Consider the following 72,089-nt stretch of genomic DNA (forward strand, 5'->3'; position numbering starts at 1 on the left):
AACCCTAACCCTAATGTAAAACCCTAGTTTGTAACCCTAATCCTAATGTAAAACCTCAATTTGAAACCCAAACCCTAATTTGAAACCCTAGTTTGAAACCCTAAACCTAATGTAAAACCCAAGTTTGAAACCCTAACCCTAATTTAAAACCCCTGTTTTGAAACCCTAACCCTAATGTAAAACCCTTGTTTGAAACCCTAACCCTAATGTAAAACCCTTGTTTGAAACCCTAACCCTAATGCAAAACCCTAGTTTGAAACCCTAACCCTAATGTAAAACCCTTGTTTGTAACCCTAACCCAAATGTAAAGCCCTAGTTTGAAACCCTAACCCTAATGTAAAACCCTAGTTTGAAACCCTAACCCTAATGATAAACCCTAGTTTGAAACCCTAACCCTAAATTGAAACCCTAGTTTGAAACCCTAACCCTAATGTAAAACCCTAGTTTGAAACCCAAACCCTATTGTAAAACCCTAGTTTGTAACCCTAACCCTAATGTAAAACCCTAGTTTGAAACCCTAAACCTAATGTAAAACCCTAGTTTGAAACCCTAACCCTATTGTAAAACCCTTGTTTGAAACCCTAACCCTAAAACAAAACCCTAGATTGAAACCCTAAGCCTAATTTGAAACCCTAGTTTGAAACCCTAACCCTAATGTAAAACCCTAGTTTGAAACCCTAATCCTAATGTTAAACCCTAGTTTGTAACCCTAACCCTAATGTAAAACCCTAGTTTGAAACGCTAACCCTAATGTTAAACCCTAGTTTGAAACCCTAACCCTAATGTAAAACCCTTGTTTGAAACCCTAACCCTAATGTAAAACCCAAGTTTGAAACGCTAAGCCTAATTTGAAACCCTAGTTTGAAACCCTAAACCTAATGTAAAACCCTAGTTTGTAACCCTAACCCAAATGTAAAACCCTAGTTTGAAAACCTAACACTAATGTAAAACCCTAGTTTGAAACCCTAACCCTAATGTAAAACCCTAGTTTGAAGCATTAACCCTAATGTAAAACCCTAGTTTGAAGCACTAACCCTAATGTAAAACACTAGTTTGAAACGCTAACTCTAATGTAAAACCCTAGTTTGAAACCCCAAATCTAATTTGAAACCATAGTTTAAAACCCTAACCCTAATGTAAAACCCTAGTTTGAAGCATTAACCCTAATGTAAAACAACAGTTTGAAACGCTAACCCTAATGTTAAACCCTAATTTGAAACCCTAACCCTAATGTAAAACCCTAGTTTGAAACCCTAACCCTAATGTAAAACCCTAGTTTGTAACCCTAACCCTAATGTAAAACCATAGTTTGAAACCCTAACCCTAATGTAAAACCCTAGTTTGAAACCCTAACCCTAATGTAAAACCCTAGTTTGTAACCCTAACTCTAATGTAAAACCCTAGTTTGAAACCCTAACCCTAATGTAAAACAATAGTTTGAAACCCTAACCCTAATGTAAAACCCTTGTTTGAAACCCTAACCCTAAAACAAAACCCTAGATTGAAATCCTAAGCCTAATTTGAAACCCTAGTTCTAAACCCTAACCCTAATGTAAAGCCCTAGTTTGAAACCCTAACCCTTATTTTAAACCCGAGTTTGAAACCCTAACCCTAATGTAAAACCCTAGTTTGAAACCCTAACCCTAATGTAAAACCCCTTGTTTGTAACCCTAACCCTAATTTGAAACCCTAACCCTAATGTTAAACCCTAGTTTGAAACCCAAACCTTAATGTAAAACCCTAGTTTGAAACCCTAACCCTAATTTGAAACCCCTGTTTGAAATCCTAACTCTAATGTGAAACCTTAGTTTGAAACCCTAACCCTCATAAAAAACCCTAGTTTGTAACCCTAACCCAAATGTAAAACCCTAGTTTGAAACACTAACCCTAATGTAAAACCCTAGTTTGAAACCTTAACCCTAATGTAAAACCCTAGTTTGAAACCCTAACCCTAATGTAAAACCCTAGTTTAAAATCCTAACCCTAATGTAAAACCCTAGTTTGAAGCACTAACCCTAATGTAAAACACTAGTTTGAAACACTAACCCTAATGTAAAACCCTAGTTTGAAGCATTAACCCTAATGTTAAACCCTAGTTTGAAACCCTAACACTAAATTGAAACCACAGTTTGAAACCCTAACCCTAATGTAAAACCCTAGTTTGAAACCCTAACCCTAATGTAAAACCCTAGTTTGTAACCCTAACCCTAATGTAAAACCATAGTTTGAAACCCTAACCCTAATGTAAAACCCTAGTTTGAAACCCTAACCCTAATGTAAAACCCTAGTTTGTAACCCTAACTCTAATGTAAAACCCTAGTTTGAAACCCTAACCCTAATGTAAAACCCTAGTTTGAAACCCTAACCCTAATGTAAAACCCTTGTTTGAAACCCTAACCCTAATTTTAAACCCGAGTTTGAAACCCTAACCCTAATGTAAAACCCTAGTTTGAAACCCTAACCCTAATGTAAAACCCCTTGTTTGTAACCCTAACCCTAATTTGAAACCCTAGTTTGAAACCCTAACCCTAATGTTAAACCCTAGTTTGAAACCCTAACCCTAATGTAAAACCCTAGTTTGAAATCCTAACCCTAATTTGAAACACTAGTTTGAAACCCTAACCCTAATGTAAAACCCCTTGTTTGTAACCCTAACCCTTATTTGAAACCCTAGTTTGAAAACCTAACCCTAATGATAAACACTAGTTTGAAACCCTAACCCTAATGTAAAACCCTAGTTTGAAACCCTAAACCTAATTTGAAACCCTTGTTTGAAACCCTAACCCTAATTTGAAACCCCTGTTTGAAATCCTAACTCTAATGTGAAACCCTAGTTTGAAACCCTAACCCTAATGTAAAACCCTAGTTTGTATACCTAACCCAAATGTAAAACCCTAGTTTGAAACGCTAACCCTTATGTAAAACCCTAGTTTGAAGCATTAACCCTAAAGTAAAACACTAGTTTGAAACCCTAACCCTAATGTTAAACCCTAGTTTGAAACCCTAACCCTAATGTAAAACCCTAGTTTGAAACCTTAACCCTAATGATAAACCCTAGTTTGAAACCCTAACCCTAAATTGAAACCCTAGTTTGAAACCCTAACCCTAATGTAAAACCCTAGTTTGAAACCCTAACCCTAATGTAAAACCCTAGTTTGAAACCCTAGCGCTAATGTAAAACCCTAGTTTGCAACCCTAACCCTAATTTGAAACCCTAGTTTGAAACCCTAGCCCTAATGTAAAACCCTAGTTTGAAACCCTACCCCTAATTTGAAACCCGAGTTTGAAACCCTAGCGCTAATGTAAAACCCTAGTTTGCAACCCTAACCCTAATTTGAAACCCTAGTTTGAAACCCTAACCCTAATGTTAAACCCTATTTTGAAACCCTAACCCTAATGTAAAACCCTATTTTGAAACCCTAACCCTAATGTAAAACCCTAGTTTGAAACCCTAACCCTAATGTAAAACCCTAGTTTGAAACCCCAAACCTAATTTGAAACCCTAGTTTGAAACCCTAACCCTAATGTAAAACCCTAGTTTGTAACCCTAATCCTAATGTAAAACCTCAATTTGAAACCCAAACCCTAATTTGAAACCCTAGTTTGAAACCCTAAACCTAATGTAAAACCCAAGTTTGAAACCCTAACCCTAATTTAAAACCCCTGTTTTGAAACCCTAACCCTAATGTAAAATCCTTGTTTGAAACCCTAACCCTAATGATAAACCCTAGTTTAAAACCCTAACCCTAATTTGAAACCCTAGTTTGAAACCCTAACCCTAATGATAAACCCTAGTTTAAAACCCTAACCCTAATTTGAAACCCTAGTTTGAAACCCTAACCCTAATTAGAAAGCCTAGTTTGAAACCCTAACCCTAATGTAAAACCCTAGTTTGAAACCCTAACCCTAATGATAAACCCTAGTTTAAAACCCTAACCCTAATTTGAAAACCTAGTTTGAAACCCTAACCCTAATTTGAAACCCTAGTTTGAAACCCTAACCCTAATGTAAAACCCTAGTTTGTAACCTTAACACTAATGTAAAACCCTAGTTTGGAACCCTAACCCTAATGTTAAACCCTAGTTTGAAACCCTAACCCTAATGTAAAACCCTTGTTTGAAACCCTAACCCTAATGTAAAACCCTAGTTTGAAGCAGTAACCCTAATGTAAAACCCTAGTTTGAAACTCTAACCCTAATTTGAAACCCTAGTTTGAAACCCTAACCCTAATGTAAAACCCTAGTTTGAAAGCGTAACCCTAATGTAAAACCCTAGTTTGTAACCCTAACCCTAATGTAAAACCATAGTTTGAAACCCTAACCCTAATGTAAAACCCTAGTTTGAAACCCTAACCCTAATGTAAAACCCTAGTTTGTAACCCTAACTCTAATGTAAAACCCTAGTTTGAAACCCTAACCCTAATGTAAAACCCTAGTTTGAAACCCTAACCCTAATGTAAAACCCCTTGTTTGTAACCCTAACCCTAATTTGAAACCCTAGTTTGAAACCCTAACCCTGATGTAAAACCCTAGTTTGTAACCCTAACCCTAATGTAAAACCATAGTTTGAAACCCTAACCCTAATGTAAAACCCTAGTTTGAAACCCTAACCCTAATGTAAAACCCTAGTTTGTAACCCTAACTCTAATGTAAAACCCTAGTTTGAAACCCTAACCCTAATGTAAAACCCTAGTTTGAAACCCTAACCCTAATGTAAAACCCTTGTTTGAAACCCTAACCCTAATTTAAAACCCGAGTTTGAAACCCTAACCCTAATGTAAAACCCTAGTTTGAAACCCTAACCCTAATGTAAAACCCCTTGTTTGTAACCCTAACCCTAATTTGAAACCCTAGTTTGAAACCCTAACCCTAATGTTAAACCCTAGTTTGAAACCCTAACCCTAATGTAAAACCCTAGTTTGAAATCCTAACCCTAATTTGAAACACTAGTTTGAAACCCTAACCCTAATGTAAAACCCCTTGTTTGTAACCCTAACCCTAATTTGAAACCCTAGTTTGAAAACCTAACCCTAATGATAAACACTAGTTTGAAACCCTAACCCTAATGTAAAACCCTAGTTTGAAACCCTAAACCTAATTTGAAACCCTTGTTTGAAACCCTAACCCTAATTTGAAACCCCTGTTTGAAATCCTAACTCTAATGTGAAACCCTAGTTTGAAACCCTAACCCTAATGTAAAACCCTAGTTTGTAACCTTAACACTAATGTAAAACCCTAGTTTGGAACCCTAACCCTAATGTTAAACCCTAGTTTGAAACCCTAACCGTAATGTAAAACCCTAGTTTGAAACCCTACCCCTAATTTGAAACCCGAGTTTGAAACCCTAGCGCTAATGTAAAACCCTAGTTTGCAACCCTAACCCTAATTTGAAACCCTAGTTTGAAACCCTAACCCTAATGTTAAACCCTATTTTGAAACCCTAACCCTAATGTAAAACCCTAGTTTGAAACCCTAACCCTAACCCTAATGTAAAACCCTAGTTTGAAACCCCAAACCTAATTTGAAACCCTAGTTTGAAACCCTAACCATAATGTAAAACCCTAGTTTGTAACCCTAATCCTAATGTAAAACCTCAATTTGAAACCCAAACCCTAATTTGAAACCCTAGTTTGAAACCCTAAACCTAATGAAAAACCCAAGTTTGAAACCCTTACCCTAATTTGAAACCCTAGTTTGAAACCCTAACCCTAATATAAAACCCTAGTTTGAAACCCTAACCCTAATTAGAAACCCTAGTTTGAAACCCTAACCCTAATGTAAAACCCTAGTTTGAAACCCTAACCCTAATGATAAACCCTAGTTTAAAACCCTAACCCTAATTAGAAAACCTAGTTTGATACCCTAACCCTAATTTGAAACCCTAGTTTGAAACCCTAACCCTAATGTAAAACCCTAGTTTGTAACCTTAACACTAATGTAAAACCCTAGTTTGGAACCCTAACCCTAATGTTAAACCCTAGTTTGAAGCAGTAACCCTAATGTAAAACCCTAGTTTGAAACTCTAACCCTAATTTTAAACCCTAGTTTGAAACCCTAACCCTATTGTAAAACCCTAGTTTGAAAGCGTAACCCTAATGTAAAACCCTAGTTTGAAGCATTAACCCTAATGTAAAACCCTAGTTTGAAACCCTAACACTAACGTTAAACCCTAGTTTGAAACCCTAACCGTAATGTAAAACCCTAGTTTGCAACCCTAACCCTAATGTAAAACCCTAGTTTGAAACCCTAACCCTAATGATAAACCCTAGTTTGAAACCCTAACCCTAATGCAAAACCCTAGTTTGAAACCCTAACCCTAATGTAAAACCCTTGTTTGTAACCCTAACCCAAATGTAAAGCCCTAGTTTGAAACCCAACCCTTATGTAAAACCCTAGTTTGAAGCATTAACCCTAATGTAAAACACTAGTTTGAAACCCTAACCCTAATAATAAGCCCTAGTTTGAAACCCTAACCCTAATGTAAAACCCTAGTTTGAAACCCTAACCCTAATGATAAACCCTAGTTTGAAACCCTAACCCTAAATTGAAACCCTAGTTTGAAACCCTAACCCTAATGTAAAACCCTAGTTTGAAACCCTAACTCTAATGTAAAACCCTAGTTTGAAAGCCTAACCCTAATGTAAAACCCTAGTTTGAAACCCTAACCCTAATGTAAAACCCTTGTTTGAAACCCTTACCCTAATTTTAAACCCGAGTTTGAAACCCTAACCCTAATGTAAAACCCTAGTTTGAAACCCTAACCCTAATGTAAAACCCCTTGTTTGTAACCCTAACCCTAATTTGAAACCCTAGTTTGAAACCCTAACCCTAATGTAAAACCCTAGTTTGAAACCCTAACCCTAATGTAAAACCCTAGTTTGAAACCCTAACCCTAATGTAAAACCATAGTTTGAAGCACTAACCCTAATGTAAAACACTAGTTTGAAACCCTAACACTAAATTGAAACCCCAGTTTGAAACCCTAACACTAATGTAAAACCCTAGTTTGTAACCCTAACCCTAATGTAAAACCTTAGTGTGAAACCCTAACCCTAATGTAAAACCCTAGTTTGAAACCCTAACCCTAATGTAAAACCCTAGTTTGAAGCACTAACCCTAATGTAAAACACTAGTTTGAAACACTAACCCTAATTTGAAACCCTAGTTTGAAACCCTAAACCTAATGTAAAACCCTAGTTTGAAACCCTACCCCTAATTTGAAACCCGAGTTTGAAACCCTAGTGCTAATGTAAAACCCTAGTTTGCAACCCTAACCCTAATTTGAAACCCTAGTTTGAAACCCTAACCCTAATGTTAAACCCTATTTTGAAACCCTAACCCTAATGTAAAACCCTATTTTGAAACCCTAACCCTAATGTAAAACCCTAGTTTGAAACCCTAACCCTAATGTAAAACCCTAGTTTGAAACCCCAAACCTAATTTGAAACCCTAGTTTGAAACCCTAACCCTAATGTAAAACCCTAGTTTGTAACCCTAATCCTAATGTAAAACCTCAATTTGAAACCCAAACCCTAATTTGAAACCCTAGTTTGAAACCCTAAACCTAATGTAAAACCCAAGTTTGAAACCCTAACCCTAATTTAAAACCCCTGTTTTGAAACCCTAACCCTAATGTAAAACCCTTGTTTGAAACCCTAACCCTAATAGAAAACCCTTGTTTGAAACCCTAACCCTAATGTAAAACCCTAGTTTGAAACCCTTACCCTAATGATAAACCCTAGTTTGAAACCCTAAACCTAATGCAAAACCCTAGTTTGAAACCCTAACCCTAATGTAAAACCCTTGTTTGTAACCCTAACCCAAATGTAAAGCCCTAGTTTGAAATCCTAACCCTAATGTAAAACCCTAGTTTGAAACCCTAACCCTAATGATAAACCCTAGTTTGAAACCCTAACCCTAAATTGAAACCCTAGTTTGAAACCCTAACCCTAATGTAAAACCCTAGTTTGAAACCCTAACCCTAATGTAAAACCCTAGTTTGTAACCCTAACCCTAATGTAAAACCCTAGTTTGAAACCCTAAACCTAATGTAAAACCCTAGTTTGAAACCCTAACCCTATTGTAAAACCCTTGTTTGAAACCCTAACCCTAAAACAAAACCCTAGATTGAAACCCTAAGCCTAATTTGAAACCCTAGTTTGAAACCCTAACCCTAATGTAAAACCCTAGTTTGAAACCCTAATCCTAATGTTAAACCCTAGTTTGTAACCCTAACCCTAATGTAAAACCCTAGTTTGAAACGCTAACCCTAATGTTAAACCCTAGTTTGAAACCCTAACCGTAATGTAAAACCCTTGTTTGAAACCCTAACCCTAATGTAAAACCCAAGTTTGAAACGCTAAGCCTAATTTGAAACCCTAGTTTGAAACCCTAAACCTAATGTAAAACCCTAGTTTGTAACCCTAACCCAAATGTAAAACCCTAGTTTGAAAACCTAACACTAATGTAAAACCCTAGTTTGAAACCCTAACCCTAATGTAAAACCCTAGTTTGAAGCATTAAACCTAATGTAAAACCCTAGTTTGAAGCACTAACCCTAATGTAAAACACTAGTTTGAAACGCTAACTCTAATGTAAAACCCTAGTTTGAAACCCCAAATCTAATTTGAAACCATAGTTTAAAACACTAACCCTAATGTAAAACCCTAGTTTGAAGCATTAACCCTAATGTAAAACAACAGTTTGAAACGCTAACCCTAATGTTAAACCCTAATTTGAAACCCTAACCCTAATGTAAAACCCTAGTTTGAAACCCTAACCCTAATGTAAAACCCTAGTTTGTAACCCTAACCCTAATGTAAAACCATAGTTTGAAACCCTAACCCTAATGTAAAACCCTAGTTTGAAACCCTAACCCTAATGTAAAACCCTAGTTAATAACCCTAACTCTAATGTAAAACCCTAGTTTGAAACCCTAACCCTAATGTAAAACAATAGTTTGAAACCCTAACCCTAATGTAAAACCCTTGTTTGAAACCCTAACCCTAAAACAAAACCCTAGATTGAAACCCTAAGCCTAATTTGAAACCCTAGTTTTAAACCCTAACCCTAATGTAAAGCCCTAGTTTGAAACCCTAACCCTTATTTTAAACCCGAGTTTGAAACCCTAACCCTAATGTAAAACCCTAGTTTGAAACCCTAACCCTAATGTAAAACCCCTTGTTTGTAACCCTAACCCTAATTTGAAACCCTAACCCTAATGTTAAACCCTAGTTTGAAACCCAAACCTTAATGTAAAACCCTAGTTTGAAACCCTAACCCTAATTTGAAACCCCTGTTTGAAATCCTAACTCTAATGTGAAACCTTAGTTTGAAACCCTAACCCTCATAAAAAACCCTAGTTTGTAACCCTAACCCAAATGTAAAACCCTAGTTTGAAACACTAACCCTAATGTAAAACCCTAGTTTGAAACCTTAACCCTAATGTAAAACCCTAGTTTGAAAACCTAACCCTAATGTAAAACCCTAGTTTGAAACCCTAACCCTAATGTAAAACCCTAGTTTGAAACTCTAACCCTAATGTAAAACCCTAGTTTGAAGCACTAACCCTAATGTAAAACACTAGTTTGAAACACTAACCCTAATGTAAAACCCTAGTTTGAAGCATTAACCCTAATGTTAAACCCTAGTTTGAAACCCTAACACTAAATTGAAACCCCAGTTTGAAACCCTAACCCTAATGTAAAACCCTAGTTTGAAACCCTAACCCTAATGTAAAACCCTAGTTTGTAACCCTAACCCTAATGTAAAACCATAGTTTGAAACCCTAACCCTAATGTAAAACCCTAGTTTGAAACCCTAACCCTAATGTAAAACCCTTGTTTGAAACCCTAACCCTAATTTTAAACCCGAGTTTGAAACCCTAACCCTAATGTAAAACCCTAGTTTGAAACCCTAACCCTAATGTAAAACCCCTTGTTTGTAACCCTAACCCTAATTTGAAACCCTAGTTTGAAACGCTAACCCTAATGTTAAACCCTAGTTTGAAACCCTAACCCTAATGTAAAACCCTAGTTTGAAATCCTAACCCTAATTTGAAACCCTAGTTTGAAACCCTAACCCTAATGATAAACCCTAGTTTGAAACCCTAACCCTAATGTAAAACCCTAGTTTGAAACCCTAAACCTAATTTGAAACCCTTGTTTGAAACCCTAAACCTAATTTGAAACCCCTGTTTGAAATCCTAACTCTAATGTGAAACCCTAGTTTGAAACCCTAACCCTAATGTAAAACCCTAGTTTGTATACCTAACCCAAATGTAAAACCCTAGTTTGAAACGCTAACCCTTATGTAAAACCCTAGTTTGAAGCATTAACCCTAAAGTAAAACACTAGTTTGAAACCCTAACCCTAATGTTAAACCCTAGTTTGAAACCCTAACCCTAATGTAAAACCCTAGTTTGAAACCCTAACCCTAATGATAAACCCTAGTTTGAAACCCTAACCCTAAATTGAAACCCTAGTTTGAAACCCTAACCCTAATATAAAACCCTAGTTTGAAACCCTAACCCTAATGTAAAACCCTAGTTTGAAACCCTAGCGCTAATGTAAAACCCTAGTTTGCAACCCTAACCCTAATTTGAAACCCTAGTTTGAAACCCTAACCCTAATTTAAAACCCTAGTTTGAAACCCTACCCCTAATTTGAAACCCGAGTTTGAAACCCTAGCGCTAATGTAAAACCCTAGTTTGCAACCCTAACCCTAATGTAAAACCCTAGTTTGTTACCCTAATCCTAATGTAAAACCTCAATTTGAAACCCAAACCCTAATTTGAAACCCTAGTTTGAAACCCTAAACCTAATGTAAAACCCAAGTTTGAAACCCTTACCCTAATTTAAAACCCCTGTTTTGAAACCCTAACCCTAATGTAAAACCCTTGTTTGAAACCCTAACCCTAATGTAAAACCCTTGTTTGAAACCCTAACCCTAATTTGAAACCCTAGTTTGAAACCCTAACCCTAATATAAAACCCTAGTTTGAAACCCTAACCCTAATTAGAAACCCTAGTTTGAAACCCTAAACCTAATGTAAAACCCTAGTTTGAAACCCTAACCCTAATGATAAACCCTAGTTTAAAACCCTAACCCTAATTAGAAAGCCTAGTTTGAAACCCTAACCCTAATGGAAAACCCTAGTTTGAAACCCTAACCCTAATGATAAAACCTAGTTTGAAACCCTAACCCTAATTTGAAACCCTAGTTTGAAACCCTAACCCTAATTTGAAACCCTAGTTTGAAACCCTAACCCTAATGTAAAACCCTAGTTTGTAACCTTAACACTAATGTAAAACCCTAGTTTGGAACCCTAACCCTAATGTTAAACCCTAGTTTGAAACCCTAACCCTAATGTAAAACCCTTGTTTGAAACCCTAACCCTAATGTAAAACCCTAGTTTGAAGCAGTAACCCTAATGTAAAACCCTAGTTTGAAACTCTAACCCTAATTTGAAACCCTAGTTTGAAACCCTAACCCTAATGTAAAACCATAGTTTGAAACCCTAACCCTAATGTAAAACCCTATTTTGAAACCCTAACCCTAATGTAAAACCATAGTTTGAAGCATTAACCCTAATGTAAAACCCTAGTTTGAAGCACTAACCCTAATGTAAAAAACTAGTTTGAAACGCTAACCCTAATGTAAAACCCTAGTTTGAAACCCCAAATCTAATTTGAAACCATAGTTTAAAACCCTAACCCTAATGTAAAACCCTAGTTTGAAGCATTAACCCTAATGTAAAACACTAGTTTGAAACGCTAACCATAATGTTAAACCCTAATTTGAAACCCTAACCCTAATGTAAAACCCTAGTTTGAAACCCTAACCCTAATGATAAACCCTAGTTTGAAACACTAACCCTAAATTTAAACCATAGTTTGAAACCCTAACCCTAAGGTAAAACCCTAGTTTGAAACCCTAACCCTAATGTAAAACCCTAGTTTGTAACCCTAACTCTAATGTAAAACCCTAGTTTGAAACCCTAACCCTAATGTAAAACCCTAGTTTGAAACCCTAACTCTAATGTAAAACCCTTGTTTGAAACCCTAACCCTAATTTTAAACCCGAGTTTGAAACCCTAACCCTAATGTAAAACCCTAGTTTGTAACCCTAATCCTAATGTAAAACCCTTGTTTGAAACCCTAACCCTAATGTAAAACCCTAGTTTGAAACCCTAAGCCTAATTTGAAACCCTAGTTTGAAACCCTAACCCTAATGTAAAACCCTAGTTTGAAACCCTAACCCGAATGTAAAACCCTAGTTTGTAACCCTAACCCTAATGTAAAATGACTGTTTTGAAACCCTAACCATAATTTAAAACCCTTGTTTGAAACTCTAACCCTAATGTTAAACCCTAGTTTGAAACCCTAATCCTTATTTTAAACCCTAGTTTGTAACCCTAACCCTAATGTAAAACCCTAGTTTGAAACCCTAACCCTAATGTTAAACCCTAGTTTGAAACCCTAACCCTAATGTAAAACCCTTGTTTGAAACCCTAACCCTAACGTAAAACCCTAGTTTGAAACCCTAAGCCTAATTTGAAACCCTAGTTTGAAACCCTAACCCTAATGTAAAACCCTAGTTTGTAACCTTAACCCAAATGTAAAACCTTAGTTTGAAACCCTAACCCTAATGTAAAACCCTATTTTGAAACCCTAACCCTAATGTAAAACCATAGTTTGAAGCATTAACCCTAATGTAAAACCCTAGTTTGAAGCACTAACCCTAATGTAAAAAACTAGTTTGAAACGCTAACCCTAATGTAAAACCCTAGTTTGAAACCCCAAATCTAATTTGAAACCATAGTTTAAAACCCTAACCCTAATGTAAAACCCTAGTTTGAAGCATTAACCCTAATGTAAAACACTAGTTTGAAACGCTAACCATAATGTTAAACCCTAATTTGAAACCCTAACCCTAATGTAAAACCCTAGTTTGAAACCCTAACCCTAATGATAAACCCTAGTTTGAAACACTAACCCTAAATTTAAACCATAGTTTGAAACCCTAACCCTAAGGTAAAACCCTAGTTTGAAACCCTAACCCTAATGTAAAACCCTAGTTTGTAACCCTAACTCTAATGTAAAACCCTAGTTTGAAACCCTAACCCTAATGTAAAACCCTAGTTTGAAACCCTAACTCTAATGTAAAACCCTTGTTTGAAACCCTAACCCTAATTTTAAACCCGAGTTTGAAACCCTAACTCTAATGTAAAACCCTAGTTTGTAACCCTAACCCTAATGTAAAACCCTTGTTTGAAACCCTAACCCTAATGTAAAACCCTAGTTTGAAACCCTAAGCCTAATTTGAAACCCTAGTTTGAAACCCTAACCCTAATGTAAAACCCTAGTTTGAAACCCTAACCCTAATGTAAAACCCTAGTTTGTAACCCTAACCCTAATGTAAAATGACTGTTTTGAAACCCTAACCATAATTTAAAACCCTTGTTTGAAACTCTAACCCTAATGTTAAACCCTAGTTTGAAACCCTAATCCTTATTTTAAACCCTAGTTTGTAACCCTAACCCTAATGTAAAACCCTAGTTTGAAACCCTAACCCTAATGTTAAACCCTAGTTTGAAACCCTAACCCTAATGTAAAACCCTTGTTTGAAACCCTAACCCTAACGTAAATCCCTAGTTTGAAACCCTAAGCCTAATTTGAAACCCTAGTTTGAAACCCTAACCCTAATGTAAAACCCTAGTTTGTAACCTTAACCCAAATGTAAAACCTTAGTTTGAAACCCTAACCCTAATGTAAAACCCTATTTTGAAACCCTAACCCTAATGTAAAACCATAGTTTGAAGCATTAACCCTAATGTAAAACCCTAGTTTGAAGCACTAACCCTAATGTAAAAAACTAGTTTGAAACGCTAACCCTAATGTAAAACCCTAGTTTGAAACCCCAAATCTAATTTGAAACCATAGTTTAAAACCCTAACCCTAATGTAAAACCCTAGTTTGAAGCATTAACCCTAATGTAAAACACTAGTTTGAAACGCTAACCCTAATGTTAAACCCTAATTTGAAACCATAACCCTAATGTAAAACCCTAGTTTGAAACCCTAACCCTAATGATAAACCCTAGTTTGAAACACTAACCCTAAATTTAAACCCTACTTTGAAACCCTAACCCTAAGGTAAAACCCTAGTTTGAAACCCTAACCCTAATGTAAAACCCTAGTTTGTAACCCTAACCCTAATGTAAAACCATAGTTTGAAACCCTAACCCTAATGTAAAACCCTAGTTTGAAACCCTAACCCTAATGTAAAACCCTAGTTTGTAACCCTAACTCTAATGTAATACCCTAGTTTGAAACCCTAACCCTAATGTAAAACCCTAGTTTGAAACCCTAACCCTAATGTAAAACCCTTGTTTGAAACCCTAACCCTAATTTTAAACCCGAGTTTGAAACCCTAACCCTAATGTAAAACCCTAGTTTGAAATCCTAACCCTAATGTAAAACCCCTTGTTTGTAACCCAAACCCTAATTTGAAACCCTAGTTTGAAACCCTAACCCTAATGTTAAACCCTAGTTTGAAACCCTAACCCTAATGTAAAACCCTAGTTTGAAAACCTAACCCTAATTTGAAACCCTAGTTTGAAATCCTAACCCTAATGTAAAACCCCTTGTTTGTAACCCTAACCCTAATTTGAAACCCTAGTTTGAAACGCTAACCCTAATGTTAAACCCTAGTTTGAAACCCTAACCCTAATGTAAAACCCTAGTTTGAAACCCTAACCCTAATTTGAAACCCTTGTTTGAAACCCTAACCCTAATTTGAAACCCCTGTTTGAAATCCTAACTCTAATGTGAAACCTTAGTTTGAATCCCTAACCCTCAAAAAAAAACCCTAGTTTGTAACCCTAACCCTAATGTAAAATCCTAGTTTGTAACCCTAACCCTAATGTTAAACCCTAGTTTGAAACCCTAACCCTAATGATAAACCCTAGTTTGAAACCCTAACCCTAATGTAAAACCCTAGTTTGAAACCCTAACCCTAATGTAAAACCATAGTTTGAAGCACTAACCCTAATGTAAAACACTAGTTTGAAACGCTAACCCTAATGTAAAACCCTAGTTTGAAGCATTAACCCTAATGTTAAAACCTAGTTTGAAACCCTAACACTAAATTGAAACCCCAGTTTGAAACCCTAACACTAATGTAAAACCCTAGTTTGTAACCCTAACCCTAATGTAAAACCTTAGTGTGAAACCCTAACCCTAATGTAAAACCCTAGTTTGAAACCCTAACCCTAATGTAAAACCCTAGTTTGAAACCCTAACCCTAATTTGAAACCCTAGTTTGAAACCCTAACCCTAATGTAAAACCCTAGTTTGAAACACTAAGCCTAATTTGAAACCCTAGTTTGAAACCCTACCCCTAATGTAAAACCCTAGTTTGTAACCCTAACCCAAATGTAAAACCCTAGTTTGAAACCCTAACCCTAATGTAAAACCCTAGTTTGAAACCCTAACCCTAATGTAAAACCCTAGTTTGAAGCATTAACCCTAATGTAAAACCCTAGTTTGAAACACTAACCCAAATGTTAAACCCTAGTTTGAAACCCTAACCCTAAATTGAAACCCTAGTTTCAAACCCTAACCCTAATGTAAAACCCTAGTTTGAAACCCTAACCCTAATGTAAAACCCTAGTTTGTAACCCTAACCCTAATGTACAACCCTAGTTTGAAACCCTAACCCTAATGTAAAACCCTAGTTTGAAGCACTAACCCTAATGTAAAACCCTAGTTTGAAACCCCAAATCTAATTTGAAACCATAGTTTAAAACCCTAAACCTAATGTAAAACCCTAGTTTGAAACCCTAACCCTAATTTGAAACCCTAATTTGAAACCCTAACCCTAATGTAAAACCCTAGTTTGTAACCCTAACCCTAATTTGAAACCCTAGTTTGAAACCCTAACCCTAATGTTAAACCCTAGTTTGAAACCCTAACCCTAATGTAAAACCCTAGGTTGAAACCCTAACCCTAATTTGAAACCCTAGTTTGAAACCCTAACCCTAATGTAAAACCCTTGTTTGAAACCCTAACCCTAATGTAAAGCCCTAGTTTGAAACCCTAACCCTAATGTTAAAGCCTAGTTTGTAACCCTAACCCTTATGTAAAACCCTAGTTTGAAACCCTAACCCTAATGTTAAACCCTAGTTTGAAACCCTAACCCTAATGTAAAACCCTTGTTTGAAACCCTAACCCTAATGTAAAACCCTAGTTTGAAACCCTAACCCTAATTTGAAACCCTAGTTTGAAAACCTAACCCTAATGTAAAACCCTAGTTTGAAACCCTAACCCTAATGATAAACCCTAGTTTGAAACCGTAACCCTAATTTTGAAACCCTAGTTTGAAACCCTAACCCTAATTTGAAACCCCTGTTTGAAATCCTAACTCTAATGTGAAACCTTAGTTTGAAACCCTAACCCTCATAAAAAACCCTAGTTTGTAACCCTAACCCAAATGTAAAACCCTAGTTTGAAACACTAACCCTAATGTAAAACCCTAGTTTGAAACGCTAACCCTAATGTAAAACCCTAGTTTGAAGCATTAACCCTAAAGTAAAACACTAGTTTGAAACCCTAACCCTAATGTTAAACCCTAGTTTGAAACCCTAACCCTAATGTAAAACCCTAGTTTGAAACCCTAACCCTAATGATAAACCCTAGTTTGAAACCCTAACCCTAAATTGAAACCCTAGTTTGAAACCCTAACCCTAATGTAAAACCCTAGTTTGAAACCCTAACCCTAATGTAAAACCCTAGTTTGTAACCCTCACCCTAATGTAAAACCCTAGTTTGAAACCCTAACCCTAATGTAAAACCCTAGTTTGAAGCACTAACCCTAATGTAAAACACTAGTTTGAAACACTAACCCTAATGTAAAACCCTAGTTTGGAGCATTAACCCTAATGTTAAACCCTAGTTTGAAACCCTAACACTAAATTGAAACCCCAGTTTGAAACCCTAACCCTAATGTAAAACCCTAGTTTGAAACCATAACCCTAATGTAAAACCCTAGTTTGTAACCCTAACCCTAATGTAAAACCCTAGTTTGAAACCCTAACCCTAATTTGAAACCCTAGTTTGAAACCCTAACCCTAATGTAAAACCCTTGTTTGAATCCCTAACCCTAATGTAAAACCCTAGTTTGAAACCCTAACCCTAATGTTAAAGCCTAGTTTGTAACCCTAACCCTAATGTAAAACCCTAGTTTGAAACCCTAACCCTAATGTTAAACCCTAGTTTGAAACCCTAACCTTAATGTAAAACCCTTGTTTGAAACCCTAACCCTAATGTAAAACCCTAGTTTGAAACACTAAGCCTAATTTGAAACCCTAGTTTGAAACCCTAACCCTAATGTAAAACCCTAGTTTGTAACCCTAACCCAAATGTAAAACCCTAGTTTGAAACACTAAGCCTAATTTGAAACCCTAGTTTGAAACCCTAACCCTAATGTAAAACCCTAGTTTGTAACCCTAACCCAAATGTAAAACCCGAGTTTGAAACCCTAACCCTAATGTAAAACCCTAGTTTGTAACCCTAACCCTAATGTAAAACCCTAGTTTGAAACCCTAACCCTAATGTAAAACCCTAGTTTGAAGCACTAACCCTAATGTAAAACACTAGTTTGAAACGCTAACCCTAATGTAAAACCCTAGTTTGAAACCCCAAATCTAATTTGAAACCATAGTTTAAAACCCTAAACCTAATGTAAAACCCTAGTTTGAAACCCTAACCCTAATTTGAAACCCTAGTTTGAAACCCTAACCCTAATGTAAAACCCTAGTTTGTAACCCTAACCCTAATGTAAAACCATAGTTTGAAACCCTAACCCTAATGTAAAACACTAGTTTGAAACGCTAACCCTAATGTAAAATCCTAGTTTGAAACCCTAACCCTAATGTAAAACCCTAGTTTGAAACCCTAACCCTAATTTGAAACCCTAGTTTGAAACCCTAACCCTAATGTAAAACCCTTGTTTGAAACCCTAACCCTAATGTAAAACCCTAGTTTGAAACCCTAACCCTAATGTTAAAGCCTAGTTAGTAACCCTAACCCTAATGTAAAACCCTAGTTTGAAACCCTAACCCTAATGTTAAACCCAAGTTTGAAACCCTAACCCTAATGTAAAACCCTTGTTTGAAACCCTAACCCTAATGTAAAACCCTAGTTTGAAACACTAAGCCTAATTTGAAACCCTAGTTTGAAACCCTAACCCTAATGTAAAACCCTAGTTTGTAACCCTAACCCAAATGTAAAACCCTAGTTTGAAACCCTAACCCTAATGTAAAACCCTAGTTTGAAACCCTAACCCTAATGTAAAACCCTAGTTTGAAGCATTAACCCTAATGTAAAACCCTAGTTTGAAACCCTAACCCAAATGTAAAACCCTAGTTTGTAACCCTAACCCAAATGTAAAACCCTAGTTTGAAACGCTAACCCTAATGTAAAACCCTAGTTTGAAACCCCAAATCTAATTTGAAACCATAGTTTAAAACCCTTACCCTAATGTAAAACCCTAGTTTGAAGCATTAACACTAATGTAAAACACTAGTTTGAAACCCTAACCCTAATGTAAAACCCTAGTTTGAAACACTAAGCCTAATTTGAAACCCTAGTTTGAAACCCTAACCCTAATGTAAAACCCTAGTTTGTAACCCTAACCCAAATGTAAAACCCTAGTTTGAAACACTAAGCCTAATTTGAAACCCTAGTTTGAAACCCTAACCCTAATGTAAAACCCTAGTTTGTAACCCTAACCCAAATGTAAAACCCGAGTTTGAAACCCTAACCCTAATGTAAAACCCTAGTTTGTAACCCTAACCCTAATGTAAAACCCTAGTTTGTAACCCTAACTCTAATGTAAAACCCTAGTTTGAAACCCTAACCCTAATGTAAAACCCTAGTTTGAAACCCTAACCCTAATGTAAAACCCTTGTTTGAAACCCTAACCCTAAAACAAAACCCTAGATTGAAACCCTAAGCCTAATTTGAAACCCTAGTTTTAAACCCTAACCCTAATGTAAAGCCCTAGTTTGAAACCCTAACCCTTATTTTAAACCCGAGTTTGAAACCCTAACCCTAATGTAAAACCCTAGTTTGAAACCCTAACCCTAATGTAAAACCCCTTGTTTGTAACCCTAACCCTAATTTGAAACCCTAGTTTGAAACCCTAACCCTAATGTTAAACCCTAGTTTGAAACCCAAACCTTAATGTAAAACCCTAGTTTGAAACCCTAACCCTAATTTGAAACCCTAGTTTGAAAACCTAACCCTAATGTAAAACCCTAGTTTGAAACCCTAACCCTAATGATAAACCCTAGTTTGAAACCGTAACCCTAATTTTGAAACCCTAGTTTGAAACCCTAACCCTAATTTGAAACCCATGTTTGAAATCCTAACTCTAATGTGAAACCTTAGTTTGAAACCCTAACCCTCATAAAAAACCCAAATTTGTAACCCTAACCCAAATGTAAAACCCTAGTTTGAAACACTAACCCTAATGTAAAACCCTAGTTTGAAACGCTAACCCTAATGTAAAACCCTAGTTTGAAGCATTAACCCTAAAGTAAAACACTAGTTTGAAACCCTAACCCTAATTTGAAACCCTAGTTTGAAACCCTAACCCTGATGTAAAACCCTAGTTTGAAACCCTAACCCTAATGTAAAACCCTTGTTTGAAACCCTTACCCTAATTTTAAACCCGAGTTTGAAACCCTAACCCTAATGTAAAACCCTAGTTTGAAACCCTAACCCTAATGTAAAACCCCTTGTTTGTAACCCTAACCCTAATTTGAAACCCTAGTTTGAAACCCTAACCCTAATGTAAAACCCTAGTTTGAAACCCTAACCCTAATGTAAAACCCTAGTTTGAAACCCTAACCCTAATGTAAAACCATAGTTTGAAGCACTAACCCTAATGTAAAACACTAGTTTGAAACCCTAACACTAAATTGAAACCCCAGTTTGAAACCCTAACACTAATGTAAAACCCTAGTTTGTAACCCTAACCCTAATGTAAAACCTTAGTGTGAAACCCTAACCCTAATGTAAAACCCTAGTTTGAAACCCTAACCCTAATGTAAAACACTAGTTTGAAACCCTAACCCTAATTTGAAACCCTAGTTTGAAACCCTAACCCTGATGTAAAACCCTAGTTTGAAACCCTAACCGTAATGTAAAACCCTAGTATGAAACCCTACCCCTAATTTGAAATCCGAGTTTGAAACCCTAGCGCTAATGTAAAACCCTAGTTTGCAACCCTAACCCTAATTTGAAACCCTAGTTTGAAACCCTAACCCTAATCTTAAACCCTATTTTGAAACCCTAACCCTAATGTAAAACCCTAGTTTGAAACCCTAACCCTAACCCTAATGTAAAACCCTAGTTTGAAACCCCAAACCTAATTTGAAACTCTAGTTTGAAACCCTAACCCTAATGTAAAACCCTAGTTTGTAACCCTAATCCTAATGTAAAACCTCAATTTGAAACCCAAACCCTAATTTGAAACCCAAACCCTAATTTGAAACCCAAACCCTAATTTGAAACCCTAGTTTGAAACCCTAAACCTAATGTAAAACCCAAGTTTGAAACCCTAACCCTAATTTAAAACCCCTGTTTTGAAACCCTAACCCTAATGTAAAACCCTTGTTTGAAACCCTAACCCTAATGTAAAACCCTTGTTTGAAACCCTAACCCTAATTTGAAACCCTAGTTTGAAACCCTAACCCTAATATAAAACCCTAGTTTGAAACCCTAACCCTAATTAGAAACCCTAGTTTGAAACCCTAACCCTAATTAGAAACCCTAGTTTGAAACCCTAACCCTAATGTAAAACCCTAGTTTGAAACCCTAACCCTAATGTAAAACCCTAGTTTGAAACCCTAACTCTAATTTGAAACCCTAGTTTGAAACCCTAACCCTAATGTAAAACCCTAGTTTGAAACCCTACCCCTAATTTGAAACCCGAGTTTGAAACCCTAGTGCTAATGTAAAACCCTAGTTTGCAACCCTAACCCTAATTTGAAACCCTAGTTTGAAACCCTAACCCTAATGTTAAACCCTATTTTGAAACCCTAACCCTAATGTAAAACCCTATTTTGAAACCCTAACCCTAATTTAAAACCCTAGTTTGAAACCCTAACCCTAATGTAAAACCCTAGTTTGAAACCCCAAACCTAATTTGAAACCCTAGTTTGAAACCCTAACCCTAATGTAAAACCCTAGTTTGTAACCCTAATCCTAATGTAAAACCTCAATTTGAAACCCAAACCCTAATTTGAAACCCTAGTTTGAAACCCTAAACCTAATGTAAAACCCAAGTTTGAAACCCTAACCCTAATGTAAAACCCTTGTTTGAAACCCTAACCCTAATGTAAAACCCTTGTTTGAAACCCTAACCCTAATGTAAAACCCTAGTTTGAAACCCTAACCCTAATGATAAACCCTAGTTTGAAACCCTAAACCTAATGCAAAACCCTAGTTTGAAACCCTAACCCTAATGTAAAACCCTTGTTTGTAACCCTAACCCAAATGTAAAGCCCTAGTTTGAAACCCTAACCCTAATGTAAAACCCTAGTTTGAAACCCTAACCCTAATGATAAACCCTAGTTTGAAACCCTAACCCTAAATTGAAACCCTAGTTTGAAACCCTAACCCTAATGTAAAACCCTAGTTTGAAACCCTAACCCTAATGTAAAACCCTAGTTTGTAACCCTAACCCTAATGTAAAACCCTAGTTTGAAACCCTAAACCTAATGTAAAACCCTAGTTTGAAACCCTAACGCTATTGTAAAACCCTTGTTTGAAACCCAAACCCTAAAACAAAACCCTAGATTGAAACCCTAAGCCTAATTTGAAACCCTAGTTTGAAACCCTAACCCTAATGTAAAACCCTAGTTTGAAACCCTAATCCTAATGTTAAACCCTAGTTTGTAACCCTAACCCTAATGTAAAACCCTAGTTTGAAACGCTAACCCTAATGTTAAACCCTAGTTTGAAACCCTAACCCTAATGTAAAACCCTTGTTTGAAACCCTAACCCTAATGTAAAACCCAAGTTTGAAACGCTAAGCCTAATTTGAAACCCTAGTTTGAAACCCTAAACCTAATGTAAAACCCTAGTTTGTAACCCTAACCCAAATGTAAAACCCTAGTTTGAAAACCTAACACTAATGTAAAACCCTAGTTTGAAACCCTAACCCTAATGTAAAACCCTAGTTTGAAGCATTAACCCTAATGTAAAACCCTAGTTTGAAGCACTAACCCTAATGTAAAACACTAGTTTGAAACGCTAACTCTAATGTAAAACCCTAGTTTGAAACCCCAAATCTAATTTGAAACCATAGTTTAAAACCCTAACCCTAATGTAAAACCCTAGTTTGAAGCATTAACCCTAATGTAAAACAATAGTTTGAAACGCTAACCCTAATGTTAAACCCTAATTTGAAACCCTAACCCTAATGTAAAACCCTAGTTTGAAACCCTAACCCTAATGTAAAACCCTAGTTTGTAACCCTAACCCTAATGTAAAACCATAGTTTGAAACCCTAACCCTAATGTAAAACCCTAGTTTGAAACCCTAACCCTAATGTAAAACCCTAGTTTGTAACCCTAACTCTAATGTAAAACCCTAGTTTGAAACCCTAACCCTAATGTAAAACAATAGTTTGAAACCCTAACCCTAATGTAAAACCCTTGTTTGAAACCCTAACCCTAAAACAAAACCCTAGATTGAAACCCTAAGCCTAATTTGAAACCCTAGTTTTAAACCCTAACCCTAATGTAAAGTCCTAGTTTGAAACCCTAACCCTTATTTTAAACCCGAGATTGAAACCCTAACCCTAATGATAAACCCTAGTTTGAAACCCTAAACCTAATGCAAAACCCTAGTTTGAAACCCTAACCCTAATGTAAAACCCTTGTTTGTAACCCTAACCCAAATGTAAAGCCCTAGTTTGAAACCCTAACCTTAATGTAAAACCCTAGTTTGAAACCCTAACCCTAATGATAAACCCTAGTTTGAAACCCTAACCCTAAATTGAAACCCTAGTTTGAAACCCTAACCCTAATGTAAAACCCTAGTTTGAAACCCTAACCCTATTGTAAAACCCTAGTTTGTAACCCTAACCCTAATGTAAAACCCTAGTTTGAAACCCTAAACCTAATGTAAAACCCTAGTTTGAAACCCTAACCCTATTGTAAAACCCTTGTTTGAAACCCTACCCCTAAAACAAAACCCTAGATTGAAACCCTAAGCCTAATTTGAAACCCTAGTTTGAAACCCTAACCCTAATGTAAAACCCTAGTTTGAAACCCTAAACCTAATGTAAAACCCTAGTTTGAACCCTAACCCTATTGTAAAACCCTTGTTTGAAACCCTAACCCTAAAACAAAACCCTAGATTGAAACCCTAAGCCTAATTTGAAACCCTAGTTTGAAACCCTAACCCTAATGTAAAACCCTAGTTTGAAACCCTAACCCTTATTTTAAACCCGAGTTTGAAACCCTAACCCTAATGTAAAACCCTAGTTTGAAACCCTAACCCTAATGTAAAACCCCTTGTTTGTAACCCTAACCCTAATTTGAAACCCTAACCCTAATGTTAAACCCTAGTTTGAAACCCAAACCTTAATGTAAAACCCTAGTTTGAAACCCTAACCCTAATTTGAAACCCCTGTTTGAAATCCTAACTCTAATGTGAAACCTTAGTTTGAAACCTTAACCCTAATGTAAAACCCTAGTTTGAAACACTAACCCTAATGTAAAACCCTAATTTGAAACACTGACCCTAATGTAAAACCCTAGTTTGAAACCCTAACCCTAATGTAAAACCCTAGTTTGAAACCCTAACCCTAATGTAAAACCCTAGTTTGAAACCCTAACCCTAATGTAAAACCCTAGTTTGAAGCACTAACCCTAATGTAAAACACTAGTTTGAAACACTAACCCTAATGTAAAACCCTAGTTTGAAGCATTAACCCTAATGTTAAACCCTAGTTTGAAACCCTAACACTAAATTGAAACCACAGTTTGAAACCCTAACCCTAATGTAAAACCCTAGTTTGTAACCCTAACTCTAATGTAAAACCCTAGTTTGAAACCCTAACCCTAATGTAAAACCTTAGTTTGAAACCCTAACCCTAATGTAAAACCCTTGTTTGAAACCCTAACCCTAATTTTAAACCCGAGTTTGAAACCCTAACCCTAATGTAAAACCCTAGTTTGAAACCGTAACCCTAATGTAAAACCCCTTGTTTGTAACCCTAACCCTAATTTGAAACCCTAGTTTGAAACCCTAACCCTAATGTTAAACCCTAGTTTGAAACCCTAACCCTAATGTAAAACCCTAGTTTGAAATCCTAACCCTAGTTTGAAACCCTAACCCTAATGTAAAACCCCTTGTTTGTAACCCTAACCCTAATTTGAAACCCTAGTTTGAAACCCTAACCCTAATGATAAACCCTAGTTTGAAACCCTAACCCTAATGTAAAACCCTAGTTTAAAACCCTAAACCTAATTTGAAACCCTTGTTTGAAACCCTAACCCTAATTTGAAACCCCTGTTTGAAATCCTAACTCTAATGTGAAACCCTAGTTTGAAACCCTAACCCTAATGTAAAACCCTAGTTTGTATACCTAACCCAAATGTAAAACCCTAGTTTGAAACGCTAACCCTTATGTAAAACCCTAGTTTGAAGCATTAACCCTAAAGTAAAACACTAGTTTGAAACCCTAACACTAATGTTAAACCCTAGTTTGAAACCCTAACCCTAATGTAAAACCCTAGTTTGAAACCCTAACCCTAATAATAAACCCTAGTTTGAAACCCTAACCCTAAATTGAAACCCTAGTTTGAAACCCTAACCCTAATGTAAAACCCTAGTTTGAAACCCTAACCCTAATGTAAAACCCTAGTTTGAAACCCTAACCCTAATTTGAAACCCTAGTTTGAAACCCTAACCCTAATGTAAAACCCTAGTTTGAAACCCTACCCCTAATTTGAAACCCGAGTTTGAAACCCTAGCGCTAATGTAAAACCCTAGTTTGCAACCCTAACCCTAATTTGAAACCCTAGTTTGAAACCCTAACCCTAATGTTAAACCCTATTTTGAAACCCTAACCCTAATGTAAAACCCTATTTTGAAACCCTAACCCTAATGTAAAACCCGAGTTTGAAACCCTAACCCTAATGTAAAACCCTAGTTTGAAACCCCAAACCTAATTTGAAACCCTAGTTTGAAACCCTAACCCTAATGTAAAACCCTAGTTTGTAACCCAAATCCTAATGTAAAACCTCAATTTGAAACCCAAACCCTAATTTGAAACCCTAGTTTGAAACCCTAAACTTAATGTAAAACCCAAGTTTGAAACCCTAACCCTAATTTAAAACCCCTGTTTTGAAACCCTAACCCTAATGTAAAACCCTTGTTTGAAACCCTAATCCTAATTTGAAACCCTAGTTTGAAACCCTAACCCTAATATAAAACCCTATTTTGAAACCCTAACCCTAATTAGAAACCCTAGTTTGAAACCCTAACCCTAATGTAAAACCCTAGTTTGAAACCCTAACCCTAATGATAAACCCTAGTTTAAAACCCTAACCCTAATTAGAAAGCCTAATTTGAAACCCTAACCCTAATGTAAAACCCTAGTTTGAAACCCTAACCCTAATGATAAACCCTAGTTTAAAACCCTAACCCTAATTTGAAACCCTAGTTTGAAACCCTAACCCTAATTTGAAACCCTAGTTTGAAACCCTAACCCTAATGTAAAACCCTAGTTTGTAACCTTAACACTAATGTAAAACCCTAGTTTGGAACCCTAACCCTAATGTAAAACCCTAGTTTGAAGCAGTAACCCTAATGTAAAACCCTAGTTTGAAACTCTAACCCTAATTTGAAACCCTAGTTTGAAACCCTAACCCTAATGTAAAACCCTAGTTTGAAAGCGTAACCCTAATGTAAAACCCTAGTTTGTAACCCTAACCCTAATGTAAAACCATAGTTTGAAACCCTAACCCTAATGTAAAACCCTAGTTTGAAACCCTAACCCTAATGTAAAACCCTAGTTTGTAACCCTAACTCTAATGTAAAACCCTAGTTTGAAACCCTAACCCTAATGTAAAACAATAGTTTGAAACCCTAACCCTAATGTAAAACACTTGTTTGAAACCCTAACCCTAAAACAAAACCCTAGATTGAAACGCTAATTCTAATTTGAAACCCTAGTTTTAAACCCTAACCCTAATGTAAAGCCCTAGTTTGAAACCCTAACCCTTATTTTAAACCCGAGTTTAAAACCCTAACCCTAATGTAAAACCCTAGTTTGAAACCCTAACCCTGATGTAAAACCCTAGTTTGAAACCCTAAACCTAACGTTAAACCCTAGTTTGAAACCCTAACCCTAATGTAAAACCCCTTGTTTGTAACCCTAACCCTAATTTGAAACCCTAGTTTGAAACCCTAACCCTAATGTTAAACCCTAGTTTGAAACCCTAACCCTAATGTAAAACCCTAGTTTGAAACCCCAAACCTAATTTGAAACTCTAGTTTGAAACCCTAACCCTAATGTAAAACCCTAGTTTGTAACCCTAATCCTAATGTAAAACCTCAATTTGAAACCCAAACCCTAATTTGAAACCCTAGTTTGAAACCCTAAACCTAATGTAAAACCCAAGTTTGAAACCCTAACCCTAATTTAAAACCCCTGTTTTGAAACCCTAACCCGAATGTAAAACCCTTGTTTGAAACCCTAACCCTAATTTGAAACCCTAGTTTGAAACCCTAACCCTAATATAAAACCCTAGTTTGAAACCCTAACCCTAATGTAAAACCCTAGTTTGAAACCCTAACCCTAATGATAAACCCTAGTTTAAAACCCTAACCCTAATTAGAAAGCCTAGTTTGAAACCCTAACCCTAATGTAAAACCCTAGTTTGAAACCCTAACCCTAATGATAAACCCTAGTTTAAAACCCTAACCCTAATTTGAAACCCTAGTTTGAAACCCTAACCCTAATGTAAAACCCCTTGTTTGTAACCCTAACCCTAATTTGAAACCCTAGTTTGAAACCCTAACCCTAATGATAAACCCTAGTTTGAAACCCTAACCCTAATGTAAAACCCTAGTTTAAAACCCTAAACCTAATTTTAAACCCTTGTTTGAAACCCTAACCCTAATTTGAAACCCCTGTTTGAAATCCTAACTCTAATGTGAAACCCTAGTTTGAAACCCTAACCCTAATGTAAAACCCTAGTTTGTATACCTAACCCAAATGTAAAACCCTAGTTTGAAACGCTAACCCTTATGTAAAACCCTAGTTTGAAGCATTAACCCTAAAGTAAAACACTAGTTTGAAACCCTAACCCTAATGTTAAACCCTAGTTTGAAACCCTAACCCTAATGTAAAACCCTAGTTTGAAACCCTAACCCTAATGATAAACCCTAGTTTGAAACCCTAACCCTAAATTGAAACCCTAGTTTGAAACCCTAACCCTAATGTAAAACCCTAGTTTGAAACCCTAACCCTAATGTAAAACCCTAGTTTGAAACCCTAGCGCTAATGTAAAACCCTAGTTTGCAACCCTAACCCTAATTTGAAACCCTAGTTTGAAACCCTAACCCTAATGTAAAACCCTAGTTTGAAACCCTACCCCTAATTTGAAACCCGAGTTTGAAACCCTAGCGCTAATGTAAAACCCTAGTTTGCAACCCTAACCCTAATTTGAAACCCTAGTTTGAAACCCTAACCCTAATGTTAAACCCTATTTTGAAACCCTAACCCTAATGTAAAACCCTATTTTGAAACCCTAACCCTAATGTAAAACCCTAGTTTGAAACCCTAACCCTAATGTAAAACCCTAGTTTGAAACCCCAAACCTAATTTGAAACCCTAGTTTGAAACCCTAACCCTAATGTAAAACCCTAGTTTGTAACCCGAATCCTAATGTAAAACCTCAATTTGAAACCCAAACCCTAATTTGAAACCCTAGTTTGAAACCCTAAACCTAATGTAAAACCCAAGTTTGAAACCCTAACCCTAATTTAAAACCCCTGTTTTGAAACCCTAACCCTAATGTAAAACCCTTGTTTGAAACCCTAATCCTAATTTGAAACCCTAGTTTGAAACCCTAACCCTAATATAAAACCCTAGTTTGAAACCCTAACCCTAATTAGAAACCCTAGTTTGAATTTCTAACCCTAATGTAAAACCCTAGTTTGAAACCCTAACCCTAATGATAAACCCTAGTTTAAAACCCTAACCCTAATTAGAAAGCCTAATTTGAAACCCTAACCCTAATGTAAAACCCTAGTTTGAAACCCTAACCCTAATGATAAACCCTAGTTTAAAACCCTAACCCTAATTTGAAACCCTAGTTTGAAACCCTAACCCTAATTTGAAACCCTAGTTTGAAACCCTAACCCTAATGTAAAACCCTAGTTTGTAACCTTAACACTAATGTAAAACCCTAGTTTGGAACCCTAACCCTAATGTTAAACCCTAGTTTGAAAACCTAACCCTAATGTAAAACCCTTGTTTGAAACCCTAACCCTAATGTAAAACCCTAGTTTAAAGCAGTAACCCTAATGTAAAACCCTAGTTTGAAACTCTAACCCTAATTTGAAACTCTAGTTTGAAACCCTAACCCTAATGTAAAACCCTAGTTTGAAAGCGTAACCCTAATGTAAAACCCTAGTTTGTAACCCTAACCCTAATGTAAAACCATAGTTTGAAACCCTAACCCTAATGTAAAACCCTAGTTTGAAACACTAACCCTAATGTAAAACCCTAGTTTGTAACCCTAACTCTAATGTAAAACCCTAGTTTGAAACCCTAACCCTAATGTAAAACAATAGTTTGAAACCCTAACCCTAATGTAAAACACTTGTTTGAAACCCTAACCCTAAAACAAAACCCTAGATTGAAACCCTAATTCTAATTTGAAACCCTAGTTTTAAACCCTAACCCTAATGTAAAGCCCTAGTTTGAAACCCTAACCCTTATTTTAAACCCGAGTTTAAAACCCTAATTCTAATTTGAAACCCTAGTTTTAAACCCTAAACCTAACGTTAAACCCTAGTTTGAAACCCTAACCCTAATGTAAAACCCCTTGTTTGTAACCCTAACCCTAATTTGAAACCCTAGTTTGAAACCCTAACCCTAATGTTAAACCCTAGTTTGAAACCCTAACCCTAATGTAAAACCCTAGTTTGAAATCCTAACCCTAATTTGAAACCCTAGTTTGAAACCCTAACCCTAATGTAAAACCCCTTGTTTGTAACCCTAACCCTAATTTGAAACCCTAGTTTGAAACCCTAACCCTAATGATAAACCCTAGTTTGAAACCCTAACCCTAATGTAAAACCCTAGTTTAAAACCCTAAACCTAATTTGAAACCCTTGTTTGAAACCCTAACCCTAATTTGAAACCCCTGTTTGAAATCCTAACTCTAATGTGAAACCCTAGTTTAAAACCCTAACCCTAATGTAAAACCCTAGTTTGTATACCTAACCCAAATGTAAAACTCTAGTTTGAAACGCTAACCCTTATGTAAAACCCTAGTTTGAAGCATTAACCCTAAAGTAAAACACTAGTTTGAAACCCTAACCCTAATGTTAAACCCTAGTTTGAAACCCTAACCCTAATGTAAAACCCTAGTTTGAAACCCTAGCGCTAATGTAAAACCCTAGTTTGCAACCCTAACCCTAATTTGAAACCCTAGTTTGAAACCCTAACCCTAATGTAAAACCCTAGTTTGAAACCCTACCCCTAATTTGAAACCCTAGTTTGAAACCCTAACCCTAATATAAAACCCTAGTTTGAAACCCTAACCCTAATTAGAAACCCTAGTTTGAAACTCTAACCCTAATGTAAAACCCTAGTTTGAAACCCTAACCCTAATGATAAACCCTAGTTTAAAACCCTAACCCTAATGATAAACCCTAGTTTGAAACCCTAGCGCTAATGTAAAACCCTAGTTTGCAACCCTAACCCTAATTTGAAACCCTAGTTTGAAACCCTAACCCTAATGTTAAACCCTATTTTGAAACCCTAACCCTAATGTAAAACCCTATTTTGAAACCTTAACCCTAATGTAAAACCCTAGTTTGAAACCCTAACCCTAATGTAAAACCCTAGTTTGAAACCCCAAACCTAATTTGAAACCCTAGTTTGAAACCCTAACCCTAATGTAAAACCCTAGTTTGTAACCCAAATCCTAATGTAAAACCTCAATTTGAAACCCAAACCCTAATTTGAAACCCTAGTTTGAAACCCTAAACCTAATGTAAAACCCAAGTTTGAAACCCTAACCCTAATTTAAAACCCCTGTTTTGAAACCCTAACCCTAATGTAAAACCCTTGTTTGAAACCCTAATCCTAATTTGAAACCCTAGTTTGAAACCCTAACCCTAATATAAAACCCTAGTTTGAAACCCTAACCCTAATTAGAAACCCTAGTTTGAAACTCTAACCCTAATGTAAAACCCTAGTTTGAAACCCTAACCCTAATGATAAACCCTAGTTTAAAACCCTAACCCTAATGATAAACCCTAGTTTAAAACCCTAACCCTAATTTGAAACCCTAGTTTGAAACCCTAACCCTAATTTGAAACCCTAGTTTGAAACCCTAACCCTAATGTAAAACCCTATTTTGTAACCTTAACACTAATGTAAAACCCTAGTTTGGAACCCTAACCCTAATGTTAAACCCTAGTTTGAAAACCTAACCCTAATGTAAAACCCTTGTTTGAAACCCTAACCCTAATGTAAAACCCTAGTTTGAAGCAGTAACCCTAATGTAAAACCCTAGTTTGAAACTCTAACCCTAATTTGAAACTCTAGTTTGAAACCCTAACCCTAATGTAAAACCCTAGTTTGAAAGCGTAACCCTAATGTAAAACCCTAGTTTGTAACCCTAACCCTAATGTAAAACCATAGTTTGAAACCCTAACCCTAATGTAAAACCCTAGTTTGAAACACTAACCCTAATGTAAAACCCTAGTTTGTAACCCTAACTCTAATGTAAAACCCTAGTTTGAAACCCTAACCCTAATGTAAAACAATAGTTTGAAACCCTAACCCTAATGTAAAACACTTGTTTGAAACCCTAACCCTAAAACAAAACCCTAGATTGAAACCCTAATTCTAATTTGAAACCCTAGTTTTAAACCCTAACCCTAATGTAAAGCCCTAGTTTGAAACCCTAACCCTTATTTTAAACCCGAGTTTAAAACCCTAATTCTAATTTGAAACCCTAGTTTTAAACCCTAAACCTAACGTTAAACCCTAGTTTGAAACCCTAACCCTAATGTAAAACCCCTTGTTTGTAACCCTAACCCTAATTTGAAACCCTAGTTTGAAACCCTAACCCTAATGTTAAACCCTAGTTTGAAACCCTAACCCTAATGTAAAACCCTAGTTTGAAATCCTAACCCTAATTTGAAACCCTAGTTTGAAACCCTAACCCTAATGTAAAACCCCTTGTTTGTAACCCTAACCCTAATTTGAAACCCTAGTTTGAAACCCTAACCCTAATGATAAACCCTAGTTTGAAACCCTAACCCTAATGTAAAACCCTAGTTTAAAACCCTAAACCTAATTTGAAACCCTTGTTTGAAACCCTAACCCTAATTTGAAACCCCTGTTTGAAATCCTAACTCTAATGTGAAACCCTAGTTTGAAACCCTAACCCTAATGTAAAACCCTAGTTTGTATAACTAACCCAAATGTAAAACCCTAGTTTGAAACGCTAACCCTTATGTAAAACCCTAGTTTGAAGCATTAACCCTAAAGTAAAACACTAGTTTGAAACCCTAACCCTAATGTTAAACCCTAGTTTGAAACCCTAACCCTAATGTAAAACCCTAGTTTGAAACCCTAACCCTAATGATAAACCCTAGTTTGAAACCCTAACCCTAAATTGAAACCCTAGTTTGAAACCCTAACCCTAATGTAAAACCCTAGTTTGAAACCCTAACCCTAATGTAAAACCCTAGTTTGAAACCCTAGCGCTAATGTAAAACCCTAGTTTGCAACCCTAACCCTAATTTGAAACCCTAGTTTGAAACCCTAACCCTAATGTAAAACCCTAGTTTGAAACCCTACCCCTAATTTGAAACCCGAGTTTGAAACCCTAGCGCTAATGTAAAACCCTAGTTTGCAACCCTAACCCTAATTTGAAACCCTAGTTTGAAACCCTAACCCTAATGTTAAACCCTATTTTGAAACCCTAACCCTAATGTAAAACCCTATTTTGAAACCCTAACCCTAATGTAAAACCCTAGTTTGAAACCCTAACCCTAATGTAAAACCCTAGTTTGAAACCCCAAACCTAATTTGAAACCCTAGTTTGAAACCCTAACCCTAATGTAAAACCCTAGTTTGTAACCCTAATCCTAATGTAAAACCTCAATTTGAAACCCAAACCCTAATTTGAAACCCTAGTTTGAAACCCTAAACCTAATGTAAAACCCAAGTTTGAAACCCTAACCCTAATTTAAAACCCCTGTTTTGAAACCCTAACCCGAATGTAAAACCCTTGTTTGAAACCCTAACCCTAATTTGAAACCCTAGTTTGAAACCCTAACCCTAATATAAAACCCTAGTTTGAAACCCTAACCCTAATGTAAAACCCTAGTTTGAAACCCTAACCCTAATGATAAACCCTAGTTTAAAACCCTAACCCTAATTAGAAAGCCTAGTTTGAAACCCTAACCCTAATGTAAAACCCTAGTTTGAAACCCTAACCCTAATGATAAACCCTAGTTTAAAACCCTAACCCTAATTTGAAACCCTAGTTTGAAACCCTTACCCTAATTTGAATCCCTAGTTTGAAACCCTAACCCTAATGTAAAACCCTAGTTTGTAACCTTAACACTAATGTAAAACCCTAGTTTGGAACCCTAACCCTAATGTTAAACCCTAGTTTGTAACCTTAACACTAATGTAAAACCCTAGTTTGGAACCCTAACCCTAATGTTAAACCCTAGTTTGAAAACCTAACCCTAATGTAAAACCCTTGTTTGAAACCCTAACCCTAATGTAAAACCCTAGTTTGAAGCAGTAACCCTAATGTAAAACCCTAGTTTGAAACTCTAACCCTAATTTGAAACCCTAGTTTGAAACCCTAACCCTAATGTAAAACCCTAGTTTGAAAGCGTAACCCTAATGTAAAACCCTAGTTTGTAACCCTAACCCTAATGTAAAACCATAGTTTGAAACCCTAACCCTAATGTAAAACCCTAGTTTGAAACCCTAACCCTAATGTAAAACCCTAGTTTGTAACCCTAACTCTAATGTAAAACCCTAGTTTGAAACCCTAACCCTAATGTAAAACAATAGTTTGAAACCCTAACCCTAATGTAAAACACTTGTTTGAAACCCTAACCCTAAAACAAAACCCTAGATTGAAACCCTAATTCTAATTTGAAACCCTAGTTTTAAACCCTAACCCTAATGTAAAGCCCTAGTTTGAAACCCTAACCCTTATTTTAAACCCGAGTTTAAAACCCTAATTCTAATTTGAAACCCTAGTTTTAAACCCTAAACCTAACGTTAAACCCTAGTTTGAAACCCTAACCCTAATGTAAAACCCCTTGTTTGTAACCCTAACCCTAATTTGAAACCCTAGTTTGAAACCCTAACCCTAATGTTAAACCCTAGTTTGAAACCCTAACCCTAATGTAAAACCCTAGTTTGAAATCCTAACCCTAATTTGAAACCCTAGTTTGAAACCCTAACCCTAATGTAAAACCCCTTGTTTGTAACCCTAACCCTAATTTGAAACCCTAGTTTGAAACCCTAACCCTAATGATAAACCCTAGTTTGAAACCCTAACCCTAATGTAAAACCCTAGTTTAAAACCCTAAACCTAATTTGAAACCCTTGTTTGAAACCCTAACCCTAATTTGAAACCCCTGTTTGAAATCCTAACTCTAATGTGAAACCCTAGTTTGAAACCCTAACCCTAATGTAAAACCCTAGTTTGTATACCTAACCCAAATGTAAAACCCTAGTTTGAAACGCTAACCCTTATGTAAAACCCTAGTTTGAAGCATTAACCCTAAAGTAAAACACTAGTTTGAAACCCTAACCCTAATGTTAAACCCTAGTTTGAAACCCTAACCCTAATGTAAAACCCTAGTTTGAAACCCTAACCCTAAATTGAAACCCTAGTTTGAAACCCTAACCCTAATGTAAAACCCTAGTTTGAAACCCTAACCCTAATGTAAAACCCTAGTTTGAAACCCTAGCGCTAATGTAAAACCCTAGTTTGCAACCCTAACCCTAATTTGAAACCCTAGTTTGAAACCCTAACCCTAATGTAAAACCCTAGTTTGAAACCCTACCCCTAATTTGAAACCCGTTTGAAACCCTAGCGCTAATGTAAAACCCTAGTTTGCAACCCTAACCCTAATTTGAAACCCTAGTTTGAAACCCTAACCCTAATGTTAAACCCTATTTTGAAACCCTAACCCTAATGTAAAACCCTATTTTGAAACCCTAACCCTAATGTAAAACCCTAGTTTGAAACCCTAACCCTAATGTAAAACCCTAGTTTGAAACCCCAAACCTAATTTGAAACCCTAGTTTGAAACCCTAACCCTAATGTAAAACCCTAGTTTGTAACCCTAATCCTAATGTAAAACCTCAATTTGAAACCCAAACCCTAATTTGAAACCCTAGTTTGAAACCCTAAACCTAATGTAAAACCCAAGTTTGAAACCCTAACCCTAATTTAAAACCCCTGTTTTGAAACCCTAACCCGAATGTAAAACCCTTGTTTGAAACCCTAACCCTAATTTGAAACCCTAGTTTGAAACCCTAACCCTAATATAAAACCCTAGTTTGAAACCCTAACCCTAATGTAAAACCCTAGTTTGAAACCCTAACCCTAATGATAAACCCTAGTTTAAAACCCTAACCCTAATTAGAAAGCCTAGTTTGAAACCCTAACCCTAATGTAAAACCCTAGTTTGAAACCCTAACCCTAATTTGAAACCCTAGTTTGAAACCCTAACCCTAATGTAAAACCCTAGTTTGTAACCTTAACACTAATGTAAAACCCTAGTTTGGAACCCTAACCCTAATGTTAAACCCTAGTTTGAAAACCTAACCCTAATGTAAAACCCTTGTTTGAAACCCTAACCCTAATGTAAAACCCTAGTTTGAAGCAGTAACCCTAATGTAAAACCCTAGTTTGAAACTCTAACCCTAATTTGAAACCCTAGTTTGAAACCCTAACCCTAATGTAAAACCCTAGTTTGAAAGCGTAACCCTAATGTAAAACCCTAGTTTGTAACCCTAACCCTAATGTAAAACCATAGTTTGAAACCCTAACCCTAATGTAAAACCCTAGTTTGAAACCCTAACCCTAATGTAAAACCCTAGTTTGTAACCCTAACTCTAATGTAAAACCCTAGTTTGAAACCCTAACCCTAATGTAAAACAATAGTTTGAAACCCTAACCCTAATGTAAAACACTTGTTTGAAACCCTAACCCTAAAACAAAACCCTAGATTGAAACCCTAATTCTAATTTGAAACCCTAGTTTTAAACCCTAACCATAATGTAAAGCCCTAGTTTGAAACCCTAACCCTTATTTTAAACCCGAGTTTGAAACCCTAACCCTGATGTAAAACCCTAGTTTGAAACCCTAAACCTAACGTTAAACCCTAGTTTGAAACCCTAACCGTAATGTAAAACCCTAGTTTGAAACCCTACCCCTAATTTGAAACCCGAGTTTGAAACCCTAGCGCTAATGTAAAACCCTAGTTTGCAACCCTAACCCTAATTTGAAACCCTAGTTTGAAACCCTAACCCTAATGTTAAAACCTATTTTGAAACCCTAACCCTAATGTAAAACCCTAGTTTGAAACCCTAACCCTAACCCTAATGTAAAACCCTAGTTTGAAACCCCAAACCTAATTTGAAACCCTAGTTTGAAACCCTAACCCTAATGTAAAACCCTAGTTTGTAACCCTAATCCTAATGTAAAACCTCAATTTGAAACCCAAACCCTAATTTGAAACCCTAGTTTGAAACCCTAAACCTAATGTAAAACCCAAGTTTGAAACCCTAACCCTAATTTAAAACCCCTGTTTTGAAACCCTAACCCTAATGTAAAACCCTTGTTTGAAACCCTAACCCTAATGTAAAACCCTTGTTTGAAACCCTAACCCTAATTTGAAACCCTAGTTTGAAACCCTAACCCTAATATAAAACCCTAGTTTGAAACCCTAACCCTAATTAGAAACCCTAGTTTGAAACCCTAACCCTAATGTAAAACCCTAGTTTGAAACCCTAACCCTAATGATAAACCCTAGTTTAAAACCCTAACCCTAATTAGAAAGCCTAGTTTGATACCCTAACCCTAATTTGAAACCCTAGTTTGAAACCCTAACCCTAATGTAAAACCCTAGTTTGTAACCTTAACATTAATGTAAAACCCTAGTTTGGAACCCTAACCCTAATGTTAAACCCTAGTTTGAAACCCTAACCCTAATGTAAATTCCTTGTTTGAAACCCTAACCCTAATGTAAAACCCTAGTTTGAAGCAGTAACCCTAATGTAAAACCCTAGTTTGAAACTCTAACCCTAATTTTAAACCCTAGTTTGAAACCCTAACCCTAATTTGAAACCCTAGTTTGAAACCCTAACCCTAATGTAAAACCCTAGTTTGAAACCCTAACCCTAATTAGAAACCCTAGTTTGAAACCCTAACCCTAATGTAAAACCCTAGTTTGTAACCCTAACCCTAATGTAAAATGACTGTTTTGAAACCCTAACCCTAATGTAAAACCCTTGTTTGAAACCCTAACCCTAATGTAAAACCCTAGTTTGAAAACCTAACCCTAATGTAAAACCCTAGTGTGAAACCCTAACCCTAATTTTTAACCCCTGTTTTTAAACCCTAACCCTAATGTAAAACCCTAGTTTGAAACCCTAAACCTAATGTAAAAGCCTAGTTTGAAACCCTAACCCCAATGTAAAACCCTAGTTTGAAACCCTAACCCTAATGTAAAACCCTTGTTTGAAGCCCTAACCCTAATTTTAAACCCGAGTTTGAAACCCTAACCCTAATGTAAAACCCTAGTTTTAAACCCTAACCCTAATGTAAAACCCCTTGTTTGTAACCCTAACCCTAATTTGAAACCCTATTTTGAAACCCTAACCCTAAAGTTAAACCCTAGTTTGAAACCCTAACCCTAATGTAAAACCCTAGTTTGAAACCTTAACCCTAATTTGAAACCCTTGTTTGAAACCCTAACCCTAATTTGAAACCCCTGTTTGAAATCCTAACTCTAATGTGAAAACTTAGTTTGAAACCCTAACCCTCATAAAAAACCCTAGTTTGTAACCCTAACCCTAATGTAAAATCCTAGTTTGTAACCCTAACCCTAATGTTAAACCCTAGTTTGAAACCCTAACCCTAATGTAAAACCCTAGTTTGAAACCCTAACCCTAATGCAAAACCCTAGTTTGAAACCCTAACCCTAATGTAAAACCCTTGTTTGAAACCCTAACCCTAATTTGAAACCCCTGTTTGAAATCCTAACTCTAATGTGAAACCTTAGTTTGAAACCCTAACCCTCATAAAAAACCCTAGTTTGTAACCCTAACCCTAATGTAAAATCCTAGTTTGTAACCCTAACCCTAATGTTAAACCCTAGTTTGAAACCCTAACCCTAATGCAAAACCCTAGTTTGAAACACTAACCCTAATGTAAAACCCTAGTTTAAAGCATTAAACCTAAAGTAAAACACTAGTTTGAAACCCTAACCCTAATGTTAAACCCTAGTTTGAAACCCTAACCCTAATGTTAAACCCTAGTTTGAAACCCTAACCCTAATGATAAACCCTAGTTTGAAACCCTAACCCTAAATTGAAACCCTAGTTTGAAACCCTAACCCTAATGTAAAACCCTAGTTTGAAACCCTAACCCTAATGTAAAACCCTAGTTTGAAACCCTAACCCTAATGTAAAACCATAGTTTGAAGCACTAACCCTAATGTAAAACACTAGTTTGAAACGCTAACCCTAATGTAAAACCCTAGTTTGAAGCATTAACCCTAATGTTAAACCCTAATTTGAAACCCTAACACTAAATTGAAACCCCAGTTTGAAACCCTAACACTAATGTAAAACCCTAGTTTGTAACCCTAACCCTAATGTAAAACCTTAGTGTGAAACCCTAACCCTAATGTAAAACCCTAGTTTGAAACCCTAACCCTAATGTAAAACACTAGTTTGAAACCCTAACCCTAATTTGAAACCCTAGTTTGAAACCCTAACCCTGATGTAAAACCCTAGTTTGAAACCCTAAACCTAACGTTAAACCCTAGTTTGAAACCCTAACCGTAATGTAAAACCCTAGTTTGAAACCCTAACCGTAATGTAAAACCCTAGTTTGAAACCCTACCCCTAATTTGAAACCCGAGTTTGAAACCCTAGCGCTAATGTAAAACCCTAGTTTGCAACCCTAACCCTAATTTGAAACCCTAGTTTGAAACCCTAACCCTAATGTTAAACCCTATTTTGAAACCCTAACCCTAATGTAAATTCCTAGTTTGAAACCCTAACCCTAACCCTAATGTAAAACCCTAGTTTGAAACCCCAAACCTAATTTGAAACCCTAGTTTGAAACCCTAACCCTAATGTAAAACCCTAGTTTGTAACCCTAATCCTAATGTAAAACCCCTGTTTTGAAACCCTAACCCTAATGTAAAACCCTTGTTTGAAACCCTAACCCTAATGTAAAACCCTAGTTTGAAACACTAACCCTAATGATAAACCCTAGTTTAAAACCCTAACCCTAATTAGAAAGCCTAGTTTGATACCCTAACCCTAATTTGAAACCCTAGTTTGAAACCCTAACCCTAATGTAAAACCCTAGTTTGTAACCTTAACACTAATGTAAAACCCTAGTTTGGAACCCTAACCCTAATGTTAAACCCTAGTTTGAAACCCTAACCCTAATGTAAAACCCTTGTTTGAAACCCTAACCCTAATGTAAAACCCTAGTTTGAAGCAGTAACCCTAATGTAAAACCCTAGTTTGAAACTCTAACCCTAATTTTAAACCCTAGTTTGAAACTCTAACCCTATTGTAAAACCCTAGTTTGAAAGCGTAACCCTAATGTAAAACCCTAGTTTGAAGCATTAACCCTAATGTAAAACCCTAGTTTGAAACCCAAACACTAACGTTAAACCCTAGTTTGAAACCCTAACCGTAATGTAAAACCCTAGTTTGTAACCCTAACCCTAATGTAAAACCCTAGTTTGAAACCCTAACCCTAATGATAAACCCTAGTTTGAAACCCTAACCCTAATGCAAAACCCTAGTTTGAAACCCTAACCCTAATGTAAAACCCTTGTTTGTAACCCTAAACCAAATGTAAAGCCCTAGTTTGAAACCCAACCCTAAGGTAAAACCCTAGTTTGAAGCATTAACCCTAATGTAAAACACTAGTTTGAAACCCTAACCCTAATAATAAGCCCTAGTTTGAAACCCTAACCCTAATGTAAAACCCTAGTTTGAAACCCTAACCCTAATGATAAACCCTAGTTTGAAACCCTAACCCTAAATTGAAACCCTAGTTTGAAACCCTAACCCTAATGTAAAACCCTAGTTTGAAACCCTAACCCTAATGTAAAACCCTAGTTTGAAACCCTAACCCTAACGTTAAACCCTAGTTTGAAACCCTAACCGTAATGTAAAACCCTAGTTTGTAACCCTAACCCTAATGTAAAACCCTAGTTTGAAACCCTAACCCTAATGATAAACCCTAGTTTGAAACCCTAACCCTAATGCAAAACCCTAGTTTGAAACCCTAACCCTAATGTAAAACCCTTGTTTGTAACCCTAAACCAAATGTAAAGCCCTAGTTTGAAACCCAACCCTAAGGTAAAACCCTAGTTTGAAGCATTAACCCTAATGTAAAACACTAGTTTGAAACCCTAACCCTAATAATAAGCCCTAGTTTGAAACCCTAACCCTAATGTAAAACCCTAGTTTGAAACCCTAACCCTAATGATAAACCCTAGTTTGAAACCCTAACCCTAAATTGAAACCCTAGTTTGAAACCCTAACCCTAATGTAAAACCCTAGTTTGAAACCCTAACCCTAATGTAAAACCCTAGTTTGAAACCCTAACCCTAATGTAAAACCCTAGTTTGTAACCCTAACTCTAATGTAAAACCCTAGTTTGAAACCCTAACCCTAATGTAAAACCCTAGTTTGAAACCCTAACCCTAATGTAAAACCCTTGTTTGAAACCCTTACCCTAATTTTAAACCCGAGTTTGAAACCCTAACCCTAATGTAAAACCCTAGTTTGAAACCCTAACCCTAATGTAAAACCCCTTGTTTGTAACCCTAACCCTAATTTGAAACCCTAGTTTGAAACCCTAACCCTAATTTAAAACCCTAGTTTGAAACCCTAACCCTAATGTAAAACCCTAGTTTGTAACCCTAACCCTAATGTAAAACCCTAGTTTGAAACCCTAAACCTAATGTAAAACCCTAGTTTGAAACCCTAAACCTAATGTAAAACCCTTGTTTGAAACCCTAACCCTAAAACAAAACCCTAGATTGAAACCCTAAGCCTAATTTGAAACCCTAGTTTGAAACCCTAACCCTAATTTGAAACCCTAGTTTGAAACCCTAACCCTAATGTAAAACCCTAGTTTGAAACCCTAACCCTAATTAGAAACCCTAGTTTGAAACCCTAACCCTAATGTAAAACCCTAGTTTGTAACCCTAACCCTAATGTAAAATGACTGTTTTGAAACCCTAACCCTAATGTAAAACCCTTGTTTGAAACCCTAACCCTAATGTAAAACCCTAGTTTTAAAACCTAACCCTAATGTAAAACCCTAGTGTGAAACCCTAACCCTAATTTTTAACCCCTGTTTTTAAACCCTAACCCTAATGTAAAACCCTAGTTTGAAACCCTAAACCTAATGTAAAACCCTAGTTTGAAACCCTAACCCTAATGCAAAACCCTAGTTTGAAACCCTAACCCTAATGTAAAACCCTTGTTTGAAACCCTAACCCTAATTTTAAACCCGAGTTTGAAACCCTAACCCTAATGTAAAACCCTAGTTTGAAACCCTAACCCTAATGTAAAACCCCTTGTTTGTAACCCTAACCCTAATTTGAAACCCTAGTTTGAAACCCTACCCCTAATTTGAAACCCTAGTTTGAAATCCTAACCCTAACGTAAAAACCCTTGTTTGTAACCCTAACCCTAATTTGAAACCCTAGTTTGAAACCCTAACCCTAAAGTTAAACCCTAGTTTGAAACCCTAACCCTAATGTAAAACCCTAGTTTGAAACCTTAACCCTAATTTGAAACCCTTGTTTGAAACCCTAACCCTAATTTGAAACCCCTGTTTGAAATCCTAACTCTAATGTGAAACCTTAGTTTGAAACCCTAACCCTCATAAAAAACCCTAGTTTGTAACCCTAACCCTAATGTAAAATCCTAGTTTGTAACCCTAACCCTAATGTTAAACCCTAGTTTGAAACCCTAACCCTAATGTAAAACCCTAGTTTGAAACCCTAACCCTAATGATAAACCCTAGTTTGAAACCCTAACCCTAATGCAAAACCCTAGTTTGAAACCCTAACCCTAATGTAAAACCCTAGTTTGTAAACCTAACCCAAATGTAAAACCCTAGTTTGAAACACTAACCCTAATGTAAAACCCTAGTTTGAAACGCTAACCCTAATGTAAAACCCTAGTTTAAAGCATTAAACCTAAAGTAAAACACTAGTTTGAAACCCTAACCCTAATGTTAAACCCTAGTTTGAAGCATTAACCCTAATGTTAAACCCTAATTTGAAACCCTAACACTAAATTGAAACCCCAGTTTGAAACCCTAACACTAATGTAAAACCCTAGTTTGTAACCCTAACCCTAATGTAAAACCTTAGTGTGAAACCCTAACCCTAATGTAAAACCCTAGTTTGAAACCCTAACCCTAATGTAAAACACTAGTTTGAAACCCTAACCCTAATTTGAAACCCTAGTTTGAAACCCTAACCCTGATGTAAAACCCTAGTTTGAAACCCTAACCGTAATGTAAAACCCTAGTTTGAAACCCTACCCCTAATTTGAAACCCGAGTTTGAAACCCTAGTGCTAATGTAAAACCCTAGTTTGCAACCCTAACCCTAATTTGAAACCCTAGTTTGAAACCCTAACCCTAATGTTAAACCCTATTTTGAAACCCTAACCCTAATGTAAAACCCTAGTTTGAAACCCTAACCCTAACCCTAATGTAAAACCCTAGTTTGAAACCCCAAACCTAATTTGAAACCCTAGTTTGAAACCCTAACCCTACTGTAAAACCCTAGTTTGTAACCCTAATCCTAATGTAAAACCTCAATTTGAAACCCAAACCCTAATTTGAAACCCAAACCCTAATTTGAAACCCTAGTTTGAAACCCTAAACCTAATGTAAAACCCAAGTTTGAAACCCTAACCCTAATTTAAAACCCCTGTTTTGAAACCCTAACCCTAATGTAAAACCCTTGTTTGAAACCCTAACCCTAATGTAAAACCCTTGTTTGAAACCCTAACCCTAATTTGAAACCCTAGTTTGAAACCCTAACCCTAATATAAAACCCTAGTTTGAAACCCTAACCCTGATTAGAAACCCTAGTTTGAAACCCTAACCCTAATGTAAAACCCTAGTTTGAAACCCTAACCCTAATGTAAAACCCTAGTTTGAAACCCTAACTCTAATTTGAAACCCTAGTTTGAAACCCTAAACCTAATGTAAAACCCTAGTTTGAAACCCTACCCCTAATTTGAAACCCGAGTTTGAAACCCTAGTGCTAATGTAAAACCCTAGTTTGCAACCCTAACCCTAATTTGAAACCCTAGTTTGAAACCCTAACCCTAATGTTAAACCCTATTTTGAAACCCTAACCCTAATGTAAAACCCTATTTTGAAACCCTAACCCTAATGTAAAACCCTAGTTTGAAACCCTAACCCTAATGTAAAACCCTAGTTTGAAACCCCAAACCTAATTTGAAACCCTAGTTTGAAACCCTAACCCTAATGTAAAACCCTAGTTTGTAACCCTAATCCTAATGTAAAACCTCAATTTGAAACCCAAACCCTAATTTGAAACCCTAGTTTGAAACCCTAAACCTAATGTAAAACCCAAGTTTGAAACCCTAACCCTAATTTAAAACCCCTGTTTTGAAACCCTAACCCTAATGTAAAACCCTTGTTTGAAACCCTAACCCTAATAGAAAACCCTTGTTTGAAACCCTAACCCTAATGTAAAACCCTAGTTTGAAACCCTAACCCTAATGATAAACCCTAGTTTGAAACCCTAAACCTAATGCAAAACCCTAGTTTGAAACCCTAACCCTAATGTAAAACCCTTGTTTGTAACCCTAACCCAAATGTAAAGCCCTAGTTTGAAATCCTAACCCTAATGTAAAACCCTAGTTTGAAACCCTAACCCTAATGATAAACCCTAGTTTGAAACCCTAACCCTAAATTGAAACCCTAGTTTGAAACCCTTACCCTAATGTAAAACCCTAGTTTGAAACCCTAACCCTAATGTAAAACCCTAGTTTGTAACCCTAACCCTAATGTAAAACCCTAGTTTGAAACCCTAAACCTAATGTAAAACCCTAGTTTGAAACCCTAACCCTATTGTAAAACCCTTGTTTGAAACCCTAACCCTAAAACAAAACCCTAGATTGAAACCCTAAGCCTAATTTGAAACCCTAGTTTGAAACCCTAACCCTAATGTAAAACCCTAGTTTGAAACCCTAATCCTAATGTTAAACCCTAGTTTGTAACCCTAACCCTAATGTAAAACCCTAGTTTGAAACGCTAACCCTAATGTTAAACCCTAGTTTGAAACCCTAACCGTAATGTAAAACCCTTGTTTGAAACCCTAACCCTAATGTAAAACCCAAGTTTGAAACGCTAAGCCTAATTTGAAACCCTAGTTTGAAACCCTAAACCTAATGTAAAACCCTAGTTTGAAACCCTAACCCTAATGTAAAACCCTAGTTTGAAGCATTAAACCTAATGTAAAACCCTAGTTTGAAGCACTAACCCTAATGTAAAACACTAGTTTGAAACGCTAACTCTAATGTAAAACCCTAGTTTGAAACCCCAAATCTAATTTGAAACCATAGTTTAAAACCCTAACCCTAATGTAAAACCCTAGTTTGAAGCATTAACCCTAATGTAAAACAACAGTTTGAAACGCTAACCCTAATGTTAAACCCTAATTTGAAACCCTAACCCTAATGTAAAACCCTAGTTTGAAACCCTAACCCTAATGTAAAACCCTAGTTTGTAACCCTAACCCTAATGTAAAACCATAGTTTGAAACCCTAACCCTAATGTAAAACCCTAGTTTGAAACCCTAACCCTAATGTAAAACCCAAGTTTGAAACCCTAACCCTAATTTGAAACCCTAGTTTGAAGCATTAACCCTAATGTAAAACACTAGTTTGAAACCCTAACCCTAATTATAAGCCCTAGTTTGAAACCCTAACCCTAATGTAAAACCCTAGTTTGAAACCCTAACCCTAATGATAAACCCTAGTTTGAAACCCTAACCCTAAATTGAAACCCTAGTTTGAAACCCTAACCCTAATTTAAAACCCTAGTTTGAAACCCTAACCCTAATGTAAAACCCTAGTTTGTAACCCTAACCCTAATGTAAAACCCTAGTTTGAAACCCTAAACCTAATGTAAAACCCTAGTTTGAAACCCTAAACCTAATGTAAAACCCTTGTTTGAAACCCTAACCCTAAAACAAAACCCTAGATTGAAACCCTAAGCCTAATTTGAAACCCTAGTTTGAAACCCTAACCCTAATTTGAAACCCTAGTTTGAAACCCTTACCCTAATGTAAAACCCTAGTTTGAAACCCTAACCCTAATTAGAAACCCTAGTTTGAAACCCTAACCCTAATGTAAAACCCTAGTTTGTAACCCTAACCCTAATGTAAAATGACTGTTTTGAAACCCTAACCCTAATGTAAAACCCTTGTTTGAAACCCTAACCCTAATGTAAAACCCTAGTTTTAAAACCTAACCCTAATGTAAAACCCTAGTGTGAAACCCTAACCCTAATTTTTAACCCCTGTTTTTAAACCCTAACCCTAATGTAAAACCCTAGTTTGAAACCCTAAACCTAATGTAAAACCCTAGTTTGAAACCCTAACCCTAATGCAAAACCCTAGTTTGAAACCCTAACCCTAATGTAAAACCCTTGTTTGAAACCCTAACCCTAATTTTAAACCCGAGTTTGAAACCCTAACCCTAATGTAAAACCCTAGTTTGAAACCCTAACCCTAATGTAAAACCCCTTGTTTGTAACCCTAACCCTAATTTGAAACCCTAGTTTGAAACCCTACCCCTAATTTGAAACCCTAGTTTGAAATCCTAACCCTAATGTAAAAACCCTTGTTTGTAACCCTAACCCTAATTTGAAACCCTAGTTTGAAACCCTAACCCTAAAGTTAAACCCTAGTTTGAAACCCTAACCCTAATGTAAAACCCTAGTTTGAAACCGTAACCCTAATTTGAAACCCTTGTTTGAAACCCTAACCCTAATTTGAAACCCCTGTTTGAAATCCTAACTCTAATGTGAAACCTTAGTTTGAAACCCTAACCCTCATAAAAAACCCTAGTTTGTAACCCTAACCCTAATGTAAAATCCTAGTTTGTAACCCTAACCCTAATGTTAAACCCTAGTTTGAAACCCTAACCCTAATGTAAAACCCTAGTTTGAAACCCTAACCCTAATGATAAACCCTAGTTTGAAACCCTAACCCTAATGCAAAACCCTAGTTTGAAACCCTAACCCTAATGTAAAACCCTAGTTTGTAAACCTAACCCAAATGTAAAACCCTAGTTTGAAACACTAACCCTAATGTAAAACCCTAGTTTGAAACGCTAACCCTAATGTAAAACCCTAGTTTAAAGCATTAAACCTAAAGTAAAACACTAGTTTGAAACCCTAACCCTAATGTTAAACCCTAGTTTGAAGCATTAACCCTAATGTTAAACCCTAATTTGAAACCCTAACACTAAATTGAAACCCCAGTTTGAAACCCTAACACTAATGTAAAACCCTAGTTTGTAACCCTAACCCTAATGTAAAACCTTAGTGTGAAACCCTAACCCTAATGTAAAACCCTAGTTTGAAACCCTAACCCTAATGTAAAACACTAGTTTGAAACCCTAACCCTAATTTGAAACCCTAGTTTGAAACCCTAACCCTGATGTAAAACCCTAGTTTGAAACCCTAACCGTAATGTAAAACCCTAGTTTGAAACCCTACCCCTAATTTGAAACCCGAGTTTGAAACCCTAGTGCTAATGTAAAACCCTAGTTTGCAACCCTAACCCTAATTTGAAACCCTAGTTTGAAACCCTAACCCTAATGTTAAACCCTATTTTGAAACCCTAACCCTAATGTAAAACCCTAGTTTGAAACCCTAACCCTAACCCTAATGTAAAACCCTAGTTTGAAACCCCAAACCTAATTTGAAACCCTAGTTTGAAACCCTAACCCTACTGTAAAACCCTAGTTTGTAACCCTAATCCTAATGTAAAACCTCAATTTGAAACCCAAACCCTAATTTGAAACCCAAACCCTAATTTGAAACCCTAGTTTGAAACCCTAAACCTAATGTAAAACCCAAGTTTGAAACCCTAACCCTAATTTAAAACCCCTGTTTTGAAACCCTAACCCTAATGTAAAACCCTTGTTTGAAACCCTAACCCTAATGTAAAACCCTTGTTTGAAACCCTAACCCTAATTTGAAACCCTAGTTTGAAACCCTAACCCTAATATAAAACCCTAGTTTGAAACCCTAACCCTGATTAGAAACCCTAGTTTGAAACCCTAACCCTAATGTAAAACCCTAGTTTGAAACCCTAACCCTAATGTAAAACCCTAGTTTGAAACCCTAACTCTAATTTGAAACCCTAGTTTGAAACCCTAAACCTAATGTAAAACCCTAGTTTGAAACCCTACCCCTAATTTGAAACCCGAGTTTGAAACCCTAGTGCTAATGTAAAACCCTAGTTTGCAACCCTAACCCTAATTTGAAACCCTAGTTTGAAACCCTAACCCTAATGTTAAACCCTATTTTGAAACCCTAACCCTAATGTAAAACCCTATTTTGAAACCCTAACCCTAATGTAAAACCCTAGTTTGAAACCCTAACCCTAATGTAAAACCCTAGTTTGAAACCCCAAACCTAAATTGAAACCCTAGTTTGAAACCCTAACCCTAATGTAAAACCCTAGTTTGTAACCCTAATCCTAATGTAAAACCTCAATTTGAAACCCAAACCCTAATTTGAAACCCTAGTTTGAAACCCTAAACCTAATGTAAAACCCAAGTTTGAAACCCTAACCCTAATTTAAAACCCCTGTTTTGAAACCCTAACCCTAATGTAAAACCCTTGTTTGAAACCCTAACCCTAATAGAAAACCCTTGTTTGAAACCCTAACCCTAATGTAAAACCCTAGTTTGAAACCCTAACCCTAATGATAAACCCTAGTTTGAAACCCTAAACCTAATGCAAAACCCTAGTTTGAAACCCTAACCCTAATGTAAAACCCTTGTTTGTAACCCTAACCCAAATGTAAAGCCCTAGTTTGAAATCCTAACCCTAAAGTAAAACCCTAGTTTGAAACCCTAACCCTAATGATAAACCCTAGTTTGAAACCCTAACCCTAAATTGAAACCCTAGTTTGAAACCCTAACCCTAATGTAAAACCCTAGTTTGAAACCCTAACCCTAATGTAAAACCCTAGTTTGTAACCCTAACCCTAATGTAAAACCCTAGTTTGAAACCCTAAACCTAATGTAAAACCCTAGTTTGAAACCCTAACCCTATTGTAAAACCCTTGTTTGAAACCCTAACCCTAAAACAAAACCCTAGATTGAAACCCTAAGCCTAATTTGAAACCCTAGTTTGAAACCCTAACCCTAATGTAAAACCCTAGTTTGAAACCCTAATCCTAATGTTAAACCCTAGTTTGTAACCCTAACCCTAATGTAAAACCCTAGTTTGAAACGCTAACCCTAATGTTAAACCCTAGTTTGAAACCCTAACCGTAATGTAAAACCCTTGTTTGAAACCCTAACCCTAATGTAAAACCCAAGTTTGAAACGCTAAGCCTAATTTGAAACCCTAGTTTGAAACCCTAAACCTAATGTAAAACCCTAGTTTGTAACCCTAACCCAAATGTAAAACCCTAGTTTGAAAACCTAACACTAATGTAAAACCCTAGTTTGAAACCCTAACCCTAATGTAAAACCCTAGTTTGAAGCATTAAACCTAATGTAAAACCCTAGTTTGAAGCACTAACCCTAATGTAAAACACTAGTTTGAAACGCTAACTCTAATGTAAAACCCTAGTTTGAAACCCCAAATCTAATTTGAAACCATAGTTTAAAACCCTAACCCTAATGTAAAACCCTAGTTTGAAGCATTAACCCTAATGTAAAACAACAGTTTGAAACGCTAACCCTAATGTTAAACCCTAATTTGAAACCCTAACCCTAATGTAAAACCCTAGTTTAAAACCCTAACCCTAATGTAAAACCCTAGTTTGTAACCCTAACCCTAATGTAAAACCATAGTTTGAAACCCTAACCCTAATGTAAAACCCTAGTTTGAAACCCTAACCCTAATGTAAAACCCTAGTTTGTAACCCTAACTCTAATGTAAAACCCTAGTTTGAAACCCTAACCCTAATGTAAAACAATAGTTTGAAACCCTAACCCTAATGTAAAACCCTTGTTTGAAACCCTAACCCTAAAACAAAACCCTAGATTGAAACCCTAAGCCTAATTTGAAACCCTAGTTTTAAACCCTAACCCTAATGTAAAGCCCTAGTTTGAAACCCTAACCCTTATTTTAAACCCGAGTTTGAAACCCTAACCCTAATGTAAAACCCTAGTTTGAAACCCTAACCCTAATGTAAAACCCCTTGTTTGTAACCCTAACCCTAATTTGAAACCCTAACCCTAATGTTAAACCCTAGTTTGAAACCCAAACCTTAATGTAAAACCCTAGTTTGAAACCCTAACCCTAATTTGAAACCCCTGTTTGAAATCCTAACTCTAATGTGAAACCTTAGTTTGAAACCCTAACCCTCATAAAAAACCCTAGTTTGTAACCCTAACCCAAATGTAAAACCCTAGTTTGAAACACTAACCCTAATGTAAAACCCTAGTTTGAAACCTTAACCCTAATGTAAAACCCTAGTTTGAAACCCTAACCCTAATGTAAAACCCTAGTTTGAAACCCTAACCCTAATGTAAAACCCTAGTTTGAAACTCTAACCCTAATGTAAAACCCTAGTTTGAAGCACTAACCCTAATGTAAAACACTAGTTTGAAACACTAACCCTAATGTAAAACCCTAGTTTGAAGCATTAACCCTAATGTTAAACCCTAGTTTGAAACCCTAACACTAAATTGAAACACCTGTTTGAAACCCTAACCCTAATGTAAAACCCTAGTTTGAAACCCTAACCCTAATGTAAAACCCTAGTTTGTAACCCTAACCCTAATGTAAAACCATAGTTTGAAACCCTAACCCTAATGTAAAACCCTAGTTTGAAACCCTAACCCTAATGTAAAACCCCTTGTTTGTAACCCTAACCCTAATTTGAAACCCTAGTTTGAAACGCTAACCCTAATGTTAAACCCTAGTTTGAAACCCTAACCCTAATGTAAAACCCTAGTTTGAAATCCTAACCCTAATTTGAAACCCTAGTTTGAAACCCTAACCCTAATGATAAACCCTAGTTTGAAACCCTAACCCTAATGTAAAACCCTAGTTTGAAACCCTAAACCTAATTTGAAACCCTTGTTTGAAACCCTAAACCTAATTTGAAACCCCTGTTTGAAATCCTAACTCTAATGTGAAACCCTAGTTTGAAACCCTAACCCTAATGTAAAACCCTAGTTTGTATACCTAACCCAAATGTAAAACCCTAGTTTGAAACGCTAACCCTTATGTAAAACCCTAGTTTGAAGCATTAACCCTAAAGTAAAACACTAGTTTGAAACCCTAACCCTAATGTTAAACCCTAGTTTGAAACCCTAACCCTAATGTAAAACCCTAGTTTGAAACCCTAACCCTAATGATAAACCCTAGTTTGAAACCCTAACCCTAAATTGAAACCCTAGTTTGAAACCCTAACCCTAATGTAAAACCCTAGTTTGAAACCCTAACCCTAATGTAAAACCCTAGTTTGAAACCCTAGCGCTAATGTAAAACCCTAGTTTGCAACCCTAACCCTAATTTGAAACCCTAGTTTGAAACCCTAACCCTAATTTAAAACCCTAGTTTGAAACCCTACCCCTAATTTGAAACCCGAGTTTGAAACCCTAGCGCTAATGTAAAACCCTAGTTTGCAACCCTAACCCTAATGTAAAACCCTAGTTTGTAACCCTAATCCTAATGTAAAACCTCAATTTGAAACCCAAACCCTAATTTGAAACCCTAGTTTGAAACCCTAAACCTAATGTAAAACCCAAGTTTGAAACCCTTACCCTAATTTAAAACCCCTGTTTTGAAACCCTAACCCTAATGTAAAACCCTTGTTTGAAACCCTAACCCTAATGTAAAACCCTTGTTTGAAACCCTAACCCTAATTTGAAACCCTAGTTTGAAACCCTAACCCTAATATAAAACCCTAGTTTGAAACCCTAACCCTAATTAGAAACCCTAGTTTGAAACCCTAAACCTAATGTAAAACCCTAGTTTGAAACCCTAACCCTAATGATAAACCCTAGTTTAAAACCCTAACCCTAATTAGAAAGCCTAGTTTGAAACCCTAACCCTAATGGAAAACCCTAGTTTGAAACCCTAACCCTAATGATAAAACCTAGTTTGAAACCCTAACCCTAATTTGAAACCCTAGTTTGAAACCCTAACCCTAATTTGAAACCCTAGTTTGAAACCCTAACCCTAATGTAAAACCCTAGTTTGTAACCTTAACACTAATGTAAAACCCTAGTTTGGAACCCTAACCCTAATGTTAAACCCTAGTTTGAAACCCTAACCCTAATGTAAAACCCTTGTTTGAAACCCTAACCCTAATGTAAAACCCTAGTTTGAAGCAGTAACCCTAATGTAAAACCCTAGTTTGAAACTCTAACCCTAATTTGAAACCCTAGTTTGAAACCCTAACCCTAATGTAAAACCATAGTTTGAAACCCTAACCCTAATGTAAAACCCTATTTTGAAACCCTAACCCTATTGTAAAACCCTTGTTTGATACCCTAACCCTAATGTAAAACCCTAGTTTGAAAACCTAACCCTAATGTAAAACCCTAGTGTGAAACCCTAACCCTAATTTTTAACCACTGTTTTTAAACCCTAACCCTAATGTAAAACCCTAGTTTGAAACCCTAAACCTAATGTAAAACCCTAGTTTGAAACCCTAACCCTAATGTAAAACCCTAGTTTGTAACCCTAACCCTAATGTAAAATGACTGTTTTGAAACCCTAACCCTAATGTAAAACCCTAGTTTGAAACCCTAAGCCTAATTTGAAACCCTAGTTTGAAACCCTAACCCTAATGTAAAACCCTAGTTTGAAACCCTAACCCTAATGTAAAACCCTAGTTTGTAACCCTAACCCTAATGTAAAATGACTGTTTTGAAACCGTAACCCTAATGTAAAACCCTTGTTTGAAACTCTAACCCTAATGTAAAACCCAAGTTTGAAACCCTAATCCTAATTTTAAACCCTAGTTTGTAACCCTAACCCTAATGTAAAACCCTAGTTTGAAGCATTAACCCTAATGTAAAACACTAGTTTGAAACCCTAACCCTAATTATAAGCCCTTGTTTGAAACCCTAACCCTAATGTAAAACCCTAGTTTGAAGCATTAACCCTAATGTAAAACACTAGTTTGAAATGCTAACCCTAATGTAAAACCCTAGTTTGAAACCCCAAATCTAATTTGAAACCATAGTTTAAAACCCTAACCCTAATGTAAAACCCTAGTTTGAAGCATTAACCCTAATGTAAAACACTAGTTTGAAACGCTAACCCTAATGTTAAACCCTAATTTGAAACCCTAACCCTAATGTAAAACCCTAGTTTGAAACCCTAACCCTAATGATAAACCCTAGTTTGAAACACTAACCCTAAATTTAAACCATAGTTTGAAACCCTAACCCTAAGGTAAAACCCTAGTTTGAAACCCTAACCCTAATGTAAAACCCTAGTTTGTAACCCTAACTCTAATGTAAAACCCTAGTTTGAAACCCTAACCCTAATGTAAAACCCTAGTTTGAAACCCTAACTCTAATGTAAAACCCTTGTTTGAAACCCTAACCCTAATTTTAAACCCGAGTTTGAAACCCTAACCCTAATGTAAAACCCTAGTTTGTAACCCTAACACTAATGTAAAACCCTTGTTTGAAACCCTAACCCTAATGTAAAACCCTAGTTTGAAACCCTAAGCCTAATTTGAAACCCTAGTTTGAAACCCTAACCCTTATGTAAAACCCTAGTTTGAAACCCTAACCCTAATGTAAAACCCTAGTTTGTAACCCTAACCCTAATGTAAAATGACTGTTTTGAAACCCTAACCATAATTTAAAACCCTTGTTTGAAACTCTAACCCTAATGTTAAACCCTAGTTTGAAACCCTAATCCTTATTTTAAACCCTAGTTTGTAACCCTAACCCTAATGTAAAACCCTAGTTTGAAACCCTAACCCTAATGTTAAACCCTAGTTTGAAACCCTAACCCTAATGTAAAACCCTTGTTTGAAACCCTAACCCTAACGTAAAACCCTAGTTTGAAACCCTAAGCCTAATTTGAAACCCTAGTTTGAAACCCTAACCCTAATGTAAAACCCTAGTTTGTAACCTTAACCCAAATGTAAAACCTTAGTTTGAAACCCTAACCCTAATGTAAAACCCTATTTTGAAACCCTAACCCTAATGTAAAACCATAGTTTGAAGCATTAACCCTAATGTAAAACCCTAGTTTGAAGCACTAACCCTAATGTAAAAAACTAGTTTGAAACGCTAACCCTAATGTAAAACCCTAGTTTGAAACCCCAAATCTAATTTGAAACCATAGTTTAAAACCCTAACCCTAATGTAAAACCCTAGTTTGAAGCATTAACCCTAATGTAAAACACTAGTTTGAAACGCTAACCATAATGTTAAACCCTAATTTGAAACCCTAACCCTAATGTAAAACCCTAGTTTGAAACCCTAACCCTAATGATAAACCCTAGTTTGAAACACTAACCCTAAATTTAAACCATAGTTTGAAACCCTAACCCTAAGGTAAAACCCTAGTTTGAAACCCTAACCCTAATGTAAAACCCTAGTTTGTAACCCTAACTCTAATGTAAAACCCTAGTTTGAAACCCTAACCTTAATGTAAAACCCTAGTTTGAAACCCTAACTCTAATGTAAAACCCTTGTTTGAAACCCTAACCCTAATTTTAAACCCGAGTTTGAAACCCTAACCCTAATGTAAAACCCTAGTTTGTAACCCTAACCCTAATGTAAAACCCTTGTTTGAAACCCTAACCCTAATGTAATACCCTAGTTTGAAACCCTAAGCCTAATTTGAAACCCTAGTTTGAAACCCTAACCCTAATGTAAAACCCTAGTTTGAAACCCTAACCCTAATGTAAAACCCTAGTTTGTAACCCTAACCCTAATGTAAAATGACTGTTTTGAAACCCTAACCATAATTTAAAACCCTTGTTTGAAACTCTAACCCTAATGTTAAACCCTAGTTTGAAACCCTAATCCTTATTTTAAACCCTAGTTTGTAACCCTAACCCTAATGTAAAACCCTAGTTTGAAACCCTAACCCTAATGTTAAACCCTAGTTTGAAACCCTAACCCTAATGTAAAACCCTTGTTTGAAACCCTAACCCTAACGTAAAACCCTAGTTTGAAACCCTAAGCCTAATTTGAAACCCTAGTTTGAAACCCTAACCCTAATGTAAAACCCTAGTTTGTAACCTTAACCCAAATGTAAAACCTTAGTTTGAAACCCTAACCCTAATGTAAAACCCTATTTTGAAACCCTAACCCTAATGTAAAACCATAGTTTGAAGCATTAACCCTAATGTAAAACCCTAGTTTGAAGCACTAACCCTAATGTAAAAAACTAGTTTGAAACGCTAACCCTAATGTAAAACCCTAGTTTGAAACCCCAAATCTAATTTGAAACCATAGTTTAAAACCCTAACCCTAATGTAAAACCCTAGTTTGAAGCATTAACCCTAATGTAAAACACTAGTTTGAAACGCTAACCCTAATGTTAAACCCTAATTTGAAACCATAACCCTAATGTAAAACCCTAGTTTGAAACCCTAACCCTAATGATAAACCCTAGTTTGAAACACTAACCCTAAATTTAAACCCTACTTTGAAACCCTAACCCTAAGGTAAAACCCTAGTTTGAAACCCTAACCCTAATGTAAAACCCTAGTTTGTAACCCTAACCCTAATGTAAAACCATAGTTTGAAACCCTAACCCTAATGTAAAACCCTAGTTTGAAACCCTAACCCTAATGTAAAACCCTAGTTTGTAACCCTAACTCTAATGTAAAACCCTAGTTTGAAACCCTAACCCTAATGTAAAACCCTAGTTTGAAACCCTAACCCTAATGTAAAACCCTTGTTTGAAACCCTAACCCTAATTTTAAACCCGAGTTTGAAACCCTAACCCTAATGTAAAACCCTAGTTTGAAATCCTAACCCTAATGTAAAACCCCTTGTTTGTAACCCAAACCCTAATTTGAAACCCTAGTTTGAAACCCTAACCCTAATGTTAAACCCTAGTTTGAAACCCTAACCCTAATGTAAAACCCTAGTTTGAAAACCTAACCCTAATTTGAAACCCTAGTTTGAAATCCTAACCCTAATGTAAAACCCCTTGTTTGTAACCCTAACCCTAATTTGAAACCCTAGTTTGAAACGCTAACCCTAATGTTAAACCCTAGTTTGAAACCCTAACCCTAATGTAAAACCCTAGTTTGAAACCCTAACCCTAATTTGAAACCCTTGTTTGAAACCCTAACCCTAATTTGAAACCCCTGTTTGAAATCCTAACTCTAATGTGAAACCTTAGTTTGAATCCCTAACCCTCATAAAAAACCCTAGTTTGTAACCCTAACCCTAATGTAAAATCCTAGTTTGTAACCCTAACCCTAATGTTAAACCCTAGTTTGAAACCCTAACCCTAATGATAAACCCTAGTTTGAAACCCTAACCCTAATGTAAAACCCTAGTTTGAAACCCTAACCCTAATGTAAAACCATAGTTTGAAGCACTAACCCTAATGTAAAACAATAGTTTGAAACGCTAACCCTAATGTAAAACCCTAGTTTGAAGCATTAACCCTAATGTTAAAACCTAGTTTGAAACCCTAACACTAAATTGAAACCCCAGTTTGAAACCCTAACACTAATGTAAAACCCTAGTTTGTAACCCTAACCCTAATGTAAAACCTTAGTGTGAAACCCTAACCCTAATGTAAAACCCTAGTTTGAAACCCTAACCCTAATGTAAAACCCTAGTTTGAAACCCTAACCCTAATTTGAAACCCTAGTTTGAAACCCTAACCCTAATGTAAAACCCTAGTTTGAAACACTAAGCCTAATTTGAAACCCTAGTTTGAAACCCTACCCCTAATGTAAAACCCTAGTTTGTAACCCTAACCCAAATGTAAAACCCTAGTTTGAAACCCTAACCCTAATGTAAAACCATAGTTTGAAACCCTAACCCTAATGTAAAACCCTAGTTTGAAGCATTAACCCTAATGTAAAACCCTAGTTTGAAACACTAACCCAAATGTTAAACCCTAGTTTGAAACCCTAACCCTAAATTGAAACCCTAGTTTCAAACCCTAACCCTAATGTAAAACCCTAGTTTGAAACCCTAACCCTAATGTAAAACCCTAGTTTGTAACCCTAACCCTAATGTACAACCCTAGTTTGAAACCCTAACCCTAATGTAAAACCCTAGTTTGAAGCACTAACCCTAATGTAAAACACTAGTTTGAAACGCTAACCCTAATGTAAAACCCTAGTTTGAAACCCCAAATCTAATTTGAAACCATAGTTTAAAACCCTAAACCTAATGTAAAACCCTAGTTTGAAACCCTAACCCTAATTTGAAACCCTAATTTGAAACCCTAACCCTAATGTAAAACCCTAGTTTGTAACCCTAACCCTAATTTGAAACCCTAGTTTGAAACCCTAACCCTAATGTTAAACCCTAGTTTGAAACCCTAACCCTAATGTAAAACCCTAGGTTGAAACCCTAACCCTAATTTGAAACCCTAGTTTGAAACATTAACCCTAATGTAAAACCCTTGTTTGAAACCCTAACCCTAATGTAAAGCTCTAGTTTGAAACCCTAACCCTAATGTTAAAGCCTAGTTTGTAACCCTAACCCTTATGTAAAACCCTAGTTTGAAACCCTAACCCTAATGTTAAACCCTAGTTTGAAACCCTAACCCTAATGTAAAACCCTTGTTTGAAACCCTAACCCTAATGTAAAACCCTAGTTTGAAACCCTAACCCTAATTTGAAACCCTAGTTTGAAAACCTAACCCTAATGTAAAACCCTAGTTTGAAACCCTAACCCTAATGATAAACCCTAGTTTGAAACCCTAACCCTAATTTTGAAACCCTAGTTTGAAACCCTAACCCTAATTTGAAACCCCTGTTTGAAATCCTAACTCTAATGTGAAACCTTAGTTTGAAACCCTAACCCTCATAAAAAACCCTAGTTTGTAACCCTAACCCAAATGTAAAACCCTAGTTTGAAACACTAACCCTAATGTAAAACCCTAGTTTGAAACGCTAACCCTAATGTAAAACCCTAGTTTGAAGCATTAACCCTAAAGTAAAACACTAGTTTGAAACCCTAACCCTAATGTTAAACCCTAGTTTGAAACCCTAACCCTAATGTAAAACCCTAGTTTGAAACCCTAACCCTAATGATAAACCCTAGTTTGAAACCCTAACCCTAAATTGAAACCCTAGTTTGAAACCCTAACCCTAATGTAAAACCCTAGTTTGAAACCCTAACCCTAATGTAAAACCCTAGTTTGTAACCCTCACCCTAATGTAAAACCCTAGTTTGAAACCCTAACCCTAATGTAAAACCCTAGTTTGAAGCACTAACCCTAATGTAAAACACTAGTTTGAAACACTAACCCTAATGTAAAACCCTAGTTTGAAGCATTAACCCTAATGTTAAACCCTAGTTTGAAACCCTAACACTAAATTGAAACCCCAGTTTGAAACCCTAACCCTAATGTAAAACCCTAGTTTGAAACCCTAACCCTAATGTAAAACTCTAGTTTGTAACCCTAACCCTAATGTAAAACCCTAGTTTGAAACCCTAACCCTAATTTGAAACCCTAGTTTGAAACCCTAACCCTAATGTAAAACCCTTGTTTGAATCCCTAACCCTAATGTAAAACCCTAGTTTGAAACCCTAACCCTAATGTTAAAGCCTAGTTTGTAACCCTAACCCTAATGTAAAACCCTAGTTTGAAACCCTAACCCTAATGTTAAACCCTAGTTTGAAACCCTAACCTTAATGTAAAACCCTTGTTTGAAACCCTAACCCTAATGTAAAACCCTAGTTTGAAACACTAAGCCTAATTTGAAACCCTAGTTTGAAACCCTAACCCTAATGTAAAACCCTAGTTTGTAACCCTAACCCAAATGTAAAACCCTAGTTTGAAACACTAAGCCTAATTTGAAACCCTAGTTTGAAACCCTAACCCTAATGTAAAACCCTAGTTTGTAACCCTAACCCAAATGTAAAACCCGAGTTTGAAACCCTAACCCTAATGTAAAACCCTAGTTTGTAACCCTAACCCTAATGTAAAACCCTAGTTTGAAACCCTAACCCTAATGTAAAACCCTAGTTTGAAGCACTAACCCTAATGTAAAACACTAGTTTGAAACGCTAACCCTAATGTAAAACCCTAGTTTGAAACCCCAAATCTAATTTGAAACCATAGTTTAAAACCCTAAACCTAATGTAAAACCCTAGTTTGAAACCCTAACCCTAATTTGAAACCCTAGTTTGAAACCCTAACCCTAATGTAAAACCATAGTTTGAAACCCTAACCCTAATGTAAAACACTAGTTTGAAACGCTAACCCTAATGTAAAATCCTAGTTTGAAACCCTAACCCTAATGTAAAACCCTAGTTTGAAACCCTAACCCTAATTTGAAACCCTAGTTTGAAACCCTAACCCTAATGTAAAACCCTTGTTTGAAACCCTAACCCTAATGTAAAACCCTAGTTTGAAACCCTAACCCTAATGTTAAAGCCTAGTTAGTAACCCTAACCCTAATGTAAAACCCTAGTTTGAAACCCTAACCCTAATGTTAAACCCAAGTTTGAAACCCTAACCCTAATGTAAAACCCTTGTTTGAAACCCTAACCCTAATGTAAAACCCTAGTTTGAAACACTAAGCCTAATTTGAAACCCTAGTTTGAAACCCTAACCCTAATGTAAAACCCTAGTTTGTAACCCTAACCCAAATGTAAAACCCTAGTTTGAAACCCTAACCCTAATGTAAAACCCTAGTTTGAAACCCTAACCCTAATTTGAAACCCTAGTTTGAAACCCTAACCCTAATGTAAAACCCTTGTTTGAAACGCTAACCCTAATGTAAAATCCTAGTTTGAAACCCTAACCCTAATGTAAAACCCTAGTTTGAAACCCTAACCCTAATTTGAAACCCTAGTTTGAAACCCTAACCCTAATGTAAAACCCTTGTTTGAAACCCTAACCCTAATGTAAAACCCTAGTTTGAAACCCTAACCCTAATGTTAAAGCCTAGTTAGTAACCCTAACCCTAATGTAAAACCCTAGTTTGAAACCCTAACCCTAATGTTAAACCCAAGTTTGAAACCCTAACCCTAATGTAAAACCCTTGTTTGAAACCCTAACCCTAATGTAAAACCCTAGTTTGAAACACTAAGCCTAATTTGAAACCCTAGTTTGAAACCCTAACCCTAATGTAAAACCCTAGTTTGTAACCCTAACCCAAATGTAAAACCCTAGTTTGAAACCCTAACCCTAATGTAAAACCCTAGTTTGAAACCCTAACCCTAATGTAAAACCCTAGTTTGAAGCATTAACCCTAATGTAAAACCCTAGTTTGAAACCCTAACCCAAATGTTAAACCCTAGTTTGAAACCCTAACCCTAAATTGAAACCCTAGTTTGAAACCCTAACCCGAATGTAAAACCCTAGTTTGAAACCCTAACCCTAATGTAAAACCCTAGTTTGTAACCCTAACCCTAATGTAAAACCCTAGTTTGAAACCCTAACGAAAATGTAAAACCCTAGTTTGAAACCCTAACCCTAATGTAAAACCCTAGTTTGAAACCCTAAACCTAATGTAAAACCCTAGTTTGTAACCCTAACCCAAATGTAAAACCCTAGTTTGAAACGCTAACCCTAATGTAAAACCCTAGTTTGAAACCCCAAATCTAATTTGAAACCATAGTTTAAAACCCTTACCCTAATGTAAAACCCTAGTTTGAAGCATTAACACTAATGTAAAACACTAGTTTGAAACGCTAACCCTAATGTTAAACCCTAATTTGAAACCCTAACCCTAATGTAAAACCCTAGTTTGAAACCCTAACCCTAATGATAAACCCTAGTTTGAAACACTAACCCTAAATTTAAACCCTAGTTTGAAACCCTAACCCTAAGGTAAAACCCTAGTTTGAAACCCTAACCCTAATGTAAAACCCTAGTTTGTAACCCTAACCCTAATGTAAAACCATAGTTTGAAACCCTAACCCAAATGTAAAACCCTAGTTTGAAACCCTAACACTAATGTAAAACCCTAGTTTGTAACCCTAACTCTAATGTAAAACCCTAGTTTGAAACCCTAACCCTAATGTAAAACCCTAGTTTGAAACCCTAACCCTAATGTAAAACCCTTGTTTGAAACCCTAACCCTAAAACAAAACCCTAGATTGAAACCCTAAGCCTAATTTGAAACCCTAGTTTTAAACCCTAACCCTAATGTAAAGCCCTAGTTTGAAACCCTAACCCTTATTTTAAACCCGAGTTTGAAACCCTAACCCTAATGTAAAACCCTAGTTTGAAACCCTAACCCTAATGTAAAACCCCTTGTTTGTAACCCTAACCCTAATTTGAAACCCTAGTTTGAAACCCTAACCCTAATGTTAAACCCTAGTTTGAAACCCAAACCTTAATGTAAAACCCTAGTTTGAAACCCTAACCCTAATTTGAAACCCTAGTTTGAAAACCTAACCCTAATGTAAAACCCTAGTTTGAAACCCTAACCCTAATGATAAACCCTAGTTTGAAACCGTAACCCTAATTTTGAAACCCTAGTTTGAAACCCTAACCCTAATTTGAAACCCCTGTTTGAAATCCTAACTCTAATGTGAAACCTTAGTTTGAAACCCTAACCCTCATAAAAAACCCAAATTTGTAACCCTAACCCAAATGTAAAACCCTAGTTTGAAACACTAACCCTAATGTAAAACCCTAGTTTGAAACGCTAACCCTAATGTAAAACCCTAGTTTGAAGCATTAACCCTAAAGTAAAACACTAGTTTGAAACCCTAACCCTAATGTTAAACCCTAGTTTGAAACCCTAACCCTAATGTAAAACCCTAGTTTGAAACCCTAACCCTAATGATAAACCCTAGTTTGAAACCCTAAACCTAAATTGAAACCCTAGTTTGAAACCCTAACCCTAATGTAAAACCCTAGTTTGAAACCCTAACCCTAATGTAAAACCCTAGTTTGTAACCCTAACCCTAATGTAAAACCCTAGTTTGAAACCCTAACCCTAATATAAAACCCTAGTTTGAAACCCTAACCCTAATGTAAAACCCTAGTTTGAAGCACTAACCCTAATGTAAAACATTAGTTTGAAACACTAACCCTAAGGTAAAACCCTAGTTTGAAGCATTAACCCTAATGTTAAACCCTAGTTTGAAACCCTAACACTAAATTGAAACCCCAGTTTGAAACCCTAACCCTAATGTAAAACCCTAGTTTGAAACCCTAACCCTAATGTAAAACCCTAGTTTGTAACCCTAACCCTAATGTAAAACCTTAGTGTGAAACCCTAACCCTAATGTAAAACCTTGGTTTAAAACCCTAACCCTAATGTAAAACCCTAGTTTGAAACCCTAACCCTAATTTGAAACCCTAGTTTGAAACCCTAACCCTAATGTTAAACCCTAGTTTGAAACCCTAATGTAAAACCCTTGTTTGAAACCCTAACACTAATGTAAAACCCTAGTTTGAAACACTAAGCCTAATTTGAAACCCTAGTTTGAAAACCTAACCCTAATGTAAAACCCTAGTTTGTAACCCTAACCCTAATGTAAAACCATAGTTTGAAGCATTAACCCTAATGTAAAACCCTAGTTTGAAGCACTAACCCTAATGTAAAACACTAGTTTGAAACGCTAACCCTAATGTAAAACCCTAGTTTGAAACCCCAAATCTAATTTGAAACCATAGTTTAAAACCCTAACCCTAATGTAAAACCCTAGTTTGAAGCATTAACCCTAATGTAAAACACTAGTTTGAAACGCTAACCCTAATGTTAAACCCTAATTTGAAACCCTAACCCTAATGTAAAACCCTAGTTTGAAACCCTAACCCTAATGATTATCCCTAGTTTGAAACACTAACCCTAAATTTAAACCCTACTTTGAAACCCTAACCCTAAGGTAAAACCCTAGTTTGAAACCCTAACCCTGATGTAAAACCCTAGTTTGTAACCCTAACCCTAATGTAAAACCATAGTTTGAAACCCTAACCCTAATGTAAAACCCTAGTTTGAAACCCTAACCCTAATGTAAAACCCTAGTTTGTAACCCTAACTCTAATGTAAAACCCTAGTTTGAAACCCTAACCCTAATGTAAAACCCTAGTTTGAAACCCTAACCCTAATGTAAAACCCTTGTTTGAAACCCTAACCCTAATGTAAAACCCCTTGTTTGTAACCCTAACCCTAATTTGAAACCCTATTTTGAAACCCTAACCCTAATGTTAAACCCTAGTTTGAAACCCTAACCCTAATGTAAAAAACTTGTTTGAAACCCTAACCCAATTTTGAAACCCTAGTTTGAAATCCTAACCCTAATGTAAAACCCCTTGTTTGTAACCCTAACCCTAATTTGAAAACCTAGTTTGAAACCCTAACCGTAATGTTAAACCCTAGTTTGAAACCCTAGCCCTAATGTAAAACCCTAGTTTGAAACCCTAACCCTAATTTGAAACCCTTGTTTGAAACCCTAACCCTAATTTGAAACCCCTGTTTGAAATCCTAACTCTAATGTGAAACCTTAGTTTGAAACCCTAACCCTCATAAAAAACCCTAGTTTGTAACCCTAACCCTAATGTAAAATCCTAGTTTGTAACCCTAACCCTAATGTTAAACCCTAGTTTGAAACCCTAACCCTAATTATAAACCCTAGTTTGAAACCCTAACCCTAAATTGAAACCCTAGTTTGAAACCCTAACCCTAATGTAAAACCCTAGTTTGAAACCCTAACCCTAATGTAAAACCATAGTTTGAAGCACTAACCCTAATGTAAAACACTAGTTTGAAACGCTAACCCTAATGTAAAACCCTAGTTTGAAGCATTAACCCTAATGTTAAACCCTAGTTTGAAACCCTAACACTAAATTGAAACCCCAGTTTGAAACCCTAACCCTAATGTAAAACCCTAGTTTGAAACGCTAACCCTAATGTAAAACCCTAGTTTGAAGCATTAACCCTAAAGTAAAACACTAGTTTGAAACCCTAACCCTAATGTTAAACCCTAGTTTGAAACCCTAACCCTAATGTAAAACCCTAGTTTGAAACCCTAACCCTAATGATAAACCCTAGTTTGAAACCCTAAACCTAAATTGAAACCCTAGTTTGAAACCCTAACCCTAATGTAAAACCCTAGTTTGAAACCCTAACCCTAATGTAAAACCCTAGTTTGAAACACTAACCCTAATGTAAAACCCTAGTTTGAAACGCTAACCCTAATGTAAAACCCTAGTTTGAAGCATTAACCCTAAAGTAAAACACTAGTTTGAAACCCTAACCCTAATGTTAAACCCTAGTTTGAAACCCTAACCCTAATGTAAAACCCTAGTTTGAAACCCTAACCCTAATGATAAACCCTAGTTTGAAACCCTAAACCTAAATTGAAACCCTAGTTTGAAACCCTAACCCTAATGTAAAACCCTAGTTTGAAACCCTAACCCTAATGTAAAACCCTAGTTTGTAACCCTAACCCTAATGTAAAACCCTAGTTTGAAACCCTAACCCTAATATAAAACCCTAGTTTGAAACCCTAACCCTAATGTAAAACCCTAGTTTGAAGCACTAACCCTAATGTAAAACATTAGTTTGAAACACTAACCCTAAGGTAAAACCCTAGTTTGAAGCATTAACCCTAATGTTAAACCCTAGTTTGAAACCCTAACACTAAATTGAAACCCCAGTTTGAAACCCTAACCCTAATGTAAAACCCTAGTTTGAAACCCTAACCCTAATGTAAAACCCTAGTTTGTAACCCTAACCCTAATGTAAAACCTTAGTGTGAAACCCTAACCCTAATGTAAAACCCTAGTTTGAAACCCTAACCCTAATGTAAAACCCTAGTTTGAAACCCTAACCCTAATTTGAAACCCTAGTTTGAAACCCTAACCCTAATGTAAAACACTTGTTTAAAACCCTAACCCTTATGTAAAACCCTAGTTTGAAACCCTAAAACTAATGTTAAAGCCTAGTTTGTAACCCTAACCCTAATGTAAAACCCTAGTTTGAAACCCTAACCCTAATGTTAAACCCTAGTTTGAAACCCTAAAAAAAAAAACCTTGTTTGAAACCCTAACACTAATGTAAAACCCTAGTTTGAAACACTAAGCCTAATTTGAAACCCTAGTTTGAAAACCTAACCCTAATGTAAAACCCTAGTTTGTAACCCTAACCCTAATGTAAAACCCTAGTTTGTAACCCTAACCCAAATGTAAAACCCTAGTTTGAAACCCTAACCCTAATGTAAAACCCTAGTTTGAAACCCTAACCCTAATGTAAAACCATAGTTTGAAGCATTAACCCTAATGTAAAACCCTAGTTTGAAGCACTAACCCTAATGTAAAACACTAGTTTGAAACGCTAACCCTAATGTAAAACCCTAGTTTGAAACCCCAAATCTAATTTGAAACCATAGTTTAAAACCCTAACCCTAATGTAAAACCCTAGTTTGAAGCATTAACCCTAATGTAAAACACTACTTTGAAACGCTAACCCTAATGTTAAACCCTAATTTGAAACCCTAACCCTAATGTAAAACCCTAGTTTGAAACCCTAACCCTAATGATAAACCCTAGTTTGAAACACTAACCCTAAATTTAAACCCTACTTTGAAACCCTAACCCTAAGGTAAAACCCTAGTTTGAAACCCTAACCCTGATGTAAAACCCTAGTTTGTAACCCTAACCCTAATGTAAAACCATAGTTTGAAACCCTAACCCTAATGTAAAACCCTAGTTTGAAACCCTAACCCTAATGTAAAACCCTAGTTTGTGACCCTAACTCTAATGTAAAACCCTAGTTTGAAACCCTAACCCTAATGTAAAACCCTAGTTTGAAACCCTAACCCTAATGTAAAACCCTTGTTTGAAACCCTAACCCTAATTTTAAACCCGAGTTTGAAACCCTAACCCTAATGTAAAACCCTAGTTTGAAACCCTAACCCTAATGTAAAACCCCTTGTTTGTAACCCTAACCCTAATTTGAAACCCTATTTTGAAACCCTAACCCTAATGTTAAACCCTAGTTTGAAACCCTAACCCTAATGTAAAAAACTAGTTTGAAACCCTAACCCAATTTTGAAACCCTAGTTTGAAATCCTAACCCTAATGTAAAACCCCTTGTTTGTAACCCTAACCCTAATTTGAAAACCTAGTTTGAAACCCTAACCCTAATGTTAAACCCTAGTTTGAAACCCTAACCCTAATGTAAAACCCTAGTTTGAAACCCTAACCCTAATTTGAAACCCTTGTTTGAAACCCTAACCCTAATTTGAAACCCCTGTTTGAAATCCTAACTCTAATGTGAAACCTTAGTTTGAAACCCTAACCCTCATAAAAAACCCTAGTTTGTAACCCTAACCCTAATGTAAAATCCTAGTTTGTAACCCTAACCCTAATGTTAAACCCTAGTTTGAAACCCTAACCCTAATTATAAACCCTAGTTTGAAACCCTAACCCTAAATTGAAACCCTAGTTTGAAACCCTAACCCTAATGTAAAACCCTAGTTTGAAACCCTAACCCTAATGTAAAACCATAGTTTGAAGCACTAACCCTAATGTAAAACACTAGTTTGAAACGCTAACCCTAATGTAAAACCCTAGTTTGAAGCATTAACCCTAATGTTAAACCCTAGTTTGAAACCCTAACACTAAATTGAAACCCCAGTTTGAAACCCTAACACTAATGTAAAACCCTAGTTTATAACCCTAACCCTAATGTAAAACCTTAGTGTGAAACCCTAACCCTAATGTAAAACCCTAGTTTGAAACCCTATCCCTAATGTAAAACCCTAGTTTGAAACCCTAACCCTAATTTGAAACCCTAGTCTGAAACCCTAACCCTAATGTAAAACCCTTGTTTGAAACCCTAACCCTAATGTAAAACCCTAGTTTGAAACCCTAACCCTAATGTTAAAGCCTAGTTTGTAACCCTAACTCTAATGTAGAACCCTAGTTTGAAACCCTAACCCTAATGTAAAACCCTAGTTTGAAACCCTAACCCTAATGTAAAACCCTAGTTTGTAACCCTAACTCTAATGTAAAACCCTAGTTTGAAACCCTAACCCTAATGTAAAACCCTTGTTTGAAACCCTAACCCTAAAACAAAACCCTAGATTGAAACCCTAAGCCTAATTTGAAACCCTAGTTTTAAACCATAACCCTAATGTAAAGCCCTAGTTTGAAACCCTAACCCTTATTTTAAACCCGAGTTTGAAACCCTAACCCTAATGTAAAACCCTAGTTTGAAACCCTAACCCTAATGTAAAACCCCTTGTTTGTAACCCTAACCCTAATTTGAAACCCTAGTTTGAAACCCTAACCCTAATGTTAAACCCTAGTTTGAAACCCAAACCTTAATGTAAAACCCTAGTTTGAAACCCTAACCCTAATTTGAAACCCTAGTTTGAAAACCTAACCCTAATGTAAAACCCTAGTTTGAAACCCTAACCCTAATGATAAACCCTAGTTTGAAACCGTAACCCTAATTTTGAAACCCTAGTTTGAAACCCTAACCCTAATTTGAAACCCCTGTTTGAAATCCTAACTCTAATGTGAAACCTTAGTTTGAAACCCTAACCCTCATAAAAAAACCTAGTTTGTAACCCTAACCCAAATGTAAAACCCTAGTTTGAAACACTAACCCTAATGTAAAACCCTAGTTTGAAACGCTAACCCTAATGTAAAACCCTAGTTTGAAGCATTAACCCTAAAGTAAAACACTAGTTTGAAACCCTAACCCTAATGTTAAACCCTAGTTTGAAACCCTAACCCTAATGTAAAACCCTAGTTTGAAACCCTAACCCTAATGATAAACCCTAGTTTGAAACCCTAACCCTAAATTGAAACCCTAGTTTGAAACCCTAACCCTAATGTAAAACCCTAGTTTGAAACCCTAACCCTAATGTAAAACCCTAGTTTGTAACCCTAACCCTAATGTAAAACCCTAGTTTGAAACCCTAACCCTAATATAAAACCCTAGTTTGAAACCCTAACCCTAATGTAAAACCCTAGTTTGAAGCACTAACCCTAATGTAAAACACTAGTTTGAAACACTAACCCTAAGGTAAAACCCTAGTTTGAAGCATTAACCCTAATGTTAAACCCTAGTTTGAAACCCTAACACTAAATTGAAACCCCAGTTTGAAACCCTAACCCTAATGTAAAACCCTAGTTTGAAACCCTAACCCTAATGTAAAACCCTAGTTTGTAACCCTAACTCTAATGTAAAACCTTAGTGTGAAACCCTAACCCTAATGTAAAACCCTAGTTTGAAACCCTAACCCTAATGTAAAACCCTAGTTTGAAACCCTAACCCTAATTTGAAACCCTAGTTTGAAACCCTAACCCTAATGTAAAACACTTGTTTGAAACCCTAACCCTTATGTAAAACCCTAGTTTGAAACCCTAAAACTAATGTTAAAGCCTAGTTTGTAACCCTAACCCTAATGTAAAACCCTAGTTTGAAACCCTAACCCTAATGTTAAACCCTAGTTTGAAATCCTAACCCTAATGTAAAACCCTTGTTTGAAACCCTAACCCTAATGTAAAACCCTAGTTTGAAACACTAAGCCTAATTTGAAACCCTAGTTTGACACCCTAACCCTAATGTAAAACCCTAGTTTGTAACCCTAACCCTAATGTAAAACCCTAGTTTGTAACCCTAACCCAAATGTAAAACCCTAGTTTGAAACCCTAACCCTAATGTAAAACCCTAGTTTGAAACCCTAACCCTAATGTAAAACCATAGTTTGAAGCATTAACCCTAATGTAAAACCCTAGTTTGAAGCACTAACCCTAATGTAAAACACTAGTTTGAAACGCTAACCCTAATGTAAAACCCTAGTTTGAAACCCCAAATCTAATTTGAAACCATAGTTTAAAACCCTAACCCTAATGTAAAACCCTAGTTTGAAGCATTAACCCTAATGTAAAACACTAGTTTGAAACGCTAACCCTAATGTTAAACCCTAATTTGAAACCCTAACCCTAATGTAAAACCCTAGTTTGAAACCCTAACCCTAATGATAAACCCTAGTTTGAAACACTAACCCTAAATTTAAACCCTACTTTGAAACCCTAACCCAAAGGTAAAACCCTAGTTTGAAACCCTAACCCTAATGTAAAACACTAGTTTGAAACGCTAACCCTAATGTAAAACCCCTTGTTTGTCACCCTAACCCTAATTTGAAACCCTATTTTGAAACCCTAACCCTAATGTTAAACCCTAGTTTGAAACCCTAACCCTAATGTAAAACCCTAGTTTGAAACCCTAACCCAATTTTGAAACCCCAGTTTGAAATCCTAACCCTAATGTAAAACCCCTTGTTTGTAACCCTAACCCTAATTTGAAAACCTAGTTTGAAACCCTAACCCTAATGTTAAACCCTAGTTTGAAACCCTAACCCTAATGTAAAACCCTAGTTTGAAACCCTAACCCTAATTTGAAACCCTTGTTTGAAACCCTAACCCTAATTTGAAACCCCTGTTTGAAATCCTAACTCTAATGTGAAACCTTAGTTTGAAACCCTAACCCTCATAAAAAACCCTAGTTTGAAACCCTAGTTTGAAACCCTAACCCTAATGTTAAACCCTAGTTTGAAACCCTAACCCTAATGTAAAACCCTAGTTTGAAACCCTAACCCTAATTTGAAACCCTTGTTTGAAACCCTAACCCTAATTTGAAACCCCTGTTTGAAATCCTAACTCTAATGTGAAACCCTAGTTTGAAACCCTAACCCTAATGTAAAACCCTAGTTTGAAACCCTAACCCTAATGTAAAACCATAGTTTGAAGCACTAACCCTAATGTAAAACACTAGTTTGAAACGCTAACCCTAATGTAAAACCCTAGTTTGAAGCATTAACCCTAATGTTAAACCCTAGTTTGAAACCCTAACACTAAATTGAAACCCCAGTTTGAAACCCTAACACTAATGTAAAACCCTAGTTTATAACCCTAACCCTAATGTAAAACCTTAGTGTGAAACCCTAACCCTAATGTAAAACCCTAGTTTGAAACCCTATCCCTAATGTAAAACCCTAGTTTAAAACCCTAACCCTAATTTGAAACCCTAGTCTGAAACCCTAACCCTAATGTAAAACCCTTGTTTTAAACCCTAACCCTAATGTAAAACCCTAGTTTGAAACCCTAACCCTAATGTTAAAGCCTAGTTTGTAACCCTAACCCTAATGTAAAACCCTAGTTTGTAGCCCTAACCCAAATGTAAAACACTAGTTTAAAACCCTAACCCTAATGTAAAACCCTTGTTTGAAAACCTAACCCTAATGTAAAACCCTAGTTTGAAACCCTAACCCTAATGTAAAACCATAGTTTGAAGCATTAACCCTAATGTAAAACCCTAGTTTGAAGCACTAACCCTAATGTAAAACACTAGTTTGAAACGCTAACCCTAATGTAAAACCCTAGTTTGAAACCCCAAATCTAATTTGAAACCATAGTTTAAAACCCTAACCCTAATGTAAAACCCTAGTTTGAAGCATTAACCCAAATGTAAAACACTAGTTTGAAACGCTAACCCTAATGTTAAACCCTAATTTGAAACCCTAACCCTAATGTAAAACCCTAGTTTGAAACCCTAACCCTAATGATAAACCCTAGTTTGAAACACTAACCCTAAATTTAAACCCTACTTTGAAACCCTAACCCAAAGGTAAAACCCTAGTTTGAAACCCTAACCCTAATGTAAAACACTAGTTTGAAACGCTAACCCTAATGTAAAACCCCTTGTTTGTCACCCTAACCCTAATTTGAAACCCTATTTTGAAACCCTAACCCTAATGTTAAACCCTAGTTTGAAACCCTAACCCTAATGTAAAACCCTAGTTTGAAACCCTAACCCAATTTTGAAACCCTAGTTTGAAATCCTAACCCTAATGTAAAACCCCTTGTTTGTAACCCTAACCCTAATTTGAAAACCTAGTTTGAAACCCTAACCCTAATGTTAAACCCTAGTTTGAAACCCTAACCCTAATGTAAAACCCTAGTTTGAAACCCTAACCCTAATTTGAAACCCTTGTTTGAAACCCTAACCCTAATTTGAAACCCCTGTTTGAAATCCTAACTCTAATGTGAAACCTTAGTTTGAAACCCTAACCCTCATAAAAAACCCTAGTTTGAAACCCTAGTTTGAAACCCTAACCCTAATGTTAAACCCTAGTTTGAAACCCTAACCCTAATGTAAAACCCTAGTTTGAAACCCTAACCCTAATTTGAAACCCTTGTTTGAAACCCTAACCCTAATTTGAAACCCCTGTTTGAAATCCTAACTCTAATGTGAAACCCTAGTTTGAAACCCTAACCCTAATGTAAAACCCTAGTTTGAAACCCTAACCCTAATGTAAAACCATAGTTTGAAGCACTAACCCTAATGTAAAACACTAGTTTGAAACGCTAACCCTAATGTAAAACCCTAGTTTGAAGCATTAACCCTAATGTTAAACCCTAGTTTGAAACCCTAACACTAAATTGAAACCCCAGTTTGAAACCCTAACACTAATGTAAAACCCTAGTTTATAACCCTAACCCTAATGTAAAACCTTAGTGTGAAACCCTAACCCTAATGTAAAACCCTAGTTTGAAACCCTATCCCTAATGTAAAACCCTAGTTTAAAACCCTAACCCTAATTTGAAACCCTAGTCTGAAACCCTAACCCTAATGTAAAACCCTTGTTTTAAACCCTAACCCTAATGTAAAACCCTAGTTTGAAACCCTAACCCTAATGTTAAAGCCTAGTTTGTAACCCTAACCCTAATGTAAAACCCTAGTTTGTAGCCCTAACCCAAATGTAAAACACTAGTTTAAAACCCTAACCCTAATGTAAAACCCTTGTTTGAAAACCTAACCATAATGTAAAACCCTAGTTTGAAACACTAAGCCTAATTTGAAACCCTAGTTTGAAACCCTAACCCTAATGTAAAACCCTAGTTTGTAGCCCTAACCCAAATGTAAAACACTAGTTTGAAACCCTAACCCTAATGTAAAACCCTAGTTTGAAACCCTAACCCTAATGTAAAACCCTAGTTTGAAAAATTAACCCTAATGTAAAACCCTAGTTTGAAACCCTAACCCAAATGTTAAACCCTAGTTTGAAACCCTAACCCTAAATTGAAACCCTAGTTTCAAACCCTAACCCTAATGTAAAACACTAGTTTGAAACCCTAACCCTAATGTAAAACCCTAGTTTGTAACCCTAACCCTAATGTAAAACCCTAGTTTGAAACCCTAACCCTAATGTAAAACCCTAGTTTGAAGCAATAACCCTAATGTAAAACACTAGTTTGAAACGCTAACCCTAATGTAAAACCCTAGTTTGAAACCCCAAATCTAATTTGAAACCATAGTTTAAAACCCTAAACCTAATGTTAAAGCCTAGTTTGTAACCCTAACCCTAATGTAAAACCCTAGTTTGAAACCCTAACCCTAATGTTAAACCCTAGTTTGAAACCCTAACCCTAATGTAAAACCCTTGTTTGAAACCCTAACCCTAGTGTAAAACCCTAGTTTGAAACACTAAGCCTAATTTGAAACCCTAGTTTGAAACCCTAACCCTAATGTAAAACCCTAGTTTGTAACCCTAACCCAAAGGTAAAACCCTAGTTTGAAACCCTAACCCTAATGTAAAACCCTAGTTTGAAACCCTAACCCTAATGTAAAACCCTAGTTTGAAGCATTAACCCTAATGTAAAACCCTAGTTTGAAACCCTAACCCAAATGTTAAACCCTAGTTTGAAACCCTAACCCTAAATTGAAACCCTAGTTTGAAACCCTACCCCTAATGTAAAACCCTAGTTTGAAACCCTAACGCTAATGTAAAACCCTAGTTTGAAACCCTAGCCCTAATGTAAAACCCTAGTTTGAAGCACTAACCCTAATGTAAAACACTAGTTTGAAACGCTAACCCTAATGTAAAACCCTAGTTTGAAACCCCAAATCTAATTTGAAACCATAGTTTAAAACCCTAAACCTAATGTAAAACCCTTGTTTGAAACCCTAACCCTAATTTGAAACCCTAGTTTGAAACCCTAACCCTAATGTAAAACCCTAGTTTGTAACCCTAACCCTAATGTAAAACCATAGTTTGAAACCCTAACCCTAATGTAAAACCCTAGTTTGAAACCCTAACCCTAATGTAAAACCTTAGTTTGAAGCAATAACCCAAAAT

The sequence above is a fragment of the Vanacampus margaritifer genome, unplaced genomic scaffold (assembly GCF_051991255.1).
Source record: "Vanacampus margaritifer isolate UIUO_Vmar unplaced genomic scaffold, RoL_Vmar_1.0 HiC_scaffold_25, whole genome shotgun sequence".
Lineage (NCBI taxonomy): Eukaryota > Metazoa > Chordata > Actinopteri > Syngnathiformes > Syngnathidae > Vanacampus > Vanacampus margaritifer.